The sequence below is a fragment of the Siphateles boraxobius genome, unplaced genomic scaffold (genome assembly GCF_051911475.1).
Source record: "Siphateles boraxobius isolate OS27281-9 unplaced genomic scaffold, OSU_SipBor_1 17, whole genome shotgun sequence".
NCBI lineage: Eukaryota > Metazoa > Chordata > Actinopteri > Cypriniformes > Leuciscidae > Siphateles > Siphateles boraxobius.
Window position 1 is genome coordinate 2,856,871 of NW_027508777.1, and position 72,089 is coordinate 2,928,959.

The window sequence follows — 72,089 nt, forward strand, 5'->3', positions numbered from 1 at the left end:
ACACGAGTCCTGCGGATATAAAGGAATGAGGACATTTCAATCAACCAAACTACCCGCAAGTGCTGAATTACTACTCACACGTCAGTTTAATAGACGAATGAAACTTGTGGGGTAACGCAGCACTGTTAAACTTGGTCTAACGTTATACTATCACACTAAACAGGATTGAGCGTGTTGAAAGTTATGTTATTCTATGTGTTAGTTTGTCTGTATGAGACAAATGTTAGCAGTAAGCTAGATCAACATTAGAATAACTTTTTTCCGGGACGGCCACTTATTTAAAAATTACTCAACTTGCGAAAGGTCGGATATGCAATCGGATACAATCCATGTCATCCATGAGTCATCAATGAATCCATGTTATTCGACAACGTTAACATTTAAAGGCCTTTTTTTTTTTTTTTTGCAGTGATGACAGTGACGAGCTCAGACCTGGGGTAGGCGTGACGTGACTGTGGTATTGCTATCAAAGAGAAAATTATATTTATTTTCTTATAAAACGGAAATAGTTCTCTTTGTAGTTTGTTTCAGAAAGATGAGTGACAAATATGAACAATTGATAACAGTCAATAAATCAAAACAGACATCATCGACAAGTGTCAAGTTTAGTCGACTAATCGGTCGATGCCGTCTTGGTCGACTGATATTCTCATTGGTCGAACAGTTGCATATTTTTTTTTTTTTTTTACCAATAGAAATACATTTATTGATTTACTCCTTGATATTTATTCCTTTATAAGCAGTTATATATTACTGTATTCTAAATATAATAGGTTCTTGTCACGTGACCTACAGAATGCTTGCGGCATTCTGAAAAGTTGAGATGTTTTTATCTCAATGTGGTGCGGAGGCGCTTGGAAAAAACGAGCACGTCGCACCGCGACCGCGTCGGTTCCATTATGAGCGCGCATACATTTGAAATAATGAACTTGAGTGCGTAAAAGATGCCTGCTTTGCAACCCTGCAACCTTCACTCCTGCAAAGCGCATATTTTCCAAAGCAGGATTTATTGTTAACAAGTCGAGGAGCTGTCTTTTACCCAAGAATGTGGACATGTTAGTGTTTTTGGCCCACAACATAAAAAAGGCGACTAGGCCTGCAGATCTGCAAGTAGCCTTAACGGCTTTATTAAGCTGACTCAATAGATTGTGTTTTCTTGTGTATTTGTTTTTATTTGTACACTTGACACATTTGAAAATAGCCTAAATAATGTAACAAAACGAAAATAAACCTATATGCCTTCCTACTATACAGCCTATTATTATTTGGATTGTTTTTTGTAGGCTACTTGGTTTTTTTGTGTGTTTGTTTTAAAACGCCTAGATCAACTAAAGGTAACCCATAGCTTAAGAATATACAGCCTAACAGAGGGATTTTGTTTGAATTTTTCATTATTTGGCAGTTTTAGCAGTTATATTTTTTGTAGCGTGTGGTGTGGTCAGGTGCGCGATTGTGACTGTCACTATAGACCTAGGACAGAACTCCTCACTTTGCAGTTAAAAAAAAAATCACTTAATTTCCCAAAAAATTTATTATTATAGTGTTATGTATTATTGATGTTTTTTCGTTGTTTTATAAATGCTCTATGACAATCGTTTAATAAATATTCAATCAAAATGCAAAACAACACGTCTTTTTTTTTTGACGACTGATTGTTGCGCAGGACAGGACTTTGGTCGACTAAGGATTTCTTTGGTTGACTACAGCCCTACCGCCTAGTCATTTCTTTTGGGAAAAATGAATGATGAAATGTACAAAAAGAAATGTAATCCGATTTTGGATTTGACTCAAAACACAATGGGTGTCATTCATGAAACATTCGTAAATATACGAGTAAATATGTGAGTGATTTGCACGTAAAGAGACCTTCCCGAAATCTCTTCTCCTGAATCACAAATACTTCGTAAATGTCAGATGTAATAGTGAAATGCAGTGGCGTCATGCCCATTCAAAGTGAGGGGGCACGTGCCCCCTCAGATTTTTCCTCCCTGATAATTTTTTTGTCACAACTTTATTCCTATTATGCTCCATAATTATCAGAGCCTATAACGACTCAAATGTATTCTTCTGGATGTGTAATAAATCGGTCAGCATCAGCCCGCCCCTTTTTCCTAATATGGTGTCTGTGTATATCAAATCTAGAGCGCTACGCGCGTATCGCTCTAGAATCTTTGAAGAGAATCCAGAATCAACTCGCTCGTCTCGCACGTTGAGCTGGCAATGTTTTACAGATGGTCTTGAAGTGCTAAGTGGGCAAAGCAACAAATCGGCATTGAATTAGTTATCGGATGATATTAAAAGGTAGTGGGAGTATTTGTGGTTGACCTGAAAATTTTAACTTGATCAAAAAGTTTGGATTTGATATTAGCTGCGAATTCTGAGCATTCACTTAAGTTGTGTCAGTGTAACGTTATCGATAGCTAGCCTAGTCTAACCGTAAACTATTGCCTAACGTTACTGCCTGCCATACAAAGCCAATAAGCCATAGTAAGTTTATCTGATCAGTTTTGAAACATCTGTTCTCTTTTGTATTGTGTCAAAGTCTCCAGCTGGTTCAATTGTTTTCAGTTTCATAGAAACGAGGGTGTTAAATTTGTTGTAGGCTAACTGCTAAATCCAAACTAACGTTATCAAGGCATCGACTTGATGTTTCTCCCATAGACTGTTATTCACGGTTGATTAACCATTTTCAAATAAACGGGGTAGTTTTAACCTTATTCAGCACTGAAATCTGTCAAACTTCTTTCAAAGTCCTTTATCACATATTAATATTAAAATAATTTAATTTCAGAGCACCACAAAGTCAGACCTCAGCACCTTTATGTACCTTTAATGTGAGATCGTTCTTAGGTCACATACCAATTTAAAATCATAACATAAAAACTGCAATGGTACTGTTTTTAAAATCATGTGTAGTAGGCCTAAGTGTACAGTAAGTGTGTGTGTAAACATGCTTTAATGAAGTAGACTTCAAAAGCTTTTGAATTTGAGCTTACAGTTCTTTCATCAACCTGTCTTTTGCATAAACGTACAAAATAGATACTTTAACTTAGTCCTCAGATAGAGGAGGGTTGCTGCTAGCTCCGTTAAGGTATTTCTGTCCCTCCCAAAATGCATTGAAATGGTATGTTTAGCAGCCAAAATTGAAAAAATTCAGGGGGAGAAACCCCCTGACCCCTCCTAACATGATCCATATCACCCGTCAGAAAACAATTGCAACGTCTCAGATTGTGCCCCCCCAGAATTTTGGCTTGCATGACGGCCCTGGTGAAATGTGTGTGTGTGTTAATGAATTCCAACCAGTTGTAAATGGGACTCAAGTGCACGCTCATTCTCAATTACCATAAATCATATATTATATCAGACTGACAATTATATATGGGCATCATATTATGACACCAAACGAAGGATATCAACATGTCTTGTCTTCTCAAAAGCGAATGCAAAAGAAACATTTCTCAAATGCAGAAATTGAAGTTTTATTATCATAAGTTTAGCCTTAGTTTATAAGTTAGCGTAGCCTACATGGTGTATCACGTCCTAAAAAAGGACGCTCGGCAGCATATTATAGATGCAGGTAATGGAGTTTCATCTGTTAATCAAAAAGTCCCAGAAATGAAAAGAAAATAGTTCGACATGAAGCTTGACTACAAAAAACTAATTAGTTCACTTCGAAAAATATGCAATTTTTTTGGCAAAATGCTAAGAAAACCCGTATGTAATTACTATATATAGTATTTTTTCAAAATTCTTTGTAAATGTACCCGATTAAGGTGAATTAAAATGCAGCCTTATTAATGAGCAAAATGTTCAGATGTTAAACGCACTATTTAAGCGTGGCTGGGAGCAGGTGTAGATTTCTTTCGTACCAACTAACATTTGGAAGATACGAACATTTTAATGAATCCGAAAATTTACGCCAGAACCACTTTAAAGACGATTTATACAGAAATTCGTTCTGCTCGTGTTTCATGAATGAGACCCATTGATTCAGAATTCCTTCCAATAAACCACCTTTAGTTTAGTAAACAGTATGTTCAACAATATGAATTGGAAATGCTGGAAAGATTAATAGATTAATTTAAACAAAGTTCATGACTAAAACGTCTCAGTTGATCGAAGTTCGTGAACCAAAGGATTCAGATTAAAGAGTTGGTCAAACTTCTCTCGATCATTTCAAGTACAAAAAACAAAGTCTGTCCATTTCAGAAGCAAAAATAAACCAATCAATCACTTAATTCCATGAATCAAAGTCCTTTGAATCCTAAAAACAAAAGAAAATTGGAAACATCTTACCAGTTGATAGTTTCGAATGACGGTTTAAAGGTCAAACAGGTCCATAGTCACTGTCAGCTCGGCATTTGTGCACGTTTAATAGCATCCACAAGGCCAGGGGCGTCATGCAAGCCAAAATTCTGGGGGGGGCACAATCTGAGACGTTGCAATTGTTTTCTGACGGGTGATATGGATCATGTTAGGAGGGGTCAGGGGGTTTCTCCCCCTGAATTTTTTCAATTCTGGCTGCTAAACATACCATTTCAATGCATTTTGGGAGGGACAGAAATACCTTAACGGAGCTAGCAGCAACCCTCCTCTATCTGAGGACTATTTTGTACGTTTTTGCAAAAGACAGGTTGATGAAAGAACTGTAAGCTCAAATTCAAAAGCTTTTGAAGTCTACTTCATTAAAGTATGTTTACACACACACTTACAATTTACACTTAGGCCTACTACATATGATTTTAAAAACAGTATCATTGCAGTTTTTATGTTATGATTTTAAATTGGTATGTGACCTAAGAACGATCTCACATTAAAGGTACATAAAGGTGCTGAGGTCTGACTTTGTGGTGCTCTGAAATTAAATTATTTTAATATTAATATGTGATGAAGGACTTTGAAAGAAGTTTGACAGATTTCAGTGCTGAATAAGGTTAAAACTACCCCGTTTATTTGAAAATGGTTAATCAACCGTGAATAACAGTCTATGGGAGAAACATCAAGTCGATGCCTTGATAACGTTAGTTTGGATTTTGCAGTTAGCCTACAACAAATTTAACAACCTCGTTTCTATGAAACTGAAAACAATTGAACCAGCTGGAGACTTTGACACAATACAAAAGAGAACAGATGTTTCAAAACTGATCAGATAAACTTACTATGGCTTATTGGCTTTGTATGGCAGGCAGTAACGTTAGGCAATAGTTTACGGTTAGACTAGGCTAGCTATCGATAACGTTACACTGACACAACTTAAGTTAATGCTCTGAATTCCCAGCTAATATCAAATCCAAACTTTTTGATCAAGTTAAAATTTTCAGGTCAACCACAAATACTCCCACTACCTTTTAATATCATCCGATAACTAATTCAATGCCGATTTGTTGCTTTGCCCACTTACCACTTCAAGACCATCTGTAAAACATTGCCAGCTCAACGTGCGAGACGAGCGAGTTGATTCTAGATTCTCTTCAAAGATTCTAGAGCGATACGCGCGTAGCGCTCTAGATTTGATATACACAGACACCATATTAGGAAAAAGGGCCGGGCTGATGCTGACCGATTTATTACACATCCAGAAGAATACATTTGAGTCGTTATAGGCTCTGGTAATTATGGAGCATAATAGGAATAAAGTTGTGACGAAAAAATTATCAGGGAGGAAAAATCTGAGGGGACACGTGCCCCCTCACTTTGAATGGGCATGACGCCACTGCACAAGGCAGATGATTCATCTCTAGTGGATTATTTATGGCACAAACAGGATACTTGCGGATCACGTTCGCATAGGAAAAAAACTGAGAATAGAAAACCCAGCATTGCAAAACACAAGACAAACGTACAATAATTAATTATGCGCATCTCAAATGACACATTAATATAGCTTCTTGACATTTATAGAACTCATCAACACTCATAACTCACTCATTGTCTCAACTCATAATACAATAAGCATCGTTAAACGTGGTAGTTTCGGCGCGAACTGTGGGCGGGCCTTATGAATGTGCCGCTACTGTTGGCTCTCAGGGCTGTCAGTCACTGCAGCACAATCAGTGATTGGATGAATCGCGTTTCTTTGTAGAACACTAATTCTTTATTTTTCTTAACTTTTTCCAATTCTCAAGTCATTTACTGGTGGCCTGGGTTACCCGGGTTACAACTGTATTTCTAAAACAATGGTTCTAGCTTTGATTATTGCCCAGAGATTTAGTCAAGTGCATAAAGACAAAAAATGTAAGAATAAGAATGTACAGGTGAAAGATTGTCTCTGCTTTGTTTTATAAGAAATATTTCTGTGTCTAGAATTACTAATTTCCTGTACTCTCAATTTTTGTATAGTAGTGCTAGTCAGTCATAATTTTAACACCAGGTATGCATAAAAGGGATGTTTTTAAAACACTGCAAAACATCGGACTGTATAATGTATAGAATGAAACTACAGAAGGATTTTGTTACGTTGTGGTAGAAATGAAGCGGAGAGAGAATCCAAATGCAAGCACTTTAATAAAACAAACAGGTAATCCAATGGACTCAGGACAGGAACACGGAACAGCTACCAGCAACATCAAAACAACGACCGACAAACAACAACTGAAGCACAGGGGTTTAAATACACAGGCAAACAAGCTAAACAAGATAACAAGGGGGCGGGGCTAATTAGAAACACCTGGAGAGACTAATAAACAAGAAAAACTACAAAGGACTACAAAACATAGCACAGAACAGGAATAAACAAAAGTCCAGACAAGACAAGGAAAACATAAGGCAGGAATCGTGACATAGCCCCCCACTTAAGGAGCGGATTCCAGACGCTCCTCATGAACAGTCCAGGAGGGAGGTGGAGCAGAGGCGGACCCGGGGGTGGGATGGAGGGCCAGGCCCATGGAGCGGAAGAGGACCTGGAGACTGCGGCAGGACGGAAGGCCAGGATGGAGCAGGATGTGCAGGCGACCAGGGTGGAGCAGGCAGTTCGGGCGGCCAGGGCGAAGCAGACGACCCATCGGGCGGCCAGGGCGAAGCAGACGACCCATCGGGCGGCCAGGGCGAAGCAGACGACCCATCGGGCGGCCAGGGCGAAGCAGACGACCCATCGGGCGGCCAGGGCGAAGCAGACGACCCATCGGGCGGCCAGGGCGAAGCAGACGACCCATCGGGCGGCCAGGGCGAAGCAGACGACCCATCGGGCGGCCAGGGCGAAGCAGACGACCCATCGGGCGGCCATGGCGGTGAAGACCCCTCGGGCAGCCAGGGCGGTGAAGACCCCTCGGGCGGCCAGGGCGGTGAAGACGACCCATCGGGCGGGCAGGGCGGTGAAGACGAACCATCGGGCGGCCAGGGCGGTGAAGACCCCTCGGGCGGCCAGGGCGGTGTCTCAGGCGCAGGAACAGCAGACACCGGCTCCGGAACAGCAGACACCGGCTCAGGAACAGCAGACACCGGCTCAGGAACAGCAGACACCGGCTCAGGAACAGCAGACACCGGCTCAGGAACAGCAGACACCGGCTCAGGAACAGCAGACACCGGCTCAGGAACAGCAGACACCGGCTCAGGAACAGCAGACACACACACTGGCTCTGGCTCGGGAACAGACAACACACACACTGGCTCTGGCTCGGGAACAGACAACACACACACTGGCTCTGGCTCAGGAACAGACAACACACACACTGGCTCGGGAACAGACAACACACACACTGGCTCGGGAACAGACAACACACACACTGGCTCGGGAACAGACAACACACACACTGGCTCGGGAACAGACCACACACACACTGGCTCAGGCTCAGGAACAGACAACACACACACTGGCTCGGGCTCAGGAACAGACAACACACACACTGGCTCGGGCTCAGGAACAGACAACACACACCCGGACTTGGGAACAAACAACACAAACACTGGCTCTGGCTCGGGAACAGACAACACACACACTGGCTTGGGCTCGGGAACAGACAACACACACTCGGGCTCGGGAACAGACCACACACACACTGGCTCGGGAACAGACAACACACGCACTGGCTCGGGCTCAGGAACAGACAACACACACACTGGCTCGGGAACAGACAACACGAACAGACAACACACACACTGGCTCGGGAACAGACAACACACACACTGGCTCTGGCTCGGGAACAGACAACACAAACACTGGCTCTGGCTCGGGAACAGACAACACAAACACTGGCTCTGGCTCGGGAACAGACAACACAAACACTGGCTCTGGCTCGGGAACAGACCACATACACACTGGCTCGGGAACAGACAACACACACACTGGCTCGGGAACAGACAACACACAGAATGGCTCGGGAACAGACACTGGCTTCGGTTCTGGAACAGACACCAGAACAGAAACAGCCACAAGGACAGACGTAAACACAGAAACAAACATAGAGCAATCAGGTTCAGGCGTGACTTGAACAGTCTCTGAATCGGCAGACGTGACTTGAACAGTCTCTGGATCGGCAGACGTGACTTGAACAGTCTCTGGATCGGCAGACGTGACTTGAACAGTCTCTGGATCGGCGCACGTGACTTGAACAGTCTCTGGATCGGCAGACGTGACTTGAACAGTCTCTGGATCGGCAGACGTGACTTGAACAGTCTCTGGATCGGCAGACGTGACTTGAACAGTCTCTGGATCGGCAGACGTGACTTGAACAGTCTCTGGATCGGACGGGACCAGCGGCGAGGACTCTGGGCTGACAGGAAGTACAGGGAGGACTTCCAGGCATTGCGGGACGCGGGAAGTCCTCTTCCTCTTCCGTCTCCGAGAGCGAGAGGGCGCTGGGCTGGACGGAACCAGCGATGAGGGCGCTGTGCCGGACGGGACCAGCGGTGAGGGCGCTGTGCCGGACGGGACCAGCGGTGAGGGCGCTGTGCTGGACGGGACCAGCGGTGAGGGCGCTGTGCTGGACGGGACCAGCGGTGAGGGCGCTGTGCTGGACGGGACCAGCGGTGAAGGATCTGTGCTGGACGGGACCAGCGGTGAAGGCTCTGTGCTGGATGGGACCAGCGGTGAAGTCTCTGTGCTGGATGGGACCAGCGGTGAAGGCTCTGGCTGGAGGTGGCTGACGTGAAGCTCTGGCTGGACGTGGCTGACGTGAAGCTCTGGCCGGACGTGGCTGACGTGAAGCTCTGGCCGGACGTGGCTGACGTGAAGCTCTGGCCGGACGTGGCTGACGTGAAGCTCAGGCATGTCGTGGTGAAGCTCAGGCATGTCGTGGTGAAGCTCAGGCATGTCGTGGTGAAGCTCAGGCATGTCGTGGTGAAGCTCAGGCATGTCGTGGTGAAGCTCAGGCATGTCTTGGTGAACGTGAAGAACAGGTGATGACGTGGCGTGCCACGGGAGGAAGCTCTCCAGACATCTGGAGAGTGCCTCTCTCCAGTCCAGACCGGAGAGATCGGGGAGCTCCCTCGGGTCGACCTCCTTAGCCCCCAGCCGGTAACACATCTTAATCGCCTCATCACCCAGAGAGCAGGAGGCAGCGAGGGGAACAAACCCCCAGGTGTACTGGAACAGATCAAGGCTTTCCAGGGCCAAGGCCGCGATCTGTCCAGCGAACTCCCGGTCTAGCCTGTGTAGATCAGGCGAGATCCGTGCTGCTGGATTCATATTTATGGTCGGTCGTTCTGTTACGTTGTGGTAGAAATGAAGCGGAGAGAGAATCCAAATGCAAGCACTTTAATAAAACAAACAGGTAATCCAATGGACTCAGGACAGGAACACGGAACAGCTACCAGCAACATCAAAAAAACGACCGACAAACAACAACTGAAGCACAGGGGTTTAAATACACAGGCAAACAAGCTAAACAAGATAACAAGGGGGCGGGGCTAATTAGAAACACCTGGAGAGACTAATAAACAAGAAAAACTACAAAGGACTACAAAACATAGCACAGAACAGGAATAAATAAAAGTCCAGACAAGACAAGGAAAACATAAGGCAGGAATCGTGACAGATTTACCATTGATATTACACATTGTGACAAGATACACTCTACACACAAAAAAAATAGTTGTAAAAATATTTTAAGGAACACTTAATAGAACTATATAAAGTAAATTGTTGATTTTGATATTTGGAATGAATGTTAGGTTCATTGACTTAACTTTTTATTGTTTTTGATTAAATGTAGTATTTGTATTTAATTGTTGGGACCCCAGGAAGAGAAGCCTCTGCCTGTGTACTGGCTAATGGGGATCCAAATAAACAAATAATCTTAGATCATAAGAAAGACCATTTACAGCCAATACAGGCAATTTACTAAGGAACAATAATTTTTTTTATGTTTTTTTTACAGTTGTAGCACCTTGTCTTGCCTGATCTCCACCACTTTTATTAGTAGTCTTCAAAGTGTGCCCATATGGCTCAAATTTGTTTTAAATATCTCATTTTCTTTTGAAGTTGAGAACCTTATATTTATGAGAGCATAAAAATTATCCATGGGTGATATTGAATGGATTTTTTTTTTCAGTCCCTATCATAATTTTGACATTTGGGCATTATTGTTTAGCTATTTACCTATGGTTTCAAATTGCCTGTGTTTTTTGTTTGTCTTGATCGGTTTTCGAGTTTTTTGAGATACGCCAATGTTCTCATAGACTATCAAGGTACCCTGGACAAAGACACTGCATGCCATCTTTCATTAGACTAACGTTTGGATGCGGTTATAGCCATTTTCATGATTTTTTTCCTTGTTATAGCACCACCAAGTGGCCAATAGTCGCCATTTTTTTCATGTGACCTCAGGCCAAATTTAGCAAAAATATCTCTTTCCGTTCACAAGTTATAAACATTTTAGTAAAAGTGGCTCTGGTGCCTTCAAACATTTTGGTTCCCCTTAGCGACCGACAATTGAATTTTTTTATTTTTTGGACGATTATTGACAGTCAGACTCCATAGAATATTTCTGCAGTGGTTTGGTTCCGATCAGGCCAAAAACCTACGAGTAATTTGCAAAACTAGGTTTTACACAAAAACTTGATTTACTCGGAATTGGAGCCAGAAGGGCGAGCCAAACCGAGGCATGCATATTGTCTGTCTTGAGCCAAGGATTCCAACGATGTAAGACACTTGAGCCTACGCCTGACGGTTGAGGAGTTATGAGCCGTTTCGTACTTTTGGCCGCTGTTTTTCGCTCAGCGAAAAATTTAGCTCATTTATCATGGAAATGTGGTGGGTTTTTTTTAACCTTTTAAAATGTAACACCTCCACCGATGGGCCGATCTCCGTAAAAGTTCGCCCGCTTCTTTAGAATAATATGGCGCACATGCTCAGCTAATTTGGTGAAGTTCTGAACAGAGCAGACTATTTTTCAGTCATTTAAATGTCATTTTGCATAGGATTTTATAGAGAATTTTTCACCTTCATAGCAGTTAAAGCGCCACCAACGGCCCGACGTCCATAAAAGTTTCCAAGCCTCTTTAGGATCACACGGCGCATGCGCACGCCCGGTTTTGTGAGGTTGTATGCAAATCAGGCCGGAAGAGGGCCCCTTTCATCCATTTCATGGGATTTGCCATAGAAATACATCATTTCGACACCTTTTTAACAGTTATAGTGCCACCAGGTGGCCAGTCACCGCGTCCTTTTTCACGCGACCACAGAATGAGCTCTTGCAGAGTTTCGCTGAGTTTGGTGAAAATATCTCGTTCCGTTCACGAATTATAGCCCATTTAGTAAAAGGGGCTCCTCCCACTTGGAAGGTTTTGGTGCCCCTTGGGGCCTGTGAACCGAAATTTCCACTTTTTTTTGATAATTATTGACATTCAGACTCCATAGAATCTCGCTGCACTGGTTTGGTTCCGGCCGGCCCAAAAACCTAGGACTAGTTTGCAAAAGTAGGTCTTTGGAAAAACCCAAAATACCCGAAAATGTACTCAGGGTGACGAGCCAATCCGAGGCATGCATCTTGTCTGGCTTGAGCCAAGGATTCCAACGATGTAAGACACTTGAGCCTACGCCTGACGGTTGAGGAGTTATGAGCCGTTTCATACTTTTGGCCGCTGTAGCGCCACCTATGCGCCAATCGGGGCGTGTCTTGGTGACGTTGTAGGCGGTGTGAGTACTACCAGCCCCCAAAGTTTCAAAGCTCTACGACTTAGTTCCGCCCGATCAGTTTTATGTGGAGAATGTTGCATCATGGGAAAATTAACAATAACAATAGGGTTTCAGCACTGAAGTGCTTGAACCCCTAATTAAAGCTGCAAGCAGCATTTATCGGTGTTCAAGCAGTTAAGGCAGTTAAGGCAGTTAAGCTCAAAAGCATCAAAAGACATTAAGTTTCATGTAGCAAGCATTTAACCACTGACATCATAGATGGAATAGACCTTGTTTTAGCATGATTTACCATGATATACCAAGTTTTAGTGTGATTTTTCATGATTTACCATGTTCCAGTATGATTTACCATGAATCTAGCATGATTTACCATAGTTTACCATGATATACCAAGTTCTAGTATGATTCACCATGATTTACCCTGCTCTAGCATGGTTTACAACAATTGAACACATTCTAGTATGATTTAATATGATTCCAGCATGATTTATCATAGTTTACCATTATTTACCATGTTATAGAATGATTTACCATGATTTACCATGTTATAGAATGATTTACCATGATATACCACATTCTAGAATGATTTACCATGATTCTATCGTGATTTACCATGATTTACCACATTGCTAGCATTGATGTGAAGTGTCAATAGCAATGAAGTGATAAACTGACAAAAAATGATTGTCTTATAATAGTTAACATGGAAAAACAGGTTTGCTTTAGTGCAGAATAGTGATGAAAATCAAGTCTGTCAAAATAAAACTGAGCCAATAAGTGGTCTCCTACTGCCCTCTGCTGGCCATTATACTTATTAATAAAGTGTTTTCACAGGTCTCTTATTTAGACATATGCTTACACACACACACACACACACACACACACACACACACACACACACACATACACACACACACACGCACACACACACACACACACACACACACACACACACACACAAAGGGAAATGTTGTTGTTGATTTTTTCAATGCTATTGGGATGTGTCATTATTAAATTTACTTTAATGGTCTATAAGCATTTCACATAATGTCTTTGTAATCTATTAATCCGATTATTCAGCATTCACACACATTCTGTTGTAGATACAGACATTTGAACTATGTGATGGAATAAAATGTTTACTGCAAGTCTCCTTCAGGATTCACATTTTTCAATGTGCCACAATAGTCAGTAGCAATACTTCAATAGATGAATTTTGACTAAATGTGAGTGTAAATGTTAAAATAGTGATTTTATAAAGTCTAAATAAGAATTATAGAATTATATTACTTAGTAGCATGACAAAATTACTATTTTAAACAACAGGGGGCAGTAGAATACCACTTATTGGCTTAATATGCCATTATGTTCATATCATTTTCACCTTTTTAACTGTTTAAAAGGCATATTTGCTCCAATTTGTCTGAAAATTGTCATGCTTATTTAGAGTTACATGTTCTGACTTGTTTTTAAGAAGATGTGAGCATTCATTGAAGATATATAGGCTTTCATGAACACTTGGTCAAGGCCACATTTTGAAATGACACTATTAAAGTCATCCAAATGCAGAAGTTCAACTTTTTCTGATAATTATTGATCTAGAGAGTCCAGAGTATTGTACTGCACTGATTTTGAACATTATGATATGAACATTATATGATCGTAGATGGAAAAGACCATTTACAGCTAATACAGGCAATTTACCATAGGAAATATATGGTTTTGAAGCTTTTTAACAGTTATAGCGCCACCTATGGTCCGATCTCCATGAAACTTTGCATGGTTCTTCACCATGTTATGACACATATGCTCACCAATTTTTGTGAAGTTCTGATTTTTTATTTATGATTTATAGGCATTTGAGTGTATTTTGACACACCCATTTTCTAAATGACCCTGAATTTTTCTTGCCTAGATCGAAATTGGAGATATACATTTCGTCCGTCTTGAGCCAAGGATCACAGTGGTGTAAACATATTGAGGCTATGACCAACAGTCTATGAGTTATGAGCAATTTAGTACTTTTGGTTGCTGTAGCGCCACGTATGGGCCAATCGGGGTCATACTCTGATAGGTTCTCCACAAAAGTGTGGCCTACCATCTGGCCGAGTTTCAAGTCTCTAGGCCTTACGGTTTGTGCTGCATGATACGTTTTAGGGGGATTTTTTTTTTTTCAAATAGCAATTACAATAGGTTTTCAGCACTTCGTGCTTGAACACCTAATAATAATGAGACATTTTTGACAGTTATAGCGCCACCTATGGTCCGATCTCCATGAAACTTTGCATGCTAACAAGTTCTGAGTTTTTATTTATGATTTATAGGCTTTTGACTGTATTTTGGCACGCCCCTTTTCTAAATGACCCTGTTACAGCCACCCAATTGCAAAATTTCAACTTTTTTTTCGATAATTATTAATCTAGAGAGTCCCGTGAATAGGCCTAGACTGGTTTGGTTCCGATCGGGCGAAAAACCAGGGACTAATTCGCAAAAGTAGGTTTTGGACAAAATCCGACATAGCGGAAAGATTTTCTTGCCTAAATCGAAATTGGAGATATAGATTTTGTCCGTCTTGAGCCAAGGCTCACAGTGGTGTACAAATATTGAGGCTAGGACCAACGGTCGATGGGTTATGAGTAATTTAGTACTTTTGGTTGCTGTAGCGCCACCTATGGGCCAATCGGGGTCATACTCTGATAGGTTCTCCCCAAAAGTGTGGTCTACCATCTGGCCAAGTTTCAAGTCTCTAGGCCTTACGGTTTGGGCTGCACGATGCGTTTTAGGGGGATTTTTTTTTTCAAATAGCAATTACAATAGGTTTTCAGCACTTCGTGCTTGAACACCTAATATTAAAAATAAGTACAAATACAATAGGTTTTCAGCACTTTGTGCTTGAACACATAATAAGAACGGGAACAGATACAATAGGTGCCTCCGCACCTTTGGTGCTTGGCCCCTAATAATAAGAACCGGAACAGATACATTAGGTGCCTCCGCACCTTCGGTGCTTGGCCCCTAATAAGAACCGGAACAGATACAATAGGTACCTCTGCACCTTCAGTGCTTGGCCCCTAATAAGAACGGGAACAGTTACAATAGGTGCCTCCGCACCTTTGTGTTTGGGCCCTAAATATAGCTGCAAGCAGCCATTACCGGGGCCAAGCGCAAAGACGACGACAAGATAGCCAACATGGCTGTGAGTGTCAGACCAACTGCAGCCAGGAGCAATTAAAGACATTTAAAGATGAATTTTGGCATAATGGTTGAAAAATCATATATACAGTAACTTTTAAGATGATTTAAAGGTTTATCACTTTCGACAAATAGGTGGCGCAGCTATGAAATCAATTTGATGTGGTCAGAGTGAGGTGACAATGACATACAAAGTTTGGTGTCAAAATGTGAAGGCATTGCAGAGATAAAGACTTAATCGTCATTTTGGCAGCATGCCTCAACTTTGCTGCTGCTGTAAACGAAAACGGTTTTGTCTATAGTCACGAAATCCATAAATTTTAGTCGGCATGGTCTGGAGATGATATGATTCGATTTTGGTTAAATTCGGACGAATGGTCTAGGAGAAGTTTGAAAAAGAAGGTTTTGAAAGTAAATAAAGATGGCGGACAGGTAGTTTGTCCAAATACATCAATCTTGGTATCTATGTTCTCAACATGAACCAAGGAATCTAGTAATACCAGTGTCATTAAAACAGGCATATTTTTACAAAAGTTATTTGCATTTTTGGAAATTTAATTTAAACTTTTGACCAACAATCAAAATCGCTGTCTCGAAATCTTTTGAGTACCTTCAGGGGATGGTGCTGGTGGCAAATTCTGAGTTTCACAATGTTAAAGCAATGCATTTATTAAATATAGCATTTTACATCACAAAACTCTATTGAAGTCAATTGGAATTTCATGTTTTGTTCTATTATAGCGCCACCAAGAGGCAAAATCTAAAAAAAAAATCATGTGTCTTCGGAATGAGCCCATACATGTGTGTGCCAAATTCGGTGAAAATATCTCAATTCGCTTCGGAGTTATAGACATTTATGTGAAAAAACACGTGAAAAAATGACTGACATGTGACTTTGATTGAATTTTACTACCCCTTACTATCAATATTTTTGACATTTGGGCTCCAACTTGATGTTAACGAGCTATGGTTCCAAACTTCTGACGGTGGTTTCGTCTCGATCGGACTAACGGTTTCGAAGATATCTGCAAATGTTTTTTAAGCGCTAAATCACAACGCTACACAAACCGTGAGACGAAACCTAGTATGTTTGGTATCTGTGGACTCGGCAAGGATTCAGGAAACTAACGAGATGACTCCCGTGAAAATAAGTCAACCACACCCAGAGTTCTAAGCATTTGAAAAATAAATTTTACCACTAGGTGGCGCTGTTTCGAAGCTTCTCAGGCTCCTTCAGGGCATCATACTGATGACCCATACCGAGTTTCGTAACAATTCGTTCATGCGTTCAGAAAATACAGCATTTTAGCACATAATTCAAAATGGCCGACAGCCAAAATGGCCGATCTGGGAAAATTGGAAATCGCTCGACTCGACGTGATGCCCTGAATCTAACGAGACCACTTTTATGATTTTTGGACAAAACATTAAGAAATTATTAGCAAAAATAGCCATTTTCTGTATCTCCGGACCAGTAGGTGGCGCTGCGCCGAAACGGAGCATGTAGCCTCAGGTCATGCTGGTGATGAAATCTACCAAGCTTGGTCTCAATACGATAAAGCATTGCGGAGATACAGCGTTACGTCTGTTTTTGTAAGCGCTACGTAAAATTTTTTTGTGCGTTTATCGAAAACTGTTTTACGAATCAACTTGAATTCCAAGATTTTTGGTCCGCACTGCCTCAAGATGATCTGGTGCAATTTTGGTGAAAATCTACAAACCGTCTAGGACGAGTTCGAAAAAGTAGATTTTTTGAACATTTCAAAATGGCGGCCATATTTTTGTGACGGAAATGACTTCATAGTGCATTCAAATCGCCATGAGCTCCGGAATCAGAGGAAAAAAGAATTTTGTTGATAGGCCTTACGGTTCACAAGTTATTAGGATAATAAAAGTGACATTTTGGAGAGGTGGTGGCGCTAGAGGTAATGAATTAGAGACACCAAAATTGGTGTATTTAATGTTGGAACTGTCCTCTATCAGAATGTCAAACCAGAACAACTTTCCCGCAAACGGTTCTATGGGCTGCCATAGACGCCCAGTCGGAAGAAGAAGAAGAATAAATATAGCTGCAAGCAGCCATTACCGGGGCCAAGCGCAAGAAGCGGCAACATGTGCCATCATATGTGGGAGTGGCAGACCAACTGCAGCAAGGAGCAATTAAAGATGTTTTAAGAGAATTTGGCAAAATGGCTGAAAATGTCACGATAGTCGGATTCACTGGTTCCTTCTTGTCTTGTGTTTATGTTGTTGTATGAATGCACGTGTGCTAGAGGCGTGTGTAAGAGGCGTGTCTGTATGTCATTACCTGATCCGCTCCAGCTGCCCATCATCACTTCACCAGCTGCAGTCGATCTCACCATGTTACTTATACTCACCGCTGTTCTCTCATCTTTGTCAGATCGTTGTTTGATGTTCCCCTGTCTGGTCTTCTGGTTCGTGTCCTGCCTGGTGTTCCGGTTCGTCGTCTTCCTTGTGGAAATTGTCGTCTCACCGTCTGTCTGCACTTCACCGGATTTGACCATCGAAGTCCCTGCGTCACCATCTCACCATCTGACTTACTGTTCTGGACTTTGTTACTTTCCCAAATAAATTGTTGAACTCGCGTTTGCTTCCTGTCGTCAGTTACTATGACAGAACGATCTGACCAAGGAATGGAAGCAGCGAGCGTCTCTCACTCTTCATTAGAAGAATTCATTCATCACAGTATCCGAAGAATGGATTCACAGGAAAAGGATATCGGAGATACGGGCAGAGCAGTTCAAGTCTTGGTGTCGCAGGTGTCCGAGCTCACCCAGCAGATCCAGCGCCTACGGATTCCCACCGCGCCACCCACACCAGCCGTTCCTCCCGTACCACCAGGAAGCCCCTCCCAGTCTGAACCCCGGCTACCTATTCCAGAGGCTTACTCAGGTGAACCATCGCACTGCAGAGCATTTCTCACCCGGTGCTCCATGGACTTCGCTCTTCAACCCCGCACTTTCCTGAACGAGCAGGCCAAGGTGGCGTTCGTTTTAACTCTGCTGACTGGGAGAGCGGCGCTTTGGGGAACGGCGGTGTGGGAGAACCAACACCCGTGCTGCACCTCGTTCCAGACACTCTCATGACACTCGAGATGAAGCAGGTATTTGACCGGGCGGTCTCGGGAAGAGAGGCGGCCAGGGAATTGGCCGAACTACGGCAGGGAGAGAAGTCCGTCTCCGATTACTCGATCGAATTCCGGACCCTGGCGGCGGAGTGTGGATGGAACGAGGAGGCGCAGTGGGATATGTTCCTGCATGGGCTGGCTGACCACGTCCAGAAGGAGATCTACGCCCTGGATCTTCCCACCACTCTCAATGGACTGATTGACTTGGCTCTGCGGGTGGACAGTCGGCTTTCCAGAGTCGAGCGTCGGATGACGACCACTCGCAACCTCAGGAGGTTCGACGGTCCAAAATCCAGCGGCAGGGACGTGGTCAGCCCCACTTACGATCACGAGCCCATGCAGGTGGGTCGAGCTCGGCTTTCCCGAGAGGAGAGGGAGAGGCGGAGATCCCAGGGCCTTTGCCTGTACTGTGGAGGAGCCGGACACTTTGCCCACAGCTGCCCGGTAAAAGGCCAAGCCTGATAGTAAACCTGAGGCTACTATCGGGTGGGATCTCCGCCAGGAAGACCTCATCTACGACTACATCGACCTCCACCCTCCTCTCGGTAAGACTAAGATGGTCAGTCCACCAGCACGATTGTCGAGCACTGTTGGATTTGTGGGCCGAATGTAATTTTATGGACCATAACTTTGCACGCAGATTTCAGATTCCTCTAAAACCCCTCACTCATCGGATTCCAGTTCACGCACTTAATGGTCAGGAGCTTCCCACTATTTCATTATCCACTGAAGAAATCACTCTCATCACCTCGGGCAACCAAACGGAAACTATTTCATTTTTTATTCTGGACTCACCCTTGGCACCTGTTGTTCTTGGACATCCATGGCTCATCCGACATAACCCCCGAGTGGACTGGATTAACAAGTCTGTGCTGGAGTGGAGCAAGGAATGTCATAAGTCTTGTCTCATGTCTGCTTGTTCGTCTGTACCTTTTTCTGTGGGTTCAGGAGGAAGCAAGGGATCTGTCTAACGTGCCCACGGAGTATCTGGACCTGAAGGAAGTGTTCAGTAAGTCTCGCGCTGCTTCTCTTCCTCCGCATCGTCCTTACGACTGTGCTATAGACTTACTGCCAGGTACGTCTCCGCCTAAGGGCAAGTTATATTCACATTTCGATTCCTGAAAGAGTGGCCATGGAGAAATATATTTCTGATTCTCTAGCAACCAAGTTCATTCGCCCTTCCTCTTCTCCAGCGGGGGCGGGGTTCTTTTTTGTGGGGAAGAAGGATGGTTCTCTGCGACCTTGTATTGATTACCGAGGGTTGAATAACATCACGGTAAAGAATACTTATCCTTTGGCGTTGATGTCTTCAGCCTTCGAGAGGTTGCAGAGAGCATCCATCTTCACGAAATTGGACTTAAGTAATGCTTATCATTTGGTCCGCATTAGGGAGGGGGATGAGTGGAAAACTGCCTTTAACACCCCCAGGGGGCACTTTGAATACTTGGTCATGCCTTTCGGGCTGTCCAACTCCCCAGCAGTTTTCCAGGCACTGGTCAATGACGTGTTGCGAGATATGATCGATCAGTTAATTTATGTCTACCTGGATGACATATTGATTTTTTCTTCGTCTCTCCAGGAACATGTGCAACACGTTCGGCGAGTGCTTCAGAGGTTGCTAGAGAATGCAATAACATCCAACTGCGGCCACAAATGGGTGTTCTCGTGCTGGTGGGGGTTCCCGTTTTCGCAGACTGAAACGCCCCCTTCTTCTTTGCCTCTTCTGCTGAACTGCAAATTGTCAACATCCGGGTTAATATTACAACATTCTCCAGTTATTCGGGATAATATAACAACATTCGCTAGTTAGTTTTTCTGAAACAGAAGTTTCAAAATAAGATCAGTAGTCTGTAATGTTGCGGTTAGCATAAAACTAACGTTAGCGAGTTAAGCCATCTACAGAACGTTAGTCCAATTACATCTTAATAAAATTACATTTACGTGTAGGACAAGTTTATATCTCAGTCCTAACTTTAAGCATAGGCAGACGTCAGCTAGCATCTAACTAGATGACTAAACCAGCTTTTGAGCGGCTTGATTAGGTTTAATTTACTGTTATTACAACACAATCATTTTAGGGAGGCCGCATGGTAGCTAAATATGAGAATGTTGTGGTTGTGCAGTACATGTTCATTATCTTATACGAGTTGAGGACACAGCTCTCTCTATGGCCCTCCCCTAGATACAAGTTAGTTGCTTCAAATAAAGGAACCCTTTGAGATCCAGTCCGAAACCAATACAGTTGTCTAAGAATATGTCTGAATTTAATAGGCTAATGAATAGATTAAAATAACACTTGGGACATTGTGCAGTTCCAGTCCAGTTACCAGACGCACTTTATAAAGGCTCAAGGATTCACTTACTCTTCCCACAGGCACTTTAGATGTTTTCAAAAAAAGACACAAAATACAGTAATTTCTCTTGAACAATTTACTTTTGAACATTGTAGTACGTAAAGTATAAAACAGATTTATTGGCATGCAAAAATGAAAGGGATTACACAATAAAACATGTCACAAATAAAACAAAAGAAAGGAGTAATAAAAGTGTTGACGACGTTGTTCTAACCACACGGACTCAGAGAACAACACTATGGTAGGCAGACATCTTCAATCAGATACCTGCCATAAGCCATGTGCCTCAGCACCAGGTGTGCGCTCGGCCAATTCCTTCTTTTGGAAAAGCCTTTGAGGCGTAGTGCAAGGCCACTGCCACGACCTGCAGTCTTATAAATTTTTCTAACAGTTATATGCATCGGACTGTCTTTAAGTTTGAGGTCACCTGCCAAACTCTCATTAATATTAACGGAGGGGTGGAATGGCTTTGCGAGTTCCTGGAAAGTTTTAGAAACTCTGTTGAACACGCCAAGCATAGCCATGTCTAAACTCAGCGTCTCTTCAATAATACGCTGAAGGACTATAGGTGGTAGAAATGGACTGTCCTCTGTTGAAATGGGTGTGCCTGATGGACAGCTTAGGGATTGGAAGGGGTGGCTGACATGGGGAGATGTAGAGGGTGAGATGGGTGTGTCAGCTGGTGAGATGGGTGTGTCAGCTGGTCCTGCAGGGCTAGAGAAAGAAATGAGAGATCAGAATATTGGCTACCATCTTAATGAGCACCAAATAAAAGGAAATAGCAATATATGAACACAGTATATAATACCTTTCACTGCTTGGAGATTGGAAGGGGTGGCTTATATGGGGAGATGGAGAGGGTGAGATGGGTGTGTCAGCTAGTCTTGCAGGGCTAGAGAAAGAAATGAGATCAGTATAGGCTTCCATCTTCATGAGCACCAAATATAATTAAATAGCAAAATATGGACGCAGTATGTAACACCTTTCAAGCGTAAAGGTCTCCAGCAGTTGCCCACACCACCACCTCCTGATAGAGAGCATGTCCACCTGAAAGTAAGTTTATGCTTTAAATGTCTTCATAGCCTGATACAAATCCATGTTACAGTACTGTTTACTCATTGATGGGAACTATGGCAGTGTACATTTTTACAGATGTAGCCATCTCCTCCAGTGAGTACAGTACCTGCAGACAAAGTTAAGTGTATGGCCTATTGGTGCATGTTAACTGTAGCCACCAGATTGGACTAAATTATTAAAAGCCTTATATTTCACACTACAAATCTGATTGAGATTTGAACGAACTCACCTCAATGAAATCATATGGCTTTTGGAGGGTAGAATACATTGCATACTGAAATGAACATACAAATGTGTTAGTTGTTCTGCAAACTAGTAATCAGTTATCACTTCTGAAAATATTGCATCTCACCATCAGCATAAACACCCCACAGCTGTTGCTCTGATGCTGGGGAGATGCTCCCTGTGATGGTAAAAGGGGTGTGTGATTTATTATCAATGATTCTTTTATATGATGCTGCCTACTGATATCTACACTCATTTTGTAGCTTTAATCATACAAAAAGTGTGACACCATTTAGCAGCAACTAGGGTCCATCTGCTTCACTTTATCAAATCATAATTAAAAATAATAATAATAATAAAAAAAGGCCTGCCTATGTACGCTACTCTACTAAATGCAGTGAATCGTGCTACAGCCACAAATTTTACCTCGTCAGCCAAGTAAAATGACTTCCATGGTCCATTGGACACAGCATGTGCCAGGTTACTGAAAAGGTTTGGAAGACGTGTTAGTTGCAATTCATGTCTTTCAAATGTAACATTGAACCCCGTTTAGGAATTGCTGAATCTCTACCATGACTTAATACCCACCTTGAGCCCTAAGAGCATAGTTTAAAAATGGAACTACACCTTCCCATGCTAAAAAGTGACCTGGGAGTAGCAGCAATTCCTAGTAGGGACTTGGAACATATGAACAGGAACAATAAATGCAGAACGAAACAAAAAGGAAGTATAGTCCAAAACAGAACTACCATACTTCCAAAAAAACATAAAACATGATCATACTGTATCTAAGTTCTTGGGTTCTCAAAGCAGTATTTGGGAGGTCTAAATAAATAAATTCTAAAGTAAAGATGCAGATGAGGTTTCTAGTGAACCAATGAATAACCACTTTAAGGGTGTAAACATGGAAATTGCTTTGAATAGAAAAATAGTTACTGCTGCAAGACCCAGAGTTAGATATGAACATAAGGAACCAGTAGGCTGCTTCCTATGAAAAACCTGAAGATTTCTAGGTAGCGGCCATCTCCAAAGCCACTGGGGTGTCTTGAATCAAAATATTGCATAATCCTCAGTCTTGGTTTGAGAACCTGTTAAGAATTTTATTTCATGGAATGGCAAGATAAGGGTTGGTTAAAGACCCAAATCTTACTTCAAACAAAATTACAGTTATAGTAAATAGTAGGGCTGTGTATTGGCAAGAATCTGGCGATATGATACGTATTACGATACAATATATTGCAATATATTTCAGATACTGTGCATAAGGCGATATATATATTGGGATTTTTTTTTAAAGTAGGACTATCATTTTAGAAAAAGTAATATTAAAAAAAGAGAAATGTGCATAAAAGTCAAACAAGTTTACTTTAAGTAAACAATTCGGTACACAGAAAATCAAACTGCCAGTTTGGGATTGTGTTTCACAGGTTCTTAGTGAGCAAATTTCCATTGTTTGCATTTGCACCATATAACGGAAACCGTCGTTTTTAACCACACTGAGCGGGGGCATGTCTTTACAAATGAAATAAACAACAGAGTGGGTTATTTTGGTTGCACGAGTTGAAGTCGTTGGTAATTTGTGCGTTTGAACTTGAGCAGGGGTGAGTTGCGAGTAGGGATGGGAATTGATAAGATTTTATCAATATCAATGCCACTGACGATTCTACTTATCGATCCGATTCTTTAACGATTCTCTTATTGATTCCTGATAGCACTGTGTGGAAAAAAGTATGCTTTTTCGGGAAAAAAACCCAAGTGGTTTTATTTTTTTTAAAGCTTACACTTGAGTAAGAAAACTGTACTTTATGTAATTTATGTAATAAATGAAACCTTATTGTAAAGGGTTATCGATTAGTTATACTCCGATTCAGATGTCTCGTGAGTTCAGTGTTGGAAAGATCAGTTGTTTTAAACATTCATTAAAACAAATCGGTTCACGGGAGTCATTAGTTCGCGAATTGGACGTGTCATTATCGGACGTGTGCGCGTTTGTGTGATTATCCCGGCGGTTAGGACATCCCACAAGATTTGTGTCATCACAAAACATTTTATCACTGGATAGTTTTTTTTCCGTTTATTTAAAGTGTGGTTTATGTCAGCTGAATGTGCGGAACGCTTTTCAGAGAAAATAAGGCAACGTATTTCAGCACAATTCACACCCAGCGGGTAATCTCTGAATGTTCCACATGAAACTTTAGTCTTCCGACCTAACCATCGTGTCGATTTATTTTGATTAATATGTGCGAGGAAGAGAGAGCAAGACAGCACTTAGTTTTGAGACGGTATACTTTCGCCTGGCTCCGCAGAGAGAGAGTGCCCACGCGACCGGGCCTCCGTTTGAGTACCGCATGAAATGTACCAACAAAGCATGAATGAGGATTCAATAATAACAGCACAGTATTTCAGATAGAAAAAAAGCCAAGTCAGAGTGGGATTACTCACACACAATGTCCAGTGCCCAGGCTGCCAGGCAGGGAAAAGCACCACGTCTTTGGATGCAAAGTCACACTGAGGAAAATAAAAAGAGTTCAAAGAGGAACTTGAACATGAGGTTAAAGCTGAGGTACAAGTTCTGTTACATTACTACTCACAATCATTTTAGCAATTGGAGAAGCCTCATATGGAGGAAGCCAGGTGACTACCACATAGGCATCCACAGCCACGGTTGCAATGCCCTTTATTTTGAAAACAGATGCATAACACTTTGTGTAGGCAACAAAAGTATACAGTCAGGAAACATGAATACACAGATTATGTTAAATGTAATAAATGTAACTTACATGTGCATTTGCAGCCTTGACGATAATGTTGAAACAACAATTTGCAATCTAAAAAAACTATGATTAATTAGTAAGGAAATACAGTTAAACACTTGGTTCAGATCTACCGTTGCTTCAACATCTCGTTCTAGGCCCAGAGTCCAAAAGTCAGACCTTTTGAGGATCGAGTTGTTGGCTTGAACAATTTCCTCCTTAGGGTCACCCTTAATATCCAGTACATAGTCCAGCTATGGGGAAATATACAGAACATTATGAATGCATGCATATTTAAAATGTCTAATTCACAAAAACTAATCTCAAACTTACTAATTCACAGAGTCTTGCGTTTGGTTCTCATTTCCAATCAGCAACTGTAAAATTGGGTACGGTCAACAGCTGAAGAGAGCGACTGTAACCTTGAACCTAAATCAAAATAAAGAAATGAGACAAAAATGAGAGGAAATGTGTTATTGGATAAATATACACAATCACTAATACAATGCATACAATATAGAAGATTTCCTTACGTTTAGAGGGTGGTGAAAGATCTGGGTCTGAGCTAAACCCCATTTCTGCTGGCTGAGAGGAGGCGGCAACAACTGGGTCGGGGCTAAGCCCTGTTGGCTGAGAGGCACAGAATTCTGCCTGACCATGCTCATTGAGACACAGCTGAATTTCAGGAGTCACAAGCTTCTTTAATTCCTCCTTGATCTTCTTGTTCTTCCGCTGATTGTAATTGTGAATAACATTACGCATCATGAAAACATGAGCAGATGGCGAGAGCATGTTCATGTAATAGTTGTTTTTTTTTCATGGTTGAGAAGAGTTGTTCTGCAACCTGGCTGTTAATTCTCCCTGCCAGTTCAGGTACCATCTTTATCCTCCGGAGGATATCTTCTGGGTCTTTAGTGTTTCCCTCATGGAATGTGTCGTAGAGACAATAGTGGTCTGCTGACCCAGTCAATGGATGCCCTCCCAGGTCCGGCACAGTTTTCCTAGTGTTAAGCCATGGTAAATTGACCATACCACCATTGGATGCGTACTGCAAGTTTTCATGGCTGGGGTCCAACAACCTACCCTCATGAGGGCTGAAAGGTATCGTCTCAGGCTCTCTAAGGTTAGCATGCACTGCCAGACCTCTTGCAAAGTCATGTATGCATATGTTGGGCATGTGTTTCCAAGATAACAATAAATCAGTAAAGTCCCAGGACTTTCTGCCCTAATTTTAAATTTCAGCGAGACAACCTGTCCACAGGGGCACATAACAACAGCCCAGCCACCTGAGGAGAACAAGTGTTCAAGGAAGTCAAACTAAATTACCAGCAGTAAACCCAATGAGAAAAGATCCACATTGTTGGGACATTTTTTTTACTTACCAGATGCTCCCCAAATCTTTTGAAAGATTTTATCAAATTTGCTTCGGGTTTTCATTTCTTCTCTCAGCCTTAGAACTAATTCCATTTTGGAACCTTGGGAATCAATTCCGCACTCCCTGCAGAGCTTTCGGATGGCATGGACCTGTAATAGATTACCAAAATAAAGGTGTACACTGTAAACACATTTATACTAGCTATATTGATTCTATAGAATAAACCAAACAAAAAAAAACACAAGACCCGTTTACCTTCAAATTGGATACTTCATCCAATAGCCTGTCCTCTGTTACGTCAATCTCTGTCTGTTCTTTTTGGTGCCTTGTTGTGTGGACTTTTTCTTGCTCTTTATTGAGCACCTTGTTGGATTTGCGGGTGTGAGGTCCAATCCACGGGGCCCAGTGGTGGTACGTAGGTTTAACGGCAAAAGGATTTTGTTTATCACCTGATTGAAAAATAGTCTGCATTGATGGCTAGAAATTAACTTTGTAATTCTTAAAGTGGAGTGAGAAAGACAGGGGAAAAAGGTAACAAAGGAATTATAGCTCTCTGGGAAACATTATAAACAAACAATATATTTAAAAAGTCACTTACTTGGAACAAAACCACGTGCAATCCTCTCTAAACATAGAGAGTCCCAGAACTCATCAATGTCCACCTCCCCATCAAATCCATCTGGTGGATCCTCTAGTTCACTGACTAAAATAAAATAAAAATATCAATATACTGTAGTTAGACCACCTGGAGGGGTTCACCATACAAATAAAACCTGTATTGTACCTGCCAATAAGAAGACACAGCTATTGTGGAGATCCATGACCACCACAGGAGGGTGATGTCCACAGCGGACACAGGAGAAGTTATAATCATGGTCTGTCAGTGCTTCAAAATGTAGGTATCCATGTATTAGGCTATTTTTGTTTGGGTACTGCTGTCCCGACGTCAGCTCCCATGTCTCGATGGCTCGACCCAGAGCTGTGTGAGTCTGAAATAAAACAATACTAAATTAGAAAATGTAATTCCATGCAAGTGTGCAACTGGGAAAGTTCCAATTATGTATTTATTGGCCTAATGTCATGACTGTCAGCTAAGAAGCCTCATCCTGCACCTGAGTTCTAATTGCTTAATTAATGGCCTACTGTGCATAAAGATATGGAATATCAGAGTTACGCATTTAACATGCAGTATGGTCACATAATATTCATAAATCACATAAATTTCACGTATTGAAGTTAACATTTGACCTGGAGGCAGTTCCGAAGATACAGGCAAAAATGGAGGGTTAGAATGACTTTGTCATTAAAGTTATGTAAGCCATCCTCCCATTCCTGGTATCGCACCATCATTCCACATCTACTGCATTTTTTCCCATAAGTTGTCACACCTGAAATGCAAAAGTAGATCATTAGAGCATTTAGTGGTATATACAACTTGGAAAAGGAAGAATAACTGTCAATTTTAGTTTAAATGTGACACAGACCCTCGATGATTCCCTTGACAGTAATGATTTTTGCTGATTTGCTGATGATCAGGGGTTCACCAAGGGGAAGATCACCAGGACATTCAGGACAAACACATTCTTTGGGCATCAGATGTTTAGGCACGTCTGACTCACTTGTCAACCCATACACATTTGCAGGCAAGTCTGCAGGAAGCCTTTTCTTGTCGTGAATGTACCTAACAATTCTCCCCAAATCCTGATCTCGAGGGGGATACTGAAAATCGCTTGAGGTGACAGTTTCCACCTCGTCTTCAGAGCCCTGACTATCTTGAGTATCCTCGCTCTCATCTCCCGTGAAGAGCTCCTTTCTTGTCTGGAAAAAGTGCCATTTCGCAATGGCCTTGTGGACACAGGCCTGTTTGGCTTTAACACAATGGCAATGCCACGTGTTATTTGCTGTGTCAAACATGACCATCACTCTGCTAAACTTGTTATAGTAAGACAGATTTGCCTCATAAATGGAAACATATCTTCTTGAGGAAGAGCTTCCCACCTCAACATCAACACTGAAGGGGATCCCTTTAGTGTTTGCCGCCGTTTTTTTCAGAAGACATGCCCTCTTCCGCTCCTCGCTGAACCACCTGTTACTGACAATGTCCCTCAGAACATCCTCCCTTAGTTCTATCTGAGGGCTGAGAGGTGGTAGGCAGTATTGCAGGGACTGCAGATGGGCACAATCAAAGGATATAAACCCACTCCTATGCATCACCTCAGTGTTGCGCACACAGGCATACAGCTCACAACGAATTTGATGGCTTGTCCCCCACGTCCGCTTCTGTACATGAATGGGTGCACTATTGCTGCTGAAGGACTTTACAACAGCAAATATTCCCCTTTCAATCTCTATTGGCTGACATGCCAGATGGCGGTCGGCTGTAATGTCCTCCTTGACAGTTGAGTGGCGTTGTCTCATATGCTGCTTTAATTTTTTTTTTAACCTTTCTGACCCTCGAACGCAGGCCAACTGTTTTTTTTGATTGATGAAGGTCTACCATGGCCTCCACAGGGTGAAGCCGGGCTTCTACCATGGCCTCCATAGAGTTCAGTGGGCCTTCTGCTGGCTGAGGATGGGGTTGGCTTTCTGCTGGCTGAGGATGGGGTTGGCTTTCTGCTGGCTGAGGATGGGGTTGGCATTCTGCTGGCTGAGGATGGGGTTGGCTTTCTGCTGGCTGAGGATGGGGTTGGCCTTCTGCTGGCTGAGGATGGGGTTGGCCTTCTGCTGGCTGAGGATGGGGTTGGCCTTCTGCTGGCTGAGGATGGGGTTGGCATTCTGCTGGCTGAGGGTGGGGTTGGCCTTCTGCTGGCTGACGGTGGCATGTGCTGAGGTGTCTAAGCAGTTGTTTTTTTCTTTGAAAAATTTGAATACAAGCACAGCAGTGGTAGTGGGACACCTTTCTGCAGCCCCATTTGCAGGTATACATCACAAACTCTGAAAGGAAGGTAAAAAACAAAGCAGGCTTTAATAACTGGTCCAAACACAAGTGCCTTCTTGACCACGGTTAGTGTCCTCACCTTCTTCATATCAAAACAAAGGTTATTAATTCAAACCAATGAATCAGCCAATGAATCAGTAAACATACCTCCATGCTGTACCACTGTTTTCATATGGGACTGTAAATGTGTTTCCACTTTTGAGTAGTCACTCTTATAAAATGGGCAAAAGGGGCAGTGGAGAAATTGGCATCCTTGCTCAAAACACCTTGTGGGCTGGGGCTTCTGACTGCTCTGCAGAATTGACAGATGTAGCTATAGATAAGAGATATAGATGGAGAACATTAACCAAGCTCAACTTACTTTTCTCCCTCTCCTAGCACTAGCTACTACCTGATTGAATCCAAGGAATCTTCAGGTGAGAAACTTAAAACTCTGTTAAAAAACTATGTGAAAACGAAGTTAGTAAACAATATGCGTTTATTAAATATGTACCTGTAGATTAATGTTACTTACCATCACCAAAATGCTCCCAAAACAAAGCGTGCCCACCAATGTTATCGGTCACCAAAAAGAAGCAGCGTGGCAGCTACATCATGCCTCTTAGCTAACACGTTAACAATATTAAATTCAAACCTGATAATACATTTCATATATTGAAATAAATTTGATAAAATACACTAATTTCACTTAAATGGCAATGAAAATTATTAATTGTCATTTAAGTGAAATTACTGAACTTGTATACAAGCTTGATAAAACTTATAATTCTAGAAGAAAATTTAAATAGCACTTAGCTTTTGCATCTGAATATATTCTGTTACTAAAACCAATACCCACATAAAATATATTCTAGAATCTAGTAACAACACACACCCTTTGAAATTGAGATGAAAAACTATGAATTTTAAATGAATTTATTATCAGGGTTGAATTGGATTAGCATTTATCATGGATTACAAATGTGAAAAATACCTGCGTGGAAATCTTTTAGTTCCAAGCAACTCTATATTCAGAAAAAAAAATATCTTACACAAATTTGCGCATCTGAATAAGCATTGGTTTTGCATCACTTTTACAGTTAAACAAACTGAAAGCAGTTATTTAGTTATTTTAAAAACATAACGCACTATTCGAATTTTGGGATCGATTTATTAAGGTCTTTACTCAAAATATAAAACGTTGTTGTCTCAACAACATTAATATTACCACTAAGTTTATTCTTCCAATTGTATAACATCAATGGTGTTTTGCCAGGTGAGATTGAGTGTGTTTAAAGGCTTTTTGTGTATAGTTTGACCACCGTTTCTATGCTATATCTGTAAAAGACTATTTTAGACAAAGATAACGTTACCTACCACCAAAACGAGGCAACGCGCCCACCAAAGTTATCTGTGTCAGTGTCACCATAACAAAGCAGCGTACGTGGTCGCTACTTCATGCCTCTTAGTATCCATAGACATGCTTAGTATCTAGCTAACACGTTAACATCCAACTTAACAATGTAACGTTACTGTGCTAATGTTAACTTAGTCTTCGCTGCAAACTCTAGCTTCTAGCTACAAACAGTCGTATACGTTGCGTGAGCTGCGGAGCTGTGTGTGTGTGTATGCGGCTATTCTCTGGCAGTTTCCAGTAAAACCTATTGAGTTATTTCAACCACCGGTTTCAGTGCCTTATTCGAACCCTGAAGATATTACAATTAGCTATGGCTAAGACGAGATAGCATGACATTAGCGGCTACCGAACCATTGCCGTGATTATTAATATCGGATTTGGATACCATATAAGATTAAGACGACACGACAGCTATATCAGTGACATAAATGAGAATACTTCCCAGTCAATGTTGTAGAAATAAACAATAGCCTACTTACTGACATAATCTCTCATCGAATGACCGCTTGACTACTACTTCTCCCAGGAAAATTACCACGAGGTAAAATTGCCAATAGAGAAAGGGAAATGACATCATACCCAGTGTGCCTTGCGAGACTCTTCGTGATTGGACGATAAAACGCTGTCAGGAACGCCCGATGGACTTTCTTGTGTCATTAGGGGAACGCCCAAGCCGCAGCTGGACCCTCCTCAGAGAATGGGCTTTTTGTCAAGGCGGAGAAATGCGAATTTCATGCACAGTCTGTTCCTTTTCTGGGGTACATCGTGTCGTCTGAGGGAATGCGGATGGACCCTGAGAAGATTAAGGCTGGGGTAGATTGGCCAAGCCCAGATTCCCGCAAGGCCCTGCAGAGGTTTCTGGGGTTCGCCAATTTTTACCGGCGTTTCATTCGCAACTTCAGCCAGCTAGTCGCGCCTCTGACTGCCTTGACCTCCCCCAGAACTGCGTTCAAGTGCTCTGACACAGCCGAGGCTGTGTTTAAGAAACTGAAAGGCTGCTTTGTTTCAGCCCCCATTCTCATCACCCCTGATTCATCACGTCAGTTCGTGGTGGAGGTCGACGCATCAGAGGTGGGAGTAGGGGCAGTGTTATCCCAGCGTTCACCTGTAGACGACAGGATGCACCCTTGCGCGTTTTTGTCTCATCGTTTATCCCCAGCCGAAAGAAATTACGACATTGGTAATAGAGAGTTGTTGGCAGTCAAGTTGGCGTTGGAGGAGTGGCGCCACTGGTTAGAAGGGTCGAGGGTACCTTTTATCGTCTGGACCGATCATAAGAACCTCGAATATATCAGAACTGCTAAAAGATTGAACTCCAGGCAGGCTCGGTGGGCACTTTTTTTCAGTCGTTTTGATTTTTCCCTGTCATACCGTCCGGGGTCCAAGAACATCAAACCCGACTCTCTATCTCGTATATTTGATTTTTCAGAACGCCCGTCCACTCCCGAGTGTATTTTAGCCCGAAACCTTATTTGTTTCAACACTCACATGGGAGGTCGAAGCGAAGGTCAGGAAAGCCTTAGAAGGGGTAACGCCCCTCGTGACATTCACGATTTTGTTTTGGCTTGTTCAGTTTGCGCCACTGGTAAGTCTTCCAATCGACCCCCAGACGGGTTACTCCAGCCGCTGTCGGTACCTTCGAGACCCTGGTCCCATATCGCTCTAGATTTTATTACCGCCCTCCCACCCTCCCAGGGTAACACAGTAGTTTTGACTGTGGTGGACCAATTCTCGAAGGCGGCCCATTTCATTCCCTTACCCAAATTACCCTCAGCTAAGGAAACAGCGGTTACGATCGTAGATCACGTCTTGCGGTTACATGGCCTCCCGCTAGACGTGGTTTCCGACAGGGGACCTCAGTTTGTGTCCAAATTTTGGCGAGAATTTTGTAGATTACTGGGGGCGACGGTTAGTCTGTCTTCTGGGTTTCATCCCCAGAGCAATGGTCAAACTGAGAGAGGCAACCAAGATTTGGAGAGAACGTTGCGATGTTTGGTTTCCAAGAATCCTTCCTCATGGTGCCAACAACTGTCTATGGTGGAGTACGCACACAACACGTTGCCAGTGTCAGCTACGGGTCTATCTCCGTTTGAGTGTAGTGCAGGTTACCAGCCACCTATCTTTCCCAGTCTGGAATCCGAGGTTGCAGTTCCCTCCGCTCACGCCTTTGTCCAGAGGTGTCACCGCACCTGGACTAGAGCCCGTGAGACTCTACTCCAGGTGGGGGCGCGCACCAAGGCCAAGGCCGATCGCCACAGGTCAAGGCCTCCCGTATACGTCGTTGGTCAAAAAGTGTGGCTTTCAACTAAGAACATTCCTCTTCGCACCGTCTCTAATAAACTTGCACCCAAATTTATTGGGCCGTTTACTGTCACCAAGATCATTAGTCCCGTGGCAGTCCGCCTCAAATTACCTCCCGCGTACAGGAGGGTTCATTCCGTGTTCCATGTATCCAAAGTCAAACCCGTATTTCATTCCCACATTAATCCGCCGGTCCCGGTTCCTCCCCCACCGCAACTCGTAGATGGGGAGACCACATATTCGGTCAACCGTATTCTGGACTCTAGGCGGAGGGGACGCGGATTTCAGTACTTGGTGGACTGGGAAGGTTACGGTCCGGAGGAGAGAAGTTGGGTTCCTGCTAGAGACATCCTGGATCACTCCCTTATCGATGATTACAATCGACAGGTAAGGGGGCCTGGGAATGCCAGGAGGCGTTCTTAGGAGAGGGGTACTGTCACGATAGTCGGATTCACTGGTTCCTTCTTGTCTTGTGTTTATGTTGTTGTATGAATGCACGTGTGCTAAAGGCGTGTGTAAGAGGCGTGTCTGTATGTCATTACCTGATCTGCTCCAGCTGCCCATCATCACTTCACCAGCTGCAGTCGATCTCACCATGTTACTTATACTCACCGCTGTTCTCTCATCTTTATCAGATCGTTGTTTGATGTTCCCCTGTCTGGTCTTCTGGTTCGTGTCCTGCCTGGTGTTCCTGTTCGTCGTCTTCCTTGTGGAAATTGTCGTCTCACCGTCTGTCTGCACTTCACCGGATTTGACCATCGAAGTCCCTGCGTCACCATCTCACCATCCGACTTACTGTTCTGGACTTTGTTACTTTCCCAAATAAATTGTTGAACTCGCGTTTGCTTCCTGTCGTCAGTTACTATGACAGAAAAATCATATATACAGTAACTTTTACGATGTTTTAATGGTTTATCACTTTCGACAAATAGGTGGCGCAGTTATGAAATCGATGTGATGTGGTCAGAGTGAGGTGACAATGACACATACAAAGTTTGGTGTCAAAATGTGAAGGCATTGCAGAGATAATTGGTGTCATTGTCACCTCACTCTGACCACATCAAATTGATTTCATAATTGCGCAACCTATTTGTCGAAAATAAACCATTAAAACATCGTAAAAGTTACTGAATATATGATTTTTCAGCCATTTTGCCAAAATTCTCTTAAAATGTCTTTAATTGCTCCTTGCTGCAGTTAGTCTGCCACTCCCACCTATGATGGCATCTGTTGCCGCTTCTTGCGCTTGGCCCCGGTATTGGCTGCTTGCAGCTATATTTATTCTTCCGTTTCTTCTTCTTCTGCTTCCAACTGGGCATTTATGGCAGCCCATAGTACTGTTTGCGGGAAAGTTGTTTTGGTTTGAGATTCTGACAGAGGACAGTCCCAACATTAAATACACCACTTTTGGTGTCTCTAACTTGGTGTCTCTAACTCATTGTCTCTAGCACCACCACCTGTCAAAAATTTCACTTTTATTATGCTAATAACTTTTGAACCGTAAGGCCTATCAACAAAATTATTTTTCATATGATTCCTGAGCTAATGATGATTCGATGTCATCTGGCCGCCATTTTGAATTGTTAAAAAAACCTACTTTTTCAAACTCGTTCTAGACGGTTTGTCCGATTTTCACCAAAATTGCACCAGATCATCTTCAGGCAGTGGGGACCAAAAGTTATGGAATTCAAGTTGATTCCCTTAACCGATTTCGAAAAAACGCATAAACTAATTTTACGTAGCGCTTACAAAAACAGACGTAAGGCTGTATCTCCGCAACGCTTTATTGTATTAAGACCAAACTTGGTACATGTTATCACGAGCATGACCTGAGGCTACATGCTGCGTTTCGGCACAGCGCCACCTACTGGTCCGGAGATACAGAAAATGGCTATTTTTGCTTATAACTTCTGAAAGATTTGTCCAAAAATCATAAAAGTGGTCTCGTTAGATTCAGGGCATCACGACAAGTCGACTGATATCCAATTTTCCCAGATCGGCCATTTTGGCTGTCGGCCATTTTGAATTATGTGCTAAAATGCTATATTTTCTGAACGCATGAAAAAATTGTTTCGAAACTCGGTATGGGTCATCAGTGCGATGCACTGAAGGAGCCTGAGAAGTTTCGAAACAGCACCACCTAGTGGTAAAATTTATTTTTGCTTATAACTCTGCTAATAACTCTGACTGTGGTTGACTGATTTTCACGGGAGTCATCTCCTTAAGTTCCTGAATCCTTGCCAAGTCCACAGATACCAAACATGCTAGGTTTTGTCTTACGGTTTGTGTAGCGTTGTGATTTAGCGCTTAAAAAACATTTGCCTATATCTTCGAAACCGCTAGTCCAATCGAGACGAAACCACCATTACAAGTTTGGAACCATAGGTCGTTTGTTAGATGTTAATGCCCAAATGTCAAAATATTGATAGTAAGGGGTAGTCAAATTCAATCAAAGTCACGTCTCAGTCATTTTTGACGTGTTTTTTCATATAAATGTCTATAACTCCGAAGGGAACTGAGATATCTTCCCCAAATTTGGCACACACATGTATGGGCTCATTCTGAGGACACATGAAATTTTTTTGGGGGATTTTGCCTGTTGCTGGCGCTATAGTAGAACAAAACGTCATATTCCCATTGACTTCAATACAGTATTGTGATGTAAAATGCTATCCCTTACGCAACAAAAATATATTTCTCAATATATTATGTGACAATATATTTCATGTGTCTCCATATATTGTGAAATTTACATAGTAATATATCATATGATATATTATATAATAATATATTATATATATGCAATAATATATTGCAATATATGGGACAAAACTGCAATTATTGCCGTTTTCATATATTGAATAAATACATATTATTATACTATTTAATATATTGTTATGTATATTGAAATATGTCCCATATTATATGAAATTATATATTGGAAGAGGCATTGTATATATGTGAAAATATATATTTAAAATTATATGAGCTAATATACCTCAATGTACAAGATAATATAATCAGATTTATATGCAAAAATATGTCTTAAATATGTTGAAAAATATATTGATTTATATTACATAATATATTATACATATTTATCATATTATATATTGTATACATGGTAAATATGAAATAATCTAATGTACAATGTCTGTCATATATTTTAAAATTTAATAGATTGAATAAGACATCAATATAGTTCACATTAACTGAATGAGGTTTATTTCAAAAGCAGCAGCTGAAGGGACAGTGACCTGAGAACAAACAGAATGAAAGGCATGTCATCTGAAGCTTATGTACACATAATGTACATAATGTGCTCGGCAAACGGCAAGCTGGTTTGCTGGTAGGGATGTGCCATATATGCCATTTCATAATTAGTTCAATGCTATAAAATCTTTTTTTATTTTTTTTTTAAACATGTTATATCTTTATGTGATCCAATAGATGGCAACAACAACTATAAATTAACAAAAATACTTAAAAGAATAAAACATTTCCTAAAGGACAACTGTTCTTCATTGTAATAAAATAAAACAGTCTTCAGTGCCACAAAAACAGAACAATCCCTCAGTGGAAAAAACAGGACAACAATCCTTTAGTGCGGTGTTATGGATCCCGCATGATAACTTATCAAGACCCACTCTGATTGGCCAGCCTTGGCCAGTCCTTCAGTTGTCCATGGACTTTTTCTTCTCCTGGTGTCTTAACTCACAGATCCTTTTGTTTATGGCCGTTCGTATGTCTGGAATCTTTGCCCCTGGGTGTTGCTGAACAACTGCATCTGTAAAATAAAAGAAAATAAGAAAGACATCCATAATGTTAGCCTCTGATTGTTGCAAAAGATGAAGTGGATCCTAATACTGGTAATATTTTTCTTATATGCCTAGTCCTCGCTCTTCAGTGGGTTACCTGTAAATAGTTCAGTCTGAATCAGAATTGTCTTCTCAAGGAACCAAGGAAGGAGTTAGGAAGGTTCTCCAAGGGGCTTTTAGAGTGAGGAGGTTATACTACTGTATCTACGTTGTTTTCCAGGAAGTATTGTGGTCAGTGAAAGCAACTGTACTGCTGTAGCCAAGCGTTTGCCTATGGGAGGTGAATTGGTGCTGGTGCTGGGATTTTAAAGTTGCTAGAGGGGATCTATTTTAATGCAAAAACTGTTTGATGTATTCTGACTAGATACAGAAATCACTTTATATCTAAAAGAATATCAAAGCTGTTAAAGCTTTTTATTTGTCCATCTGTTTCGCTATTAGTTGTGTACATTTCAGTCCTAAAGGTGTTTGTTACCCTTTACTAGGTATGTAACGATTCACTCGCAACCGGTTGAAAATCGATAAAAATGTGTGACGATTCAAGTCGGTTGAAATGTTAAACGAATCGCGATACACGTTTTAGGGGCGTTTACTGTAGCCTACTGTGAAGTTGTGAACCTCGTTTTACAGGCACAATAGCAGCCAGCACACACTGGCGCGAAGCTAGCGAGTGTTTTCACTTAATTCATGGAACTTGAGCTTGTGTGAGCCAAGCTCAACTTCCATAGGAATGAACTGAAAACGCTCGGTTTGCTCCGCTCACGCCGCGCCGGTGTGTGCCATAGATTGCTGTGCACGCGCCGTCAAACACATGGCGACGGCAGATGTTGACTCATTCAAATCGGAGGTGTGGCGGCATTTTGACTTTCCGTAGACTAATAATAATCACCACCATGAGAAACACAAGTTACCTCCGTTTTCATGTAAAAGGCATTAATACGACAAGTGCGAGAGCCACGGAGATCACATGGTACATCAGTGTTTCCATGGCAACCAGGTGTTGTATTTATTTTACTATCTCTTTCTCTAAATGTGTACATGGATATATTTTTATATATATAATTTATTGATGTTATGGCATATTTTTTCTAAATGTGTTTTTTTTTTTTTTTTTACTCTTGCTAGTTGCTAGTGTAATGATACAAATTATAACAAAATTAAAACCCCTCTAAATGTGGTACTAATGTTACATAGTCTTTTACTTAGTGTGCGAAGGTACCAGTGCCCACCCTCTTGACCAGACAGACAGAAAGACTGAGTTAAAACAACCTTGAAGGGATTTTTTTATTTATTTCAATGTAGTTTTTTTATTTGACAAATATATTTTAAAATTAAAAAGAAATGTGCAGCATTTTGTCTGAGAAATAATAAAAGGGACACTTTTTCATTTATTATTTCTTAAAATAATCACTTGTTAAAAAAATTGTGAATCGTTTCGCATCGTGAGATGATATATATATATATATATATATATATATATATATATATATATATATATGAAGAGGTCTTTTCCAAAACACTATATTTCCATTTTCAAAAATATTCTAAAATGATGTTGTTGTTTTTTGTGCTTCTCAGTAAATATCAGTAAAAACAAAGTTTTGTTGTCTGAATTGGATAAGGACAAATCAGATAACATTAACCCAATTGCAATTGCTATTCTTACATAGCAGAACCTGGACCAGGATTCCTCTGACCACGACTCTGACAGTGGCTCAGAAGAAGCACATGATGGTGGTAGGATTACTGTAAGTAATCTACTAATATCTACTACTACTACTACTACTACTACTACTACTACTACTACTTATCTACTGTTCTCTGTGTTTGACTATTTCACTGAAAGCACTTTCTTTAAGACTTCTCTATTCTTACACAACAGAACCTGAACCAGGATTCCTCTGACCACGACTCTGACAGTGGCTCAGAAGACGCACATGACGGTGGTGGGATTACTGTAAGTAATCTACTAATATCTACTACTAATACTAATCTACTGTTCTCTGTGTTTGACTATTTCACTGAAAGCCCTTTCTCTAAGACTTCTCTATTCTTACACAACAGAACCTGGACCAGGATTCCTCTGACCACGACTCTGACAGTGGCTCAGAAGACGCACATGACGGTGGTGGGATTACTGTAAGTAATCTACTAATATCTACTACTACTACTAATACTACTAATCTACTGTTCTCTGTGTTTGACTATTTCACTGAAAGCCCTTCCTCTAAGACTTCTCTATTCTTACACAACAGAACCTGGATCATGATTCCTCTGACAACAGATCTGAAAATGCACATGATGTTGATGACATTACAGTAAGTAATTTTAACAGTGCAATGATCTCACATCTGATTTTCGTGTCTTCAAACTTTAACTATTTTGCTTTCCTAGCCCTTTTTAAAATTAACCCAAGCCTTATTTTTACCCTCTACACAACAATGCCACGTCTTTAATATTTTTGTCAAGTTTTAATTTTGTGCAAAATTCCTAGTGTTTATGCTTGTCAACTATGCCTTGGACTTACTGTATTTTCCCATTACAGAGCCTGCATGCAGACCATGAATCCAATGAACTACCACCAAATTTGAGCCAAACAACATGTTCATCAATCTTCAGTTTTGAGGACAGTGTTGATTTTGGTGTGTTTGAACCACTATGGATGTCTTTTACTGACTCTGAATCCATTGGCAGTGTAGAAGAATTTCCCATGGAAGACAGCACTGAGAAGTCAGTAAATGAAGAATCACATTTGAGAGTAGGCATTAATGAAAGGTTTCCTCCAGTAAATGATGAGCCACTTTACACAGGCTCACAACTAACCAAAGCTCAGAGTTTTTTACTTATCCTTTCATATGCTTTGAGACACTCACTTACTGGTGTGGCCCTGTCTGATCTTTTAGATTTGATTAATATCCACTGTCCAGAAAATGTTCTAACTTCAAAGCATCTGTTCTTAAAAGAGCTTAAACCAATACCAGGTCACCTAGAATGTCACATATACTGTCCCAACTGTGAATATTACATCGGCGACCAAGTCACTGAAGGGCAGTGTTCTGTATGTAACTCTACATGGGATAGAAACAGCTCACTGAAGAATGGAAATTTCTTCCTATACTTACCCATCCAAACACAACTGGAACATCTTCTTCAAAGAGAAGATATTGAATCTTGTCTTAAGTCAGGAAATGGCACATGTAATTCAGACGATTATGATGACATATGTTGTGGTAAAATGTATCATAATCTGAACAAAGATGGCGGCCCACTAGATAGTCCTCATGAATTCTCCTTAACATTAAATTGTGATGGAGTTCCAGTATTCAAATCATCCCAGTATGGAATTTGGCCATTACAAGGGATGGTAAACAAGCTTCCTTATCATGTCCGTAAAGAGAATGTTTTACTTTTTGGCCTATGGTTTGGTACTAAAAAGCCAAATGTTAATACATTTTTAAAACCATTCACAAAAGAGTGTCAGTCATTGTCAACTGTTGGCTTCAAGTTACACAGCAACAACATTGTGAATCATTGTAGAGTGATAGCAGCTGTTATTATGTGTGATTCAGTTGCCAGGCCCATTTTGCAAAACATGACCCAATTTAATGGTAATTATGGGTGCAGCCTCTGCCTACATCCTGGTGAACAAGTTCCAAAGGGAAATGGAACTGTTAGGGTTTATCCATACAAAGAAGTTCCAAAAAGGGATCATGCTTCAACCCTAAATGATGCAAGGGAGGCTGTGCGTACCACACAATCTGTGAGGGGCATTAAAGGGCCCACATGTCTTGTCAACATCCAACACTTTGACCTCATATCTGGAATGCCTCCTGACCATATGCATAATGTACATCTTGGAACTGTTCGGCATATGACAAGCATGTGGCTGGATAGTGAACACCATGAGGAGCCATTCTATATTGGTAATCGTGTTCCTGAGCTCGACAAACAACTCTTGAGAATTAAACCACCTTGCAATATCACAAGAGTGCCCCGCTCTTTTCAGCAAAGGAAGTTTTGGAAAGCCAGTGAATGGCAGAACTGGTTACTTTTTTATAGCATCTTTGTGCTAAAGGGAATACTACCCCACCTTCATGTTCTTGCTATGTAAGGATACTGTCACATCAGAGGGGTTAAAAAGATGTGAAAAACTAGTTGTTGAGTTTGTCAAACAGTTTGAAACACTGTATGGAAAGGAAAATGTGTCATTTAACGTACATTTATGTCTTCATTTGCCGGACTCTGTGAGAAATTGGGGACCTTTGTGGGCACATTCAGGATATATTTTTGAGTCTTTTAATGGGGAGATACTGAAGATGTTTCCTGGCACCCAGTGTGTTCCCTTACAAATAATGAAACAATTCACATATAGACAAGTGTTGCCTCTTTTGAAAAACAATGCACTGAGAAATGCTGTGCCAAGATGTATAACAACTTGACTGGTGAAAAAAAGCTGAAACAGTTTGAAAGAGTAGCAGATCAAGTTGTGACCCTTGGTTTACACTATGTACGAAAACTTACTAACGAAGAGATACTGGCTATGAGAGAGAAAATTTCAGTCACCACGGATACAATTGTGAAAATATTCAGTAGAACTTTCGTCAAAGGAGAACTTTATTACTCAGAGCAGTTCACTAGAGTAATGAAAAGGAACAGCTTCACTGTTTTGTTGGATAATGGACACATAATCACTGTGTATTATTACATTGTGGTAGAGAGACATGACAGAAAATGTTTTGCTGTTGGAAGACAGTATGACAAATCACACAGTTCAGTGCTGAATTTAGAAAATGTAGTTGGCTTGAAAAGACTGTTACAGGGAAGGAAAAGGTTTTTTGATGTGATGCAATTCAACAGGAAATGTATGTTAGTTGATCTGCCACATTATGCCAACCTTTATGCATGTATAACTCCACGTTGCAGTGTGGAGGACTGAAATGTCATGTTGATGATGAAATGTCATGTTGATGATGAAATGTCATGTGGAGGAATAAAATGTTGAGGATGAAATGTCATGTGTGTCATGAAGATGTAAGGAGAACCCAGGCGCAGACAGCAGATGACACTCAAATGATTTATTTTGGACCAAAACAGAAAACAAAACCCACGAGGGGGTAAAACAGGACTGGAGCAGAGTATAACAAGACTAAGACACGATGACAAACAAAGACTCTGACTTGACAGGAAACAAACTCACAATACTGATTAAACAGGTCTTCAGACAATATACTCACAGGGATTAACACGCAAAGTTAGACAATGTACCGACACAGGACAGCAAACACAAGGGGATTAAATAGGGAGACACAAATGACAAAGACAGGTGAAGCTGACTAGACAAGGACAGGTGAAACTGACTAGACAATAATGACGAGACGAGGATAACAAGGGGGCGGGGTGACGTGACGAGACAACACAAGCACATGGCTCAAAACACAAGACCATGTGCTTGCACACAAAACATGATTCTGTCATGATCCTGCCTCAAGACTAGAGAAAATCAAGGACACGAGGGCAGAATCATGACAGAACCCCCACCTTAAGGAGCGGCTACCAGACGCTCCTCAAGGGGACATCAAACACGGGACATGACAGACTGAGACATCGACACAAACCAACAAAACATGACAAATAACAGTAATGGCAAACACGAAAACACAACAACCGGGTTAGGATGAAACATTAAAAATAAAAAACAAGGAAGAGGTGGTGGAGGAAACACAGAGTTCATGGGGGGTGGTCCAGGGTGAATGGGTGTGCTGGGGGTCTTAGGTCCACGGGATGAGGATGGGGAACGAGGAATCCGGGCTGGCTTGGAGGGGGACACACGAGGGGGGGACTTGGACAAAACAGTACGGGGTTTAGTGGCGACAGGGAAAACAGTCCGGGAACTAGTGGTGACAGGGACAAACGGGGAAACAGTCCGGGGACTAGTAGTAACAGGGACAAACGGGGAAACAGTCCCGGGGCTGGTGGAGACAGGGACGAACGGAGAAACAGTCCGGGGGCTGGTGGAGACAGGGACGAACGGAGAAACAGTCCGGGAATTAGTGGAGACAGACTGGGATACTGCTTCAGTGGTAGCAGCAACAGATTCAGAGACAGAGGGTGAGGAAACGGGACACCTGACGGCGGACATAGCAGGCGAAGGGGCAGGACTGGGTGCAGCGATCACAGCGGCAGGCTCGGGGGCTGGAGACAAGACAGGACAAACAGGGACTTCGAGGATTTTAGCTAGACAAGACAAATAATCAGAGAGGGTCTTGGCAGCAAGGAAGATGGGCATCTCCTGACGAGCAGAAACCGATTTCAGAACCTCTTTTGCGGCTAGATCGGCCGCAAGTCTCTCAGTAGATTCTGGGACGGCGCTAGCTGGAGCGGGCTCATGGACGGCGCTTGCTGGAGCGGGCTCATGGACGGCGCTTGCTGGAGCGGGCTCATGGACGGCGCTTGCTGGAGCGGGCTCATGGACGGCGCTTGCTGGAGCGGGCTCATGGACGGCGCTTGCTGGAGCGGGCTCATGGACGGCGCTTGCTGGAGCGGGCTCATGGACGGCGCTTGCTGGAGCGGGCTCATGGACGGCGCTTGCTGGAGCGGGCTCATGGACGGCGCTTGCTGGAGCGGGCTCATGGACGGCGCTTGCTGGAGCGGGCTCATGGACGGCGCTTGCTGGAGCGGGCTCATGGACGGCGCTTGCTGGAGCGGGCTCATGGACGGCGCTTGCTGGAGCGGGCTCATGGACGGCGCTTGCTGGAGCGGGCTCATGGACGGCGCTTGCTGGAGCGGGCTCATGGACGGCGCTTGCTGGAGCGGGCTCATGGACGGCGCTTGCTGGAGCGGGCTCATGGACGGCGCTTGCTGGAGCGGGCTCATGGACGGCGCTTGAAGTAGCGGGCTCATTGACGGCGCTTGAAGTAGCGGGCTCATTGACGGCGCTTGAAATAGCGGGCTCATTGACGGCGCTTGAAGTAGCGGGCTCTGGGGCAGCGATCGCGTACTCAGGGGGAGACAGAGACGGAGGACAAGAGGCTCCCTTCCTCCTCTTCTTCCTTCTGGGTTGCGGAGCTGAGTCCGTAGCCAGGCTTGAGACCGGTAAGGGGGGCGAAGAGGGAGACGAAGCAGGTGCTGGCGACTCCACCGCAGGCAAGGGGGATTCCGTGGAGGACGACTCAGACGCTGACTCCCACGACAAACGTCTTCCACGCTTTCCACGGGGGCTGACGGACACGGGTGATGGATCGGGAGTCAGGGTGGAAGACGCTTGGTCCTCCTGTGTCACGACGGCTAACATGCGACCCTCAGGGATGACTGGAAGTGTGGCAGGAGGTGAAAAACCAGGGGGACCTGGCTGCTCCTTCCGAGACAAGTAGTCCACCATGTTGCGAAACGGACGGCGGACCAAACTCTCTCGTTCAGCAAGGGGAGGGAGGACTTTGAGACCCGCGACGAGGTAGCGGTTGACCAGGGTCTCCGGCAGGAAGAAGCTCCTCTCCTCAACAACCTGGGCGTACCTCTTCAGGGTCAACTCACCCTGGGGAGGGAAAGGAAGCTTGCCATTGGAACTGTCAGAGATAACCACGCGCCACCACAGTTCCGGGTCAGAAGGCTGAAGATCAGCGGAGAAGGACTGAATGTCTGCTGGGTTCTTTTCTGGTCGGTACATTCTGTCATGAAGATGGAAGGAGAACCCAGGCGCAGACAGCAGATGACACTCAAATGATTTATTTTGGACCAAAACAGAAAACAAAACCCACGAGGGGGTAAAACAGGACTGGAGCAGAGTATAACAAGACTAAGACACGATGACAAACAAAGACTCTGACTTGACAGGAAACAAACTCACAATACTGATTAAACAGGTCTTCAGACAATATACTCACAGGGATTAACACGCAAAGTTAGACAATGTACCGACACAGGACAGCAAACACAAGGGGATTAAATAGGGAGACACAAATGACAAAGACAGGTGAAGCTGACTAGACAAGGACAGGTGAAACTGACTAGACAATAATGACGAGACGAGGATAACAAGGGGGCGGGGTGACGTGACGAGACAACACAAGCACATGGCTCAAAACACAAGACCATGTGCTTGCACACAAAACATGATTCTGTCATGATCCTGCCTCAAGACTAGAGAAAATCAAGGACACGAGGGCAGAATCATGACAATGTGGGGGAATAAAAAGTGGATTAAAAAAATGTAATTGCTGCTGTTTAATTTATAATACTTTCATCTACATTTTACAATATATGAATCAATACATAGCCATATATGGTCCATCCATATGGCTATATAATTGTAAAATATAGTGAATGTCATGCAAAAATTTGATTTGGACTATTGTTAATCAACCTCTCTGTAAACATATGAATGAGCTTCCTTAACTCATAAAAAAAAATACTTTGTTTCAATAAACATACATTGATATACAAACAAAACTGTATTACATTATTGCATGCATTTTAATATATTAATCAATATATAGCAATAGGTTGTCCATCCATATATTGTTATATATTTTCAAATATATGAGGACGTTTCTGATATATTAAAATATATTTTCTAATGTATTGCAATATAAATTCTAGTATATTGCAATATATTTTTGTTCCGTAAGGGATATTTAACGAATGCATTGCTGTAACATTACGAAACTCAGTATGTGCCATCATATGCTAATAACTTTTGAATGAATGTGCCTCTTGCAATGACACTGGCCTTAATACATTCCTTGGGTTATGCCAATAACATAGATACCAATTTTGCCATAGTCAGCCAAACTTCCTTTCCACCATCTTGATTTTCATTCAATACCTACTTTTTCGAACTTCTCCTAGACCGTTTGTCCGATTTTCACCAAAATATAATCGTATCATCTCCAGACCGTGCTGACTAAAATTTATGGATTTCGTGTTGATAGATGAAACCGTTTTCGTATACCGCAGCATCAAAGTTGAGGCATGCAGCCAAAATGACTATTCAGGCTTTATCTCTGCAATGCCTTGACATTTTGAAACCAAACTTTGTATGTGTCATTGTCACCTCACTCTGACCACATCACATCGATTTCTTAACTGCGTCACCTATAGGTCGAAAGTGATAAACCATTAAATCATCTTATAAGTTTCTTTATATATGATTTTTCAGCCACTTGCCCAAAATCCTCTTAAAACGTCTTTAATTACATTTTGCTGCAGTTGGTCTGACACTCCCAGCCATGTTGGCATCTGTTGTCATCTTCTTGCACTTGGCCCCTGGTAATGGCTGCTTGCAGCTATATTTTCCTATTATCACTGTAAAGCTGCTTTGAAACAGTCCATATTGTTAAAAGCGCTATATAAATGAAGGTGACTTGACCCAACAAACACACTTTGTCACTCATAGAAAAAAAACCCACAAATAACAGATGGCATTATATAAAATATGTCTGCTGTTCAGAATTTACAACAGTTTAGGTTACATGGTCAATGTTTACAAATACAACTTTTCAAGACTGTTATATTTATGTTCAAAACCTAACACCACAAAAGACTGAAATTTGCAATATTTCTTCAGTATACCACATTGAAATATATTCTGAATCTAGAAAAAAAACTATCAGAAAAATTTCTTTGTAACTAAACACCTACACAAGTCTTTCATTTTCATCACCATGGAAATAATTTTGTACTTTAATGTAAACATGAACCATGTAACATAAACTGCATTGAATTCTGAACAGCAGAAAATAGTGCATATTGCTGCCTGTTGTTTGTCTTTTTTGTTTTGTATTTTTAATTGTGTTTGTTGGGTGAAACCTTTACTAGTGTTCTGGAAGAATGACTTAATTTTAGACATGAATGAAGTGTTTTGATCGTTTTAGGATCATTTTGAATGTGAGATTAACTGCAGTGAAGCTGAAAGTTGGTTAAGACAACAGTGTGAAGAGTTTTGAAAAAAGCTAAATTTAATTTAATTCTAATATAACATTCTAATCTTGTCGTTAACATATTATGATCGGGTTACAAGCATCACCTGTCAGTCAGGGGGAAAAATTAATGATGTAAAAACAAATCTGGTTAATTTAAGCCTTAAGGGAAACAATGATTTTTTTTACTGGTACTGGCCAATGTATGAGAGACCACAACCCATAAGATTGGCCTTTCATTAGAGAAAAGAGAGACTTTGTTGCTAAAGTGAAAAATGTGTAAGTCCTGCTAATATACAGTATCAAATCATGTAATATAATTTTATAATTGTATTAAAATGCATACCTTTTTAAAAAGAACTGCAACATGTTCAAAATTGAAACCAAAGGAAAAATAAAAGCATTCCCCTGACTTACTGCTGCGGTTGCATTTTATTTATCTAGAGTCTGTACAGTTTACAATGTTCAATGTACAGTGGTGACCTGCAATTGTTACCTTAAAGAGATATTTCTGCTTGATTTAACCCCCAAAAACGTCCTGGTTGCGTATGCAACCCACCGTTCCCTGAAGGAGGGAACGGAGGACGTAGTCGACGCGACTGAAATGGGATCACGCTAGGGAGCCTATCATCTTCGATTACTATTGAACGAGCCAATGGAATTTGGCGTGCGTGATTTGCATCACACACTCCGCCCCCGCGGCGCGGGTATAAATACGGAAGTGGATGCACGCACTAGTTGCTTTTCGCTGAGGAGCCGAGAGTAACCCGGGGTCAGCGGTGGTCCAGCGGTAGTGGCAAGGGGACTACGTCCTCCGTTCCCTCCTTCAGGGAACGGTGGGTTGCATACGCAACCAGGACGTTCCCTTTCAGTCGATCACGTCGGACGTAGTCGACGCGACTGAAATGGGATCAACCATTGAACACGCCACTAACGCTGCCACCTTCCAGTGCCTAAACCAAAGCCTCCTGATGCCCCCGCAAACTTAAGGCGGGGAAGGACAGGGCTTAGGCCAGGGAAGTCACTGCTGTTCCTACAGGACCAGTGGGAAAGCGTTCCCCGTACGTTGGAAGGAAGGGACGCTGCGGAAGCCACATCCAACCCAGAGGGAGGTAATGTGGAGAATACACATATGAACTGGGCGGAAACCGGGCAGTCTAACATATGGAATGTCACTGGGGTGGCTCCAACCTAAGACGGGGGGAGACACACCGGACAGTGACGGCAGAGAGACTCTGCCGAGGGAAGACACGGGCTCACCGCAGGGAGCCGTATCGTGGAAGAATACACATATGGGGTCACCGAAGGGACCGCAACATATGGACCCAGCCTAACACAGGTTCCACACTGCTTACGAGTGGTAGGCCTAACACCAGACGTTCCGCACGTCCGACGTCGGAGGGGTGTGGAGGAACTCAACAGGGTTCAATTTTAAGGGAACTCAACTGGAGTAAAAAGGCGCACGTATCCAGTCCATAGGAGGGGAATGGCGCAGCAAGCCGACACTTGAACCGGGCTCACGGTGAAACTGGCTTCATGAGAAGGGAGCCCACGGGAAGCAGCGGTTCAACCAGGTGTCGTCCAGCCCCCAACTCTAGAATCTGTTTAGCAAAGTATATCGTCAACGCCCAGGCGGAGCCCTTTACACTCATCATAGAGGAGCTCAACACTTAAGTGGATATGTTGCATCTCGGATCTTTGCCGAAATGAAGGCAAGCACTAAGTGCAACTTTGCATGGAAACAGCCTTCCCTCTCTGCTGAATTCCAACAGATATTTGAAGAGCTGGTCTGAGGTCTATGACTTGCATTCTGTACACGTCCAAGCAAACGGACAGAGAAGCCAGGGCTGGATCTGCCTCCTCCAGGGCAGCGCTTGCAGGCTCACCACCTGCTCCTATTACGGGAGAGGTAGGAACCTTGGGCACAATCCGAGCCGGGGTCTCAGCCTGTGAGAGTTAGCCGGCCCAGACTCCAGGCACAATACGTTGACCGAAAGCGAGCAAGTCCCTACCCTCTAGTAGAGACCACGCGAGCAGGAGAACTGATATAACAGAATTTTTAACTCACTACCTGCAGTGGCTCAGGGGCGGTCTCTGCAGTGCAGTCGCACCAGGGACAAGGCCCAAGAGGATAAAGAGGGACACAAGGATTTACAAGACCTTGCTCCTCAGGAACCTGACGACCAGAACGTGCTTCTGCATACTTCTGCAACACGATGAGCGTCGTTTAAACACCGAGGCAACATCATTTTGAGGGTGATTTAGGAAAACAGCCTACTGCAACCCATTTTGCAGGAAAGAGAGCACTGAAGTGATCGAAAGCTTTCAGGATCTCCTCAGGAGAGAAGACGCACTCAACGACTAGGTTCCACTTCTAAAGGCGTAAGCACGCTACCCAATTCTAGGGGGTGCTCGCAGAAGTGATGGTAACTATCACATGTCTTGTGATAGCCACCTCCGCGTTCAGATGTAAGACCGCCCGGAATCTCCGGGGGAAGAACGCGTGTGCCATCGTGCCCTGTCCCCGAAAGAGTTTCCAGGGGAAGTCAGGAAGGCTGTTGAAGGGAACCAGGTCTAGTTGGGCCAATAAGGGGCAACTATGAAGACCTGTTCCTCTCCTGACATGGCACGTAGGTGCAAGTGACGGGCGCAAAAGACAGGAGCATTGCTCAACACAACATGTGAAGATCACTGGGCTTCAGGAGCATTTTCTGCTCAGCACTTGGGTGTGACAAGTTCACTGAGCTTCAGGAGCATTCCTGCTCAACACCTGAGTGTGATAAACTCACCGAGCTTCAGGAGCATTTCTGCTCAACACTTGAGCACGAAGAACCTCACTGAGCGACAGGAGCATTTCTGCTCAGCACTTGAGTGTGACAAGTTCACTGAACTTCAGGAGCATTCCCTCACTGAGCTTCAGGAGCATTTCTGCTCAACACTTGAGTGCGAAGAATTTCACTGAACGACAGGAGCATTTCTGCTCAGCACTTGAGTGTGACAAGTTCACTGAGCTTCAGGAGCATTACTGCTCAACACCTGAGTGTGATAAACTCACTGAGCTTCAGGAGCATTACTGCTCAACACTTGAGTGCGAGGAACTTCACTGAGCACCAGGAGCATTTCTGCTCAGCACTGCGTGTGATGAATTCACTGCGCTACCTGTGATGGACTCACTGAGCTACAGGAGCATTGCTGCTCAACACCTGAGTGCGATGAACTTCACTGAGTTTCAGGAGCAACTCTGCTCAACATGAAGTGTGATGATCTCACTGACCTGAGCAGCGCAAGGCGACCCTGAGTCGCCGTCACTTCTTAGAAGGCTCACTGGGGTTAAACGTATTCTGCGGGCCCCTGGGACAGCTGGGACCCCGTGTTTGTCCAAGGGTAGTCCGCTCGGTTTACTCAAACACTGGCGGAAAAATAAAACCGGGGGGGCAATTGAGCGGCCCCGGAATGGTCAAGACCCAGCGGACCCAGGGGATGGAGTCTCCACTTGCCCTGGCTATAACTGTCGTGAGGCTCGATGGCGGCACGATTGAGTAAGCGGGAGGGGTGGAACAAGGCGCCCTCAGAAGCGTCTGACTCCAAGGAGGAGGTGACGGGAGAGTTTGTGACACCCGCAATGTCTAACAACTCGAGGCACGAATGCCCGTGTAGTCGGGGGTCGCCCAGGCCCCCGTTAAAACACGCCCTTGGTCACCTCGGGACTCGATCGTAAGGCTAGCGCTGAAGCGGTCACATACGGAGGAAGCCAACTTAGGCTGTCGCTATCGTATACCCCAGGAGCCTCTGAATCTTTTCAGTGGGACCCTTTCTCACTTCAACACCGGCTGAACACATTCTCACTGGAGAGACGTGTTGGATCGAGTACCTCTCCAAAACTGAAACAGAGATACTCAGCCCGTGGGCGAGCTCTCTTCCAGTTGACCTGAAGACCCAACGGGCTCTGGAGCACTCGAGGGGAAGGACACCACGTGTCCTTCAGGCCAAAGCTGCAGACCAATCTTGGGCCAAGATGGTCACAACCCACCACCTAGTAGCACGAAGAACGAGTTTACAACTGGCCTTCGTACCGGCTGGAGGAGCGGCTATATCAAATCCTTCGCCAGCAGGATGAGATAAGCACGCACAAGTCAGGAGCACTGCTCAACACTTGGTGTGAAGAATATCACTGAATTTTCAGGAGCACGTCTGCTCAACACCTAATGTGATGTTACTATCACTGACCTGAGCGGGGTCGCCGAGCCTGAGGTGGGGCAGCAAAGTAGAGACAGTGGTGTTAGTGTGCAGTGCAACACTTACCTGTCTCCACCAGCGGCAGGGGACGTGAGAAGGCGGATGACCGGGTCCTCGAACGCCCCAAGCTGCCTGTTGGCGACCAAGGGAAGCTGGGGGATGTAAGGCTATTATACAGGGTCACATCCGCCATACTGGCCCACTTGGGACTCAGGAATAGAAAAATTGCTCTTTTTCTGAATATGTGGGTACCGCTGACCCCGTTTTTATAGGGGCCAGCGGCGGAACAGACACACACATAACAAAAAACTCCAGCCGGCCCTCCAACCAGCCAGAGGGAGTGGATCGGCGACCACTCCACAAGCAACTCCTCCATCCCTGAGAGCCCGTCCAGGTTCAGCGTTTTCTTTTGCGCTGGAACTTACCACCTGGCTTGGCAGCGCCTGGAGCGGGCTGGGCGCCCCTTCCGCGGCCGGCTCCGCGCCGGAACCTGGGTGAAGGCTGCTGCGGTGGTTCGGCGGGAGCTGAGGCGGCTGCAGGCGGACGCCCTCGGCGACGAGCAGGCGGAGGATCTGACCTCGGGGGGCGGGTGAAGGCAGCAGCGTCCCTCCGAGGCAGGATGTGCCGGATGGCCTCCGTCTGCTTCTGAGCTGTAGAGAACTGTTGGGCAAAGTTCTCCACAGCGTCGCCGAATAACCCAACCTGGGAAATGGGAGAGTCCAGGAACCGAACCTTGTCCGCATCTCTCATATCGGCCAGGTTGAGCCAGAGATGGCGCTCCTGGACCACTAGTGTGGACATCGCCGAACCCACCGCGCGAGCTGCAACCTTCGCCGCCCGGAGGGCGAGGTCAGTTGCAGTGCGGAGCTCACCCATGAGCTCAGGGTCCGAACTACCCTCGTGCATGTTCATGAGTGCCTGGGCCTGGTGGACCTGGAGCAACGCCATGGCATGCAAGGAGGAAGCGGCTTGCCCACAAGCTTTGTAAGCCTTGCCCGTAAGAGCGGACGAGAACTTACAGGCTTTAGAGGGGTGACGAGGATCACCTCTCCAGGAAGCGGCCGCCGTTGGGCATAACTGCATCGCAACGGCCCGCTCCACCGGAGGGATAGCCTCGTAACCCTTCACCGCTCCCCCATCAAGGGTAGTGAGAGGGGAGGAGCTACTCAGGCGGTTTCTGGCAGAGAAAGGTGCCATCCATGCCCTCGTAAGCTCCTCATGCACTTCAGGAAAGAAAGGAACCGGGGCGGCGGACTGAGAACCAGTACGGCCCGCCCCGATATACCAATCATCCAACCGAGACGGCTCGGGACACGGTGGAGGGTTCCACACGAGCCCTACCGCCTCGGCGGCCTTTTTCAGCATAGCTGACATCTCTGGATCTGGCTCGGGCAACACTGGTCTCCCGGAGGGAGGCAGTGCAGCCGAGTCATCATCTCCAGAGTTCAGCTCCCCCTCCGATGCTGCGATTGACAACGTATCCCCTGGAGGGGCCCCAAATGACACGGCTGGCCCGTCCATTACAGAGGGACCAGCGGGATCAATGGGGAGCTCCACCGGTTGCGGTGTGAAAGAGGAGTGAGGGACCCACGGGGCGTGGCCGGGCGGATTACCCCTCACTGTGATCCTCAGATCACCCAGCTTGGACGGCACCCCAGTCCTCCTCTGGGAAGGTAACCCAGAGGAAGAACAGGGGCGGGGCCCAGAGGTGGGGACTGCGCCAACGCTTTTAACGAAGGCGAGTCTAGATCTCAACACCGAGATGGACATGTTCCCGCAGTGAGAACATGTCTCATCCACGAAAGCTGCCTCAGCATGCTGTAAGCCCAAACATGCGACACAACTTTCGTGACCGTCAGAAGGGGATAGTGCCAGACCGCACCCAGAAACGCACGGATGGAATGGCATCTTGAAAAAGACGCACTCACACCCGTGTTGCTCTTTTAGGAAATGGGACCGTCACCAGTGCCGGAGCACACAGGGAATGACCGCGGCAAACACTGAATAGTCTTTCAACTAACAGTGAAGCACTCACTTCTCGCCCTCTAACCAACCGTCAACACACAAACAAACAGTAGAAATTTGATGCTGTTAAAACAGCAGTTGAGAGCTGAGAAGCTCGCGATCACCGCTGCACCACGCTGTAGAACACCAACACTGGAGAGGTCTTCCCGCAAGAACACCGACACACTCGCTCGTTGAACACAACAGCACTCTTCAGAGACATCAAAGACGAACGGCTCCGAAGCGAAAGGCAACTAGTGCGTGCATCCACTTCCGTATTTATACCCGCGCCGCGGGGGCGGAGTGTGTGATGCAAATCACGCACGCCAAATTCCATTGGCTCGTTCAATAGTAATCGAAGATGATAGGCTCCCTAGCGTGATCCCATTTCAGTCGCGTCGACTACGTCCGACGTTATCGACTGAAAGGGAACTTAGTTTTATTGTATGTAGGTTGGTTCATTAATGTTAAGTAATATTTTTGACTTGAACAAAATCAGTTAATTTACCATTTTTAGGTCACCTTTTTTTTGCCATTACATTTCCACACAAGTTAAAGTGTATTAATTTCATTACACAAAATGACTCATGTGTCATAATCCATAAAAGCATCATATCACATCCCTGTGTAATAATAAAGAATGACTTGTTTGATTGCTTTTACATTTAGCAGTATTTCGTATTCTGACTATTTCTGAATGTAATGGCAATGTTCATAATAACACTAAACACCAGTCCCAGACAGCTACATAGTATCAGATCTGGGCCAACACTATGTTGCTGTCTGGGGTTATTGCCATAAAAATACAATTGTAGTAAGTAACTGTGTCTGGGTTAGACAGGTCAATTTAGCTCAAAAGGAATTATCAATTAATTTATAGGGAATCTTAAAAGAATCAGTTAGAATAGCCGAGCAAATGACTCGTCCAGCGTTCATTCTAACGGGCCGTAACTATAACCTCTGAAGCGGATATAAATATCCAAACTATAGTGAAACACTATTTATTAGTAAGGTAACTTAGATCAGCAGTTTAAGACATTAAATCTGTAAGCACATAACACAAGACAATTATCTTTAAAATATAAACAAGACTTTATGGATTATTTTAAAACATAAAACTAATATCTAACACAAACCCACGCGCACACATGCATACGAGTTGCAGAAAGAAAGAGAGTGAGGAAAGAAAATGAGTTCAAGAGTGAGGTAGTGAAATCCCAAATTTCTATATGCACTTATAAGACATGACCTGAACGAACCATCAATCATTAATTTAACCCTTCTATCGTTTCTTAGGCGGGTTATTCAATTTTATCTCAATGCACCAGTTCAGCTAAGAGTCTGGAGGTATACTTGCGTTTGTCTGTGCGTTTCTCTGGGATTCCTTTTGTTTACGTAAAGGGGTTTTCCCGGGTCCATTGTTCGGCGGTCTGCCTGGATAGATGTCTCTGGGCGGCCAATCACGTGGTGTGTTGGCGATGGATGAAAGTCTTAGGTGTTGGAAAGCGGGCTTTGCAGTCAAATCGCTTAAACGAAACTTTGCAGCAAAACTTAACTTAGAATCGAGACTCTCAACGGAAAAGAAAAATAAAGCTAAGAAACAGAAAGAAAAGTGAGACAAGAGTAGTTATAGATGGCTTGAATTAAGCTGTTTAACCCATGGATGTTCTTCTGATCTTGTTTGGGTTCTTTTGTCTGCTGGTCTACATGGTTACTCGTCTGTCCGGTTCGTAATGGCTTCTCCATGACTTCAGTAAATCTGCTCTAGCGAACAAATTCACAAACTAAACCTCCATTCAATTGAAAAAAAAAACTCTACTGGCTTTTTCGGGTACTAAGATTTTAAACGCAGCTGTTGTCCAGCCTCTTAGATGAGTTCTGACCAATTAGGCACTGTCTTTATTTTAGAGGTGGCATTCTCTTCACCTCTCACCGTAAATCATGCGTTATCTGTAAATCATGCGTTATCTTTACTCTCCGGCTTTGGCAGAGTACAAAAGTATACAGTTTAGACATGATTCCTATTATAAGAACACAAAACATTTTACACAGATTTCAATCAAGCCATCTTCTGAATTAAGTAAGTAAGTAAGTAAGTAAGTAAATTTTATTTATAAAGCACATTTAACCATAGCGAAGCTATCCAAAGTGCTGAACAAAGTAAAGTAAAATAAATAAATAAAAACACAGAAGCATAAAACCAAACAAAAACAAAACATTGAGACAGGATATCAAGTATCAAACGCCAGGCAATAGAGATATGTTTTCAATTTTAATTTAAAAGTACAAATGGAAGGTGCAAGGCGGATGTCCAGAGGCAATTGATTCCATAGACGGGGGGCGGCAACTGAGAAAGCTCTGTCTCCCTTAGTTTTTAAACGGGAGCGGGGAATTGATAATAGAGCCTTGTCTGCAGATCTTAATCTGGATGGTGGTAGAGAAGTAAGAAGATCAGTAATATAAAATGGAGCATGATTATTAAGAGCTTTAAAAACAAACAACAAAATTTTAAACTGAATTCTAAAACGGATCGGGAGCCAATGAATGGACGCTAAAATTGGGGTGACATGATCAAATTTCTTTGTCCCGGTCAGCAGCCTTGCAGCTGCATTTTGTACCAACTGGAGTCGAGCAAGTGATGACTGCGGAAGACCCAGATACAAAGAATTACAATAATCTAAGCGTGAGGTAATAAAAGCATGAATAACCTTCTCCAAGTCTTGTGCTGACAGAAACGGTTTAATATTTGAGATAATCCGCAATTGATAAAAACTATTCCTAACAACAGAATTTATTTGTTTAGTTAAGCACAATTCTGAGTCCATGATGACGCCAAGGTTCCTAACCTGGGAGGAAACAGAAGGAAAATAATTGCTTAGCTCCATAATAGTACTGCTCCTCAATTTTGGGGAACCAAAAACAATAGTTTCCGTTTTGTCCTCATTAATTTGGAGAAAGTTAAGCGCTAACCATTTCTTAATGTCCCCAATGCATTCCAACAAAGGTTGAATTGAATCACCAGCTTTCAACGGCAGGTACTGCTGTGAATCGTCTGCATAAAAATGAAATGATACATTGTGCTTCCTAATAATAATTAAGAACATATGATCGTACTGATAGAAAACAAGACACACTTTCATTCAAACATCTAATAGTTATAACAATTACATGACTTGTATGTGATCTAAGCATACATACACACTCTTGACACATACAGAGGTTGTAGATACAATATAGGATTATGTAGTTGAACAATGTTTGATTAGAAGTCTGTCAATAATTGTTTTGGGATGATTTTATGTAATTTTAAAGTCTCAGTCTCTGTGGTTTTAAGAGATTTCAACCATAGGGTCATTCAGAGGAGGAGGTCTGTTTTCAATCCTCTGTCTTGGGATAAAACAACCTATGCCGTTATCTTGGTGGGTTCTGAGCCGTGCCATCTCTGAACCAATCAGTCTTTTCCAAACTATCTAACGTGGCAACGGTCTTCCTTTAGTTGAGCACATCTCTTTGAAACTTTCATGGTCGTAAAGTTCTTAGCTGGGACTGGCTGGAGCCCACTCCATTTATGGCCTAGATTAGACTGGTGATTTGGGGTTCTGGAATGTTGAGTTTTGTGTGGGATTATGTTTGAACGAACACATTGTACAAATATGTTGAAGGCCAAAACTCAGTTTTATGTTGATTGTTGCATTTAAAATCTTTGGTTGGTTCAACTAAAGTGCCAGTGTTAAAATACATTGAGTTCATATTAAGGCCCAGATAGCAAAAAATATCCGCACGGCATCTTTTTGCCGCCGGCCCTAAGCTGTCGGCTATAGGTGAGTCCCACTGGCGGCTGTTACGTTGCAGCAAGGATGAAGCGGAGAGTGAATCCAATCGCAAGCACTTTAATAATCCAACAAACAGAATATCCAGGGTAAACTCAGAATAAGGCACACGGGACACGGAACAAGGAAACTGGGAACAACACACATCAAACAACAACCGACAGCCAACAACTGAAACACAGGGGTTTAAATACACAGACAAACAAGCTAAACAAGATAACAAGGGGGCGTGGTTAATGAGAAACACCTGGGGAGACTAATAAACATGGACGAGGAACACCTGTGGACACTGAGCAACAACAAACAAAAGACAAGACACATGGCAGGATCACATGACAAACAAGGGATCACGTGATATACAAGACACAACAAAAACCCACACGTAACATAGCCCCCCCCCCCATGGGCGGCTCCCGACGCCCCTTGAAACAAAACACTAAAGTTTAGGAGGGTGGTGAAGTGGACGCGGTCTTGGGGGAGGGACGGAGGGCCAGGTTCGTGCAGGGGACCAGGGCAGAGACGACCCCTCGGGCAGCCACGGCGGAGAAGACAGTTCGTCGGGCGGCCAGGGCGGAGAAGACAGTCCGCCGGGCGGCCAGGGCGGAGAAGACAGTCCGTCGGGCGGCCAGGGCGGAGACGACCCCTCGGGCGGCCAGGGCGGAGACGACCCCTCGGGCGGCCAGGGCGGAGACGATCCCTCGGGCGGCCAGGGCGGAGACGATCCCTCGGGCGGCCAGGGCGGAGACGACCTCTGGGGCGGCCAGGGCGGAGACGACCTCTGGGGCGCCCAGGGCGGCGAAGACCCCTCGGGCGGCCAGGGCGGCGAAGACACCGGCTCAGGAACAGCAGAGACCAGCTCGGGAACAGCAGAGACCGGCTCGGGAACAGCAGACACCGGCTCGGGAACAGCAGACACCGGCTCGGGAACGGACGACACACACACTGGTTGGGGAACAGACAACACACACACTGGTTGGGGAACAGACAACACACACACTGGCTCGGGAACAGACAACACACACTCTGGCTCGGGAACAGACAACACAGACTCTGGCTCGGGAACAGACAACACAGACTCTGGCTCGGGAACAGACAACACAGACTCTGGTTGGGGAACAGACAACACAGACTCTGGTTGGGGAACAGACAACACACACACTGGTTGGGGAACAGACAACACACACACTGGCTCGGGAACAGACAACACACACTCTGGCTCGGGAACAGACAACACAGACTCTGGCTCGGGAACAGACAACACAGGCTCCGGCTCGGGAACAGACAACACTGGCTCCGGCTCGGGAACAGACAACACTGGCTCCGGCTCGGGAACAGACAACACTGGCTCCGGCTCAGGAACAGACACTGGCTCCGGCTCAGGAACAGACACTGGCTCCGGCTCAGGAACAGACACTGGCTCCGGCTCAGGAACAGACACTGGCTCCGGCTCAGGAACAGACACTGGCTCCGGCTCAGGAACAGACACTGGCTCCGGCTCAGGAACAGACACTGGCTCCGGCTCAGGAACAGACACTGGCTCCGGCTCAGGAACAGACACTGGCTCCAGCTCAGGAACAGACACCAGAACAGAAACAGCCACAAGGACAAACGTAAACACAGAAACAAACATAGAGCGATCAGGTTCAGGCGTGACTTGAACAGTCTCTGGATCGGCAGGCGTGACTTGAACAGTCTCTGGATCGGCAGACGTGACTTGAACAGTCTCTGGATCGGCAGACGTGACTTGAACAGTCTCTGGATCGGCAGACGTGACTTGAACAGTCTCTGGATCGGAAGACGTGACTTGAACAGTCTCTGGATCGGCAGACGTGACTTGAACAGTCTCTGGATCGGCAGACGTGACTTGAACAGTCTCTGGATCGGCAGACGTGACTTGAACAGTCTCTGGATCGGCAGACGTGACTTGAACAGTCTCTGGATCGGCAGACGTGACTTGAACAGTCTCTGGATCGGCAGACGTGACTTGAACAGTCTCTGGATCGGCAGACGTGACTTGAACAGTCTCTGGATCGGCAGACGTGACTTGAACAGTCTCTGGATCGGCAGATGTGACTTGAACAGTCTGTGGATCGGCAGACGTGACTTGAACAGTCTCTGGATCGGCAGACGTGACTTGAACATTCTCTGGATCGAACGGGACCAGCGGCGAGGACTCTGGGCTGACAGGAAGTACAGGAAGGACTTCCAGGCATTGCTGGACGCGGGAAGTCCTCGTCCTCCTCCGTCTCCGAGAGCGAGAGGGCGCTGGACTGGACGGAACCAGCGATGAGGGCGCTGTGCTGGACGGGACCAGCAGTGAAGGCTCTGTGCTGGACGGGACCAGCGGTGAAGGCTCTGTGCTGGACGGGACCAGCGGTGAAGGCTCTGTGCTGGACGGGACCAGCGGTGAAGGCTCTGTGCTGGACGGGACCAGCGGTGAAGGCTCTGTGCTGGACGGGACCAGCGGTGAAGGCTCTGTGCTGGACGGGACCAGTGGTGAAGGCCCTGTGCTGGACGGGACCAGCGGTGAAGGCCCTGTGCTGGACGGGACCATGTGCTGGACGGGACCAGCGGTGAAGGCCCTGTGCTGGACGGGACCAGCGGTGAAGGCTCTGGCTGGACGTGGCTGACGTGAAGCTCTGGCTGGACGTGGCTGACGTGAAGCTCTGGCTGGACGTGGCTGACGTGAAGCTCTGGCTGGACGTGGCTGACGTGAAGCTCTGGCTGGACGTGGCTGACGGGAAGCTCTGGCTGGACGTGGCTGACGGGAAGCTCTGGCTGGACGTGAAAATCCAGCTGGGCGTGGAGGTCAGATGATGACCTGGCGTACCATGGGAGGAAGCTCTCCAGACATCGGGAGAGTGCCTCTCTCCAGTCCAGACCAGAGATATTGGGAAGCTCCTTCGGGTTGACCTCCTTAGCCCCCAGGCGGTAACACAATTTAATTGCCTCGTCTCCGAGGGAGCAGGAAGTAGCAAGAGGAATAAATCCCCACGTGAACTGAAATAAATCAGGGCTATCCAGAGCCAAGGCTGCGATCTGACCCGCGAATTCCCGGCTCATGCTGGGGAGATCAGACGAGGTCCGTGCTCCTGGATTCATTTTTGGTCGGTTGTTCTGTTGCGTCGCAGCAAGGATGAAGCGGAGAGTGAATCCAATCGCAAGCACTTTAATAATCCAACAAACAGAATATCCAGGGTAAACTCAGAATAAGGCACACGGGACACGGAACAAGGAAACTGGGAACAACACACATCAAACAACAACCGACAGCCAACAACTGAAACACAGGGGTTTAAATACACAGACAAACAAGCTAAACAAGATCACAAGGCGTGGTTAATGAGAAACACCTGGGGAGACTAATAAACATGGACGAGGAACACCTGTGGACACTGAGCAACAACAAACAAAAGACAAGACACATGGCAGGATCACATGACAAACAAGGGATCACGTGATATACAAGACACAACAAAAACCCACACGTAACAGCGGGGATGAAACGTTTGCCGCCGAATTCGTCACTCCCATTTCTTGTGAGATGACGCCGGCGAATAGCCGGCGGGCCGACTGCTTCATTTTCTCTGGCGGTTGCCTCCGTCTAATGGTACGCGGCCAGCTGGCGGCAAGCCGCTTTGAAATACAAGGATTTCTAATCTCAAAATCGACCAGCCATGTTGGCTATTATTATTTTTTGGTCCAAAGCCATTAGGGTTTATAACAGATTCGTGACTCTTGATTCCACGATAAGGTAAGGTTTAGGAAATGACATTTAAATACTTTGAAACTCTGAAGAGATTATACAGTAAAATATATTGAATTGTTTTATGCACTTAGGTGAAAATTGTTTACATTTCTTTGATTGGTGCACATTTGAGACATGAACCAATAAACCAAAAAGAATTCCTTTTGTAAAACTTACTTGGCAATAAATATCTTTCTGATTAGGTTTTAAAATAGATATTTAATTCATGGTATGAACAATTTAGCTGAATAAACTCATGGAGTTTAAAGCCTCAATTATTTCACTATGTTTTGATTTCTTCTGCTTACTACCCACTGTTTTCCACCAAGTGGAAATTTCATTGTCAATAGCGTCCATGTTAAGACCTTTTTTATTGAGTTTGTACAGTGTTGGCTCGACCTTTTCGGCCCATAATGTAAACAGGACAGGATCATTATACATGTTCCAATTAATATTTGGGGAAATTTCGTTCCCTGAAGCTTTGAATATGAAAAGGTTTTTGTTTCAGGATTAATTAGATGCGCGTTCACAGTTTCTGATTCTCATCTATGTTCCTTTGCGTGGTTTTACCGCAGCTATGGGAGTTTTCCACCAAGGATACAAAAATTCAGACTATATGAAGGCAAAGTCATTTTAACGTTTGATTATTCTATTTTCTCTTACTTTATATTTTTCGTTTATAGATCAGGAAACTATATCACTTTGCAGTCCTTCTTCTAAGGATGCACGACACAATCTCGCCAGTCTGACTTATCAAAACAGAGGTAATTGGCTAAATATCTGAGATGTGCCATATTCACACGTACACAATAACAGACACTTGAATAGCCCCCTTGAACGCCACCTCAGGAAATTAAATTAATTGTTTCAATTAGTATAGGTCATGACCACCATTAAAAGACGTTAGCCGATCAACTTACTTTTCTTAAAATGGCTTTGGTTTTTTCAAGCCCGTGGTATACCCACGTACACTTATCTAATAGAACATTAAATTAGAACAGAGGTTATGGAACGCACCCGAATCCAGGTTGATCAAACAGCATTTTGCTGATTCTGGACGGAAATAACTCGTTCCCCTCATTCAAGTACATTTGAATCTGATATTCAGTATTAGTCGTCACTAATGTCTGGCGCAAACTTGTGGAAATATACGAATCGTGTAATCTATTTTGAAAAAAATTTCAGAGCAATCCAGAATCAGTTCAAACGTGATAATATTTCGTTCTCCGAATATGAAAAGTATTTCTGTGTCGGGACTTTCAAGAATTAATGAGATGCAATTTTAGTTCCATTTCTATACTGGGAGGCCATGCTAATGTAGTGATGTGCTATTTTGGTTACATCTGACTATTGTTGTTTCTGACTTTCAAATACATTGTGAATCACATTATAACCACATTCAGCATAGACACACACTTGTTTAATTCAGTTCACACAGGTTATGGCCTAGAATACAACATCAACAGGCTTTACCTAAGTGTTCCAAATACACCCACAATAAAGCAATCCTGTGTTTAAAGAATAAACTTACAATTAGCCTATGTGCACATATAGTAGCACAAACAACTATAAAGTGTGTTCTATGAGTGCATTACAATGTGTGAAGCACAACTCCAAATTTGAAAATACAAATTATTGCATTATTGCCTTTTAATCCCATCTGTGTTAAAGTGGAAGCTTTCAAATGCAATATAGAGTTTGTAAAGATTAGTTTAGGTTTATTACAGAATATTATTCAATGTGGCCTAGGGCCCATGGTGGGCTGGTGGTCACACAAAGGGTTAAGCGTTTTTTGAATGCATGGACAATAGCATTTAGCTTAGCCTTGTTTTGGAAACAGCATGGACAATAGCATTTAGTTTAGCCTTGTTTTGGAAACAGCATGGACAATAGCATTTAGCTTAGCCTTGTTTTGGAAACAGCATGGACAATAGCATTTAGCTTAGACTTGAGATCCTATTTTAGCCTGTAAATAATCCTGTTTTCCAAATTTAGCTTTTTATAAACAATGCATCATCGGCCTGCCTTTTATTTATAAAATCATGTGTTTTCCGATCGTTTACAAACTTAGATTTTTCTTTCTGTTGTTTGCTGATTCTCTTCACGTGTTGCTGGTTTGTTTCAACAAAGCCAATACAACAATGGCGACAAACATGCGGCTGATTTGAAAACTTTTAGGGTTTGTTTTACAGCTCCTCATCAAGTAACGTTACACGAAAAACATTTGGAAGATGTTATTCCGATTTTAGGTTTAGTTTTTTTGTTGCTTAGGCAAACAAGGATATCTTTAATCTATTAACAAGGGTTTTCATTCTTCATCTGCGCTGCCGCTATCACGTCCTCACGTATTTCAGTTCCGGACTAAACAAAGGGCTCTCCGACCCGTAACAATGCAAACAACATTTTCTCAACACTTCTCAAAAGGGAAGAAAAAGTTGACTTACCACAGCGGCAGAAGAAAGAGAAGATGTTCAAACCTCGTGTTGATTTTAAAATCCCCATACTTTGCTGGAAAAGACGTTGCTCGCGAAATTCATTTGTTGCGACATCACGTCGAGGTCACCACTTTATAAGGCCGTCTAACTTGATCCAATGGTGGTATTCGAATTAGCGGTGAAGGTCTTTGCGTGTTACGTCTTTTCTCGCGGCAAAGTATTTTTGGTTAAATGCAATACATTTTATCTTATGTATTAACTCGTTTCATCTGACTCCATAAAATGAAAAGGTTTTTCAATGATATCTGTGCATCATTAAATATACGTTAATGTTTGACTATTCCTTTTAACTCCAATGAAAATAAAGTCAAAGTCTGTTAGAATAATCAAATATAACAATTTATTATGTCAGGTAAATGTATTATTACAATTCCATAATCAATTGAAAGATAATCAATGCAAACCATCAAATGTTCTAGAACAAAGAGGAAAATCCTTTACCCGACACTGTATGGCTACGTGAGCTGAGAGTCACGAGACCCTCAACCACACGGGCTAATCTGAATACAGAAAAACAGCCCTGAGCTCTCGTTGCATTTTCCTTATATAGCCAGACCTTATTTGATATGTAAAACTTGAGTTTAGTGGAAATTTACTGTATTCCCCCACCATTACTGGGGGTAGAAGTTGACCATCTGCTAAGAATAGTGGAAATTAGCATTCATGAATTTACACCTTTGGGAGTGCCTAGAGACCACATTCCTTTGTGTGCCAGTTATTCCTAAACTCTTAAAAACCTTATTACCTTTTGTTTTACTTCTTTGAGAATGAGACATTTGTACCAGTCGCACCGAGACATTTCAAACAATACCAAACATGTATAAACCTTGTTGATAATCATTCACATTAAACCATTTAGATTCTTGTGTGAGTTTGGGAGATCTCTGGCAGGATGAAGAATGGGGGAGAGAAATGTAGATTAGGATGAGGGAGGTGAGACCTTCGTCTCAATAGTGCATGAGGGGGAGTTCAAATGTTAATTTCCTGTGTTTTCTCAGAGAGTGGCCCTCTCTTAAAGTCCTTACAGTTTTTCCAGTCTTACATATCCAATAACTTCAAATATATTTTTAAATGTCAATGATTATCAATAGGAGAAAGTCATCGCTCAGTTATTGGTCCTTGGACTCGCCTGGCATCTCGTGTACAGCATGAAGGTATATTCTAGGCCTATGTCTTAGTGTCCAGTGCTTTAACAGTATTGAAAATAGTGTCTTTAGTTGTATTTTTTTATTATTTTTTTAAATGTAGATTTCCAGAGACTCCAGAATGAAAAACAAGCCGTGATTGATGAGAACCGAGCCTTGAGGGAGGAGAACCAAGCCCTGAGGGAAAGCAATGCACCAGCAGGTGAGAACATGCACTCTTTCTTAAATTTTACTTTTTTGTGTGTGATGTAGGTCCAAAATTACCACATGCCTGTCATTTTGTAGCTTCGGATGACAGCAGCTTCAAGACAACAAAATGGACACTATGCTGCAACATTTCAGTGCCTATGTGTCTGTTGGGTATCTTCTCTAATCACCTTTCCATCAATACAACCTGGACTGGTGTAGGGTGTGGCGGAGCTGAAACCATTACAAAAACAAATTAAATCATTAAATCAAGGTTGTCTCCGCCCATTTCCGTTGCTAAGCGGGGAAAGGAAATGAGGTTATCACATAAAAGGAGGAATTCACACTGAAGGGGAGGAAGTGTTGAAAAAAAAACGTGTAGTTTGTTGTTAAGAGGTGAGAACCGGAAAGTCTCAATAACAGTCTAACGCCAACTGAAGTAACCACATGAACTGAACGAGCTGTGGTGGGACGGTGGAATAGTAAAGGAAACGTAAGGGGTGCTTCTCATTTCTTATTTGTGCATCCTCGTTTCCTTTCCTCGCTTCCTTTCCTAGCGCCTCAGCTCCTCCCCCTATAGGTTGTGAGGGAAGGTTGAAGGAAAGAAAATGAGGACGGAGGAATCGAATGAAAACTTTTTTATACATTGGTATACTTGATCACTTGAGCGTCACTTCATAGCGTCATCAGCAGCGCTCAAAGGATCTGCCCTTATGTTGTTGAAGTTTGTTTATTTAAGAAATTCATAATGAATAATAATAAAGCAAGATACCCTGTTGAAATATGTGAGATGTGTGGTTTATAAAAACAGCAAGGGTAAAGTACAAATTCAAATTATTGTCACCGATGTGAAGGGGGAGGAGAATGTATACGTGCGTCACGTTTAGTCAATAAAACACTTCCGCATAGGATACAGCTGTGTATCCTCGCTCATGACTCCTCTAAAAGCCTCCTCACTCCTCGACTCCTCACGGTGCAATTAGAGAATTGAGATGTCCTTCAAGATGGCTGTGCTTGATTGGTTTCCGGGTCATAGGATGGAGGACAGAGGAGCGAGGAGACAAGGAGGGATATTGAGAAGCACCCAAGGTGTTGTTTTCACTTACCTGGGAGGCGGTGACGCAATCGTCAGCTGTGCCTCTGCTGGAGCGGATGCTGGAGAGAAAAAAAAAAACGCTCTCCATACGATGTCTTAAGCGAGGAGCGTGTAAAGAACCCCAAGCGAGCTGTGTTACGGACCGTTTGGATCCTGGGCTGGCTTTTTCCATTTACCATCCAAAAGAGCTTCACCATTGCTGAAGGCTACGGCGTGGCTGGATTCGCGGCTGGTTTTCCCAAACACTCACTCAAAATTCACCTCTGCACTTAACACATCCGGGTTATCCCGATTTCTCAACAAACTGAGCAGTGAGTAATATTTTCTTTTATTTATGGCTCGGTTTGTTTTGGCTTTTGAGTTTAAAAAAAAAAAAATTGGCACGAATCAAAATTGACATTTTTGAGATTCCTTTTTGTTGAGAAAATCTGATTCCGTACCTGGATGAACGAACTGTTGAATCTGTGTTCTTTGTAAAGAAAATTTGAAGACAATTTAAAGTGGTTGTATATATATATTTTTTCCTTTTTTGTTCTTTCTTGTGTGAAATGGTGTGAAATACAGACATTTCTAAACTGATGCTGAACTGTCCTTTGTGATTTTTATTTTTATTTTGTGTATGTAACTGGTGGCATCCAAGCTATCTGGGTTATTTTTCTGAAAATATTGACAGGGTTGCACCTGTCTGGCGCCCGAACTTATTAACTTTTATTTGAACAATCATTGGTTGACTATTTGAATTTATTATCGGGCGTACCACCGTTACAAGGGGATAAAGCATGTTTTAGAGACATGTTCCTGAAGAGAATTGTTCAAAGTAAGTTGGATATTTTTTTATATTTAAGTAGATGTGTATGACCTTATGCCATTCAAATGGAATGACAGATCTTTATTTTCTACAGGAGCCATCCGGAAGAACCCGGCAACCCAGGATGCCACTGATTACACGTTACCTGAAAGGACCATCTTACCGTGAAGGTGGAAAAAGGCGCCGCACAGCAGACCCACACCGACCCCTTAAACCTAGGCTGACTACTGACACCCCAGCATCACTGACAACTGGAACCCTTTCTTTATCCTGCAGTCAGTAACATCAAGACCCCTAAAAAAGCCTGCTAAAAGTTTCAGACTACACTCACCCAATCCACACTGTTCACTGTGGAAATTTGTCTTTTTTTTTCTTCTCGTGACCCTGCCTTGAGGGCAGCTCCTTGGATGAATATGGGATGGTTTGTCCTTTTATACAGGTGCACGAGGAATCACTGAAGATATGCCAATTTGCAATGCCTCATTCTGGAGGTCGGGGAAAACCGGTGATTCTTAGCCCACTACGCCACGCAGACCCCAGCCACTCCAGACATTCTGATTGGCTGTGTTCTCTACAGCCAGATTTTCTGCTCTTAATTGTATTTGTTCCCACTTGTTGTCATGTTTAAGTTGAATGTCAAAATTGATATTATACCTGTTATCCTGCATATTCTTTGATACCAGATCCCAATTATTTCATACAATTTGCTGCTTATTTCATTGTTACAGTGCTTAACTATTCTATTTTTAAATATAGCTTGTAAGTTCTAGATTATACATCTAATACTTGATACCTGCACATTATCTGGTATCAAATATTCTACTTACCGTGACTTTAGTATTGGCTTATTTCATTAAGTCAGTGCTTAACGATTCTATTATAGTTTGTAAATCCTATTTCATGCCTGAAATTTGATATTGCGCATTAACTAGTTCCAAAAATTCTACTTTCATTCCATCAGTGTGCTTATCTATTCTATTAAAAATAGCTTGAATACTATTTCATACCTCTGATACTTGATATTGTACATTACCTGGTACCAAATATTCTACTTCATTCCGTCACAGTGCTTAACTGTTATTCTATTGTTAAATATAGCTTGTAAATTCTTGTGCCACAGGTCAGCATTGCAGTTATAATGGTATATTCTACTGCAGAGCTTTACTCTAAATTATTACCACTTATCCTATTGTTAGAAATTACTTGTAAATATGATGTTATACCTCAATTTATTTGGTATCCTGCACTTTCTTTGGTACCAAATATCCTCATTGCTTATGTTTACTGGTAATTCTTTTCATCCTAGAGCTGACCTCTTTATATTATTAACAATTATTGTAAGTGTTACAATAGTGTTTTTTACAAAAATGTATATATATATATATATATATATATGTTTCTATTTTTCTTTTATTTATATTTCAGTGATCTGACATCTTGTTTCACTGACAGTTACTTAACTTTGAAATGTGGAATTAAAACGGCAAAGGGAAATTTGTCTGGTTTGATCAATCATTATTCTTGATAAACTGCATGTTATAAATATAAATATATATGTAGGCCTATACAATAAGCGGCGGCAGATCGCTCGAAAATAACGTTTGCCTACGACGGCCCGCGGAAGGTCCACCTACGATATAACATCCGCTGTTCCGGCTGGATTTTTTTAAAAAGCGGCTGCCGCCGGCGGTGCGCCGTCAAACGTGTTTGCGATATCGCCATTCTGCCGGATCTGGGGGATACCTATGACTATGACCTGTTCGCTGACAGTCAGAAATTTGATCCATTATTACTATCAGTAAACAGTTAAAAAAGTAATTTTCGAACTAAAGTAACTACTATCAGTAAAAACTGTGTGTAAAATATTGTTAGAAATCCTACAATATTAGCCTAAAACGCCTAAAAAAGGCCTACCCAAATTAAATAGCATACTGTTCTTGAACCATTTGGAGTATAGGCATGCTTTTGGTCTCTTTTGAAAGGTGACACTCAGAGGTTTGTTCCTAAACAGTCAGAATCAGTGAGTCTTACTGGTATTGAGTAATATAACTTTGAACACACTGAACAAAGGACCAAAAAACAGCTGGGAGCTATTAGCTGGAAAACACAATTGGATCACAGCATGAAGCCTTACCAAACCCAGTTTAAAATTTGATATCAATACCTTAGAAAATGAGTGTTTACACATGTTTATCTAAGTTTATGTCTAGGTGCTTCCCAAAAAAGGCCACTTGGAGACTCCAAATGACCCTTTGTAACCATATCTACACATAAAATGCTGCTATTCTTGAATTCTTTACTCTAGTCATAATTTTGGGCTCTAATGAAAGGTTACACTTAGAGCTATTATATTCCTTATCCAGATTCACTGTCAATAATTGCTGACACATAGTAACTGAAGCATAAACACATTTTCAGTTTTTTTAATTCTTGAAACCAAACTTTCTATACAAATCAAGATACAAAACAAGTGCTATGGTACTAAAACACTTTAATATATATATATATATATATATATATATATATATATACATACTAGGGGTGGAGCCGAACCCGAATACGGTATTCGGAAAGGCACAAATAACGTGTTTTTACGAATACTTATTTCAAACAAATACTTTAGAAAATATTTGTATTCGGGAACAAGAAAAACTTTATATCAAAAAGTTGCGTTTCCTCACGAGACCGCAGTTCGCGAGTGAGTGAGTGACGTTCAGGAAGAGGTGACTGACACAGGCTGCTCCACACAGCAACAGAGAGGGCTCGGCTGAGCGAAAAAATACTTAACTGCATTACTATTTTTGTTGAATAGATTTTTGTACCTTAACTGGGTTCCGGAGGCAGTTTATAACTTTCGGGAAGTGGAGTTTGATCGGGAGATTATTTCATTACGCTGCATTATTGACGTCTGCACCCGGTTGCTCGAATGTTCGCTCTGTTTACGTAGCTCTGTTAGCTCCGTAATTATTTGTTTTTATTACATGGCTTGGTTGAATTCTAATGTAGAATGCGGTCTGTTATTTCCATGGTTATTTCTTAATAAAAGACCGCTGCTAAGTATAACACACCGTTGCCACGAAAAACAGAGCGTTGCCATGGATTCTAAACGTAGAGACGGAACGGACAATTTTTTTTAGCGGAAGCAATACAATAGTTTTTAAATCAATAAACTCCTTTTTAAATCAATATTTTGAGTCAAATTATTGATTTATTTGGTAGGTAGCCATGTAGTAAGAGGGATAATGTATAGCGAGGTGGTTGTTATAGCGAATACAAACCCTTCAAGCTGATTCAAGACCCCTCCGCTTCGCGTCAGGCTCATAATCAACCGCCTCGCTATACATTATCCCTGTCTGTTCAGCGTCCTCCAACAAGGACGGGTGGTGGTGGGATTCATAATGTTCACAATGGTATTTTATTAGTTGTTGGTTTAACCATGGATGAGGTAATGGCTGTTATGTTATTTTCTTTTCAATGACGTTCCTTGGTACATGTTCATTGCTGGATTTATATAATTAAAGAATACTTACACTATAACGTAAATTAGAAGTATACAAATACAAATACTTTTTCCCCCTCAACAAATACAAATACAGATACAAATACCGGCTGCTTTGCACACCCCTAATACATACATACATACACACGTATGTATATGTATTTCAAACTATTTACAAATTATATTTTTCAGAATCCAAGAGAATATCTCCTTCCAGGGGCACATCTGGTACTCAAACAAAACTATGGGTGCTCTAAAACAGATTCCACCTAACATTTTTCAAAGGTTATTATAAACATGCCAACCATTATAGCAATAATGCCAGCTCCTCAACAAGTGTCTCCCTAAAGGCCTTCTGGTGCATGGGTACCTCTCCTTTACCTTTAATGACGTCCTTGTAAAGAAGGAAGGCATTCATAACAGCAATGCTCATGAAGTGATTAAAAAAATGTCTTATACCACTTCTGGATGATTTTGTACTAACTCATTAGGGCATTAGATAGGTCCACTCCACCCATGTACCTGTTTGGACATAAAAACAACATTTTCAGATGATGGTTTGTGATATAAAAAAAACAAAGAAATAAGTAATTTACAAAACATTAACATTGTTTCTGTATTCACCAGCATATAAAAAGATACACAAACATTAAACAAACATTCCTGCACGAGTGCACACAGCAGGTAGGCTATAGGTCAAAACAAACACACACTCGACATAACACACCAAACACACGACATAAAATACAAGTCAAGTACACCTCAAAACAAACACATACCTCAGTATAAACAGTCAAATATGTAGTATAATATTATATAATAAAACTTGTCGAGAGTGACGTCTCCACCATCCAAAAACATATCTTCTGCTAACGTTACCGAGTCAATGGATGAAACATCGCTCTCTTCATCAGAAATGTCATCTTCCGACTCATCACTGTCACGGCGATTACACTGTTCAATAACTTCTTCAAGTAAGAAGTGTGTTTTTCTAGTTCTCTTTGCCATTTTACACGTTACCTTCTTTCACTCGTAAACTTTTTCAATGCTGACTTTGCGCACGGGCGCATGAATCACTATGGAACTTTGCGCACAAACTTCACGCATGACCAGATGAATCGTCCCACTAAAGCTGCATATCAATCTTTACAGAAATCCATTGGCCCAGTCCCAATTCGCCTACTTATACTAGGACCTAAAGGTATGTACTCTTGTTGTGAAGAAAAAGTACATACTTTTGAGTGTGTAGCAAAAGAGTAGGCAAGCTTTGGAACATACTATCACATCATCTTTAACAGACAGATCTGTCCCGTGCATCCTGTCACCGTAAACTGCCCTGTCAAATCTAATTTAGTTTCCTACCGTTTCGGAGAGCACGTTCATCAGCAAGTCGTGGGTCTTTCATGCGGAGACCCTCCTCATGTGTTTGCAATTTGAATATAATGGCTAAACGTATCTTTACAAAAGTTCACAATGCTGCTGCAGATCCCAGATAGCACAAGTCTATTTGATGTGATATTTACATCTGGAAGACATATTTTTAAGAGTGTTTGCTGATCTGCAATACGTCAATAGGACGTTTCCTGTCAGATGTCAAATAGACGTTTAGAAGATGTCAGTTTAACATGCATTCTAAATCATTACATCTTGAAGACATCTTCTAAACGTATATTTTACATCTGACAGGAACCGTCCTATAGACGTATTGCAGATGAGCAAACACTCTTAAAAATACGTCTTCCAGATGTATATATCACATCAAATAGAAGTGTGCTATCTGGGATGCAATTTAATGTAGACAACGTTGAATAAATACATTTTCGTCAGGTTAGATACTGATAATTAATTACTCAAACCCCTTTTTCTAAACCTTTCTACATAACCGCCGGACTCGCGCGTTCTCCATTTCTGTAGTTTTTTTTTAACACTTTTCACTTGTGTTTAAGCGAATCCTCGTCCAACGTGCGATGGGTTGTGGAACAGTAGACCATCCAGGAATCTTTGGAACACTCATTTCAACATACTACGATTTGGGACGTACTAATTCTATTTTCGAATACTATTTAGGACGGATAGTATGCGAATTGGGACTGGGCCATTGGCTATCAGAAAATACAGTCATTTCCATACTCTATTACAACTGGATTGATTTACTGTCAATCAAAGAGAGGGAGGTGTCATTCTTCATCATTGGTGCACCTTGGCTATTAATACCAGGTGACATCTCTTTCATGAATCGATCGGCTCAAATGGCCTGTCCATCAAAAGTTCAGGGGTCAGCGGCCATTTTGACGTCACTTTTTTTTTTAATGTTTACTTTTCAAATTAATCTAGACCATAGAATGCGTCGAAGTTGTGATAGCTCTGTCGGGTAACTTGAAATGCTACTACTACATTTCGTGGATGCTTATTTATATATAAATGTGTTATGGACTAAATACTTCATTGAATTGGATTGTATGGACCCTTTACAGTGTA

At 43.0% G+C, this 72,089-nt stretch overlaps 1 pseudogene; it reads right to left on the minus strand.

Moving 5' to 3' along the window:
- Nucleotides 1–21,003: 21,003 nt before the first annotated feature.
- Nucleotides 21,004–28,615, minus strand: LOC143740178 (uncharacterized; annotated as a pseudogene).
- Between the last annotated feature and the right edge of the window lie 43,474 nt (nt 28,616–72,089).